Genomic DNA, 72,089 nt, shown 5'->3' with positions numbered 1-72,089 from the left:
GAGACTGTTTCACAGGACCTGTGGCAGATGGTAGAAGCTGAGAAAGCTCAGCCTAGATACTAGACCCTGCTCTGTGTCAGGCCCATGTCTCTGGCAGCTTGATAATACCTCTGTGAGCCACAGAATGACCACCAAGGATGCTGCTATCCCAGCAAATTCCCAGCTCTGATGACTATATAAGGGGGCCATTCAGGGCTCATTCCCACGGGTTGTTAAGGAGAAGGATCTAATGAGAAGAGAAGCTCTACAGACCACCCACCCACTCATAATCCTATCCCCTTGGATGGCCTTATAACGTTTCTGGTCCTCTATTCTCTCTGCAGCCAAACATATCTTGCCCCTGCTTCCTCAGAGGCCCCTGTGTCTCCTAGATTGACACAAGTTTCAGGGCGCATTACCCCATCCCCACCTTGGCCCTTTAGCTCAGAGGATCTCAGCCCTCCTACCAGCTTCAGACTGACCACAGACTTAGAATTATCTGTGCTGTCATACAGCTGTGACCTGGTTTGCACGTTTAACAGCAACAATTAAACCATTTTGCTGGTAAATATTTAACAATCAGCTTGGTAGGAAAAAATGAATGCAAGATAATCCTTTTAAATTTAATCTGCAATGTATAATTGATATTATATAGCTTGTCTTCTCTAGGAGGGGCGGGAGTGGGATGGAAGAAGAGAATTTGGAACTCAGGGGCAGCTAAGTGGCTCAGTGGATAGAGAGCCAGACCTGGAGACAAGAGGTCCTGGGTTTAAATTCAGCCTCCGACATTTCCTAACTCTATGACCCTGAGCAAGTCACTTAACCCCGAATACCTGTCAATCAATACAGAGTATTGATTCTAAGTCAGAAGGTAAGAGTTAAAAAAAAAAAGAATTTGGAACTCAAAATTTAAAAAAAGAATGTCTGAAAAATTTACACATAATTGAGAAATATTTAATGAAATAAAAATATATTTAATCTGCCTTATTAACATTTTTGCTATCATTTTCTTAAGTCTAGACAAAACAATAAATCATGCCTGGTTGCTTAGTTCATTTTCTGTAAGCATTTGCCCACCTTGAGAACCAGTCAGCCCTGTTACCTCCATTAACTCCAGAAACTTTGATAAGCCCCCAATACATGTCACCAAACAGCAACTTTTCAAGGGATGAAAGAGTTAAATATCCATCTGCTGCTCTCGGGCTGGAATGTCCTTACAGGAGAAGAATAAGGTCAGAACAAAGGCCAGCCCCTTGGATCCTCCCATTTCCTGGGCAGAGGCTGCACCAAAGGCTGAGTTACCCTGTGTGGCCCCAGAAGAAAGAACTAAGGGAATTTACAGAAAGGCAGATTTAGGCTCAATGAAAGAACAACAATCCTAAAAATTAGAGCTATTTCAAAAAAGGAATAAGCCAGGTGCAGCTGGGTGGCTCAGTGGATGGAGAGCTAGGCTTGGAGTGGGGAGGACCTGGGTTCAAATGTGGCTGCAGACACTTCCTGCTGTGTGATCCTGGGCAAGTTGATTAACCTCCATTGCCTAGCCCTTACCACTCTTCTGCCTTGGAACCAATACCTAGTATTGATTCTAAGACAGAAGGTGAGGGTTTAAAAAAAAGACTAGAGCTGAGAAAATGGAATGGTAAGAAAAACTGAGGCACTGAACCCCTGGGTTTAAGAGAAGTCTTCTTATTGTTGTTGAACTCATTTGATTTCTGTCTTTCTTTCCAGAAAAGGGAAGGAGTTTAAGAAAGAAGAGGATTTTTTCTGAAGAAAAATTGTTCCTTCTTACCATTTCTAATCTTTGTAACATGGGGACTGGCCAGTGGGAGTCCCATCTGCTGTGTAAGATCAGTGTTTTGCCTGTTGCAATCCCCAACATGGAAGCTTGGGTAAACCTGCTTCCTGTGCAATGAAAGGGCCCTGCCCCCCCCAACTCCAGACATGTGCAAATATTCTAGGATGATTTCCTGTCCTCTCACAGTATGGATAGAAAAGTCTTCTAGTGAATGCTGAGCTCAAACTGAATGTTCATTCAAAAGACTTCCATTGGGGCTACTTATGGGAGAGAGGAGGACCAAGTCCTGAGGGGCTGCAGAGGGAGGCTGAGCTACCCCCCTACCCCCCAGCGTCTTTCATATGCACAATCACTTCTGGCTCAGCAGTTCCTTCTAGGTCATCTTTGTAGAATCTTCTTCCTGGTCCCACCTACTAATCTAGGGTGTCTCCTCTAGGCTCCTGTTCTAAGTGTGGTGGGAGAAGACAATATACAAGCAAGCAAACAACAACAACAAAATACACAGAAATTATGTGCTAAATCCTATGGCACTGACTCCTAAAAGGTAACTAGGTAGAGTGCTGGACCTGGGGTTCAAATTTAACCTCAGACACTTAGCTATGTGACTCCTGGGCAAGTGACTCAACTTTTATTTGTAGATTCTTCAGTTGTAAAATGGGGATAACAATAGCTTCTATCTCCCAGGATGTCATAAGACTTAGTAGGGATATTTGTAAAGTGCTAAGTATGGTGCTTAGTACACAGTAGGGACTTAATAAATGTGTGTTTCCTTCCTACAAAGTCTGATGTGAGCTGTAACAGAACTCAATCTCATCTCGGTACCCAGGGAATACACACACACACACACACACACACACACACACACACACACACACACCAGACTTTTAACTATAACAGCAAAGAAATGGCACATCCAGCTATCAAGGTGGCTGCTTGGTCCATTTAGACTAAGCAGGGATGGAGAAAACAGGAAGCAGAGGAATAGAAAAACAAATTCAGAACTGGGAGATAAGGAAAGCAGTCTTAGAGGGGGCAGGAGAGGGTAGATGTTGGGGGGGGGGAGCAGAGAAGACCAGAGATACCATAGGGAGGCGGATTTGCAGGAGAAATGAGCCAGGGAGACAGGATGTGTCTGTTGCTCTCAGTCCTGCTCCTACACTGTCTGCATCCCCTCTAGCAGAGTCTGGGGGAGTAGTGGAGGAGGAGCAGCAGGATGTACAGGGGGTGTTTTAGGAAGGAAAACTATGTACTGGTAATTGTAGATAACCTAGAATGGGCTATATAGGTCCTGCCCTGAGAAAACTGTTGGAGAAACAGGCAGATAGGCAGACAAGCATACCCCATTTCAAGGACAGAAGGGTGAAGACTTGAGAAAGATAGTATGACTCTTCTTTGTCTGCTTCCAACATAAAGGAAGGAAGGAAGGAAGGAAGGAAGGAAGGAAGGAAGGAAGGAAGGAAGGAAGGAGAAGGTAGGAAGAAAGGAAGGGAGAGAGGAAGGAAAGAGAGAGGAAGGAAAAAGAAGGAAAGAAAGTGAGAGAGTAAGAAAGATAGGAAAGAGAGAAAGAAAAAAAGAAAGAAAGAAAGAAAGAAAAGAGGGAAGGAAAAAAGAAAGGAAGGAGAGTAAAAAAGGAAGGGTACCTGAGAAGAGGGAAAGAAGAAATGAGTGATGGAGAGAGGAAGGAGAGAAGGAAAGAAGGAAGGGAAGGGAAGGGAAGAGTGAAAAAAGGAAGAAAAGGAAAGAAAGAAAATCATAGAGGGAGAAAAAGAAAAAAATGAGCATGTAAGAAAGGTCAGGAAATATGCCTCTGGACCCTATCATTACTCCTTGAGGCCCCCAGCACCTTGAAGAGCTGTGTCCCCTCTTCTCAGGTTCCTGTCTAGCATATCCTTTCATCTCTTGTGGCCCCAGTAAAACATACCTTCTCTTCTCTGAATACTCCGCCTTTTTACATTCTCATCAGCTGTTGGATTATCAAAAAACTCCCTTACCTGGTGAACTTTATTCTTCCCTCCATGGGTTATACCAGAAGACTCTCCCAGCCCTGGTCCAGCATGGATCCTAAAAAGAAAGACATTTCATCCACTTCTGAGCCCCTAGTGGTTTGTTTTGAGTAATTTCTCTGCATTTATCCTCTTAACTATACTGTTAATTTCGCTCTCAGAGGCCTGCAGAGATTAGCCCATACTCCAGCCTCAAAGACAGAGAGGAGACTGGAAGTAAACCTGTGTAGTACCACACACCTCAAATCATAAAGTTCAGACTCAAATCAAAGGCTCCTTAATCTTTCAGGAATGGACACCCTTAAAGATAGTGGCCAATCAGCATTGACCATGCTTACCTCATCAGTTGCTAGGCAGAGTTGGAAAGCGGCACATTTAAGCTGAAATCTAAGCTTGCCTTTAATGATCCATTTAAAGGTAAGTATATATGTAAGCAGGATGGAATGGAGGAGACTCATCCTTCCTAACAGGCTTTCTTCCATGCTCCTCTGCCCCTTGCTATGCTCTGATAAATCACTCACTTAATTGACAAAGGAAGCTTCTTTCTCCAGATCCTTGAGATTTCCAAGGAAAGAGATTGCTTTTGTTCTTTCTTGCTTTATCTAGCAATTGTACTTATAGGATGTGGTAGAAAGAGGGATAGACTTGGAAGCAGAAGATGCCTCTGTTAAACTCCTGTTTCAGACCCTAGGGGTGCTCGGCACATTCAGGGAGGATCAGCTGCTCTGGTATGAGGGCTTGCAGAGTCCTTTTCAGGGCTGCTCATGCCTTTGGTGTCTCCCAATTCTCACCTGTGGCTCCAAGAAACTGCAGGATGCGCTATTTGGGCAGATGGACAAACCCAGGATGAGAGTAACCAACAGGTCTCAAACCCGATAGGAGGACACCCACCCCAAATATGTAAAGGCTTCCCTAACAGAATGGGTGGATAAGAACAATTTGTTCCAATGGCCACAAAGGCAGCAAAAGCAGGCACTGTGGAATGCTTAGAGTTCCATCAGTTATGGACGATGCTAGGCCATTTACTATATCCCGGGCCATCATTACTCATCCTGACTTTTGTCCTCTTGGATCACTACAAAAGAGAGTGAGGTTGAGGACTTTAGGCAACTCTGCCTTGATTAAGTCCAATCCATGAAAGTCAAGACACCACTCCCAAGATGATCTTCAAAAATGAAGGATTTAGGAATAATTTCAGACACTTGCTAGCTATGTGATCCTGGGCAATCTAACTGGAGTAAGTAAGACTTCAGACACTTATTAGCTGTTTGAGCGTGCACATGTTCTTAACCTCTGTAAGCATCAGTTTACTCTTTTGTAAAATGGGATGATAATACCTACCTCACAGGATTGTTGTGAGGTGCAAATAAGATAAAATATGTAAAGTGCTTTGTAAATTTTAATGTACTACATAAATTTGAGCTGCTACTATCATCCTTACACTACCTTAGCACCCTCATCTGTTTAATGGTTCTAATTATGCCTGCAAAGTCACCTTGCAAAGATGTTTCTGAAATCAAATGAGGAAACATATGTAAAAATGCTTTGGAAATCATAAGAGTGCTGCATAAATGCCAAGTTTTATTTTCCATGTTGAAATTCACTTTAGTTGAGACCTTAGCCAAGGGGAGAAGGAAGCATTTTATGTAGATAAGGTTGTGGAAAAAACCTAGGCAAGAAGGAGCTTCAGCATCTACAATTAATTCAAATTCTCTTCCTCCTATGTTTTCTACTACCTGATTTTTAGGAAATAAAATACAACTCTGACCTTTTTCTTTGAGCATCCAGGAGAAAGACTAAAAAAAGAATGATCAAGGGATATAAACAGGCAGTTTTTCAGAAGAAATCAAAGATATCAATAGTCATGTGGAAAAAATGCTTTAAATCACTAATAATTAGAGAAATGCATATTAAAACAACACTGGGGTATCATCTCATACTCACCAAATTGACTAACATGATAGAAAAAGATAACAACAGATGTTGGAAAAGAATGTGGAAAAATAGGTACACTAATGTACTGTTAGTGGAATTGTGAGCTGGTCCAACCATTCTAGAGATTAATTTGGAACCATGCCCAAAGAACTAAAAAACTGTTAGTGGAATTGTGAGCTGGTCCAATCATTCTAGAGATTAATTTGGAACTATGCCCAAAGAACTAAAAAAATTGTGTATATTCCTTGATCAAGGAATATACACACGTTTAGGTCTCTACCCAAAGAGATCAAAGAGAAAAGACTCATATACTAAAATATTTAAAGCAGATCTCTTTTTTGTGGTGCCTATGGAAAGGAAAACTGAATCAGGCTCTGGATTTCTGCCACTTGGATGGAACTGACAGCAGTTGGAATATTAGAGTGAAGATTGATGGACAGCAATGATGGTAGGGGGAGGGGCCACAGGGAGAGTGACAGTTGCTCTCGAGGTCTCTCTTTCCTGGCCCTCGGACTGAAAGGAGCACTCTTTCCCTGTCTCTGGATAGAAGTACCTCTAGACATGGATTTTCCCAACTGTGTGCTCTACCTGGATTTCTGTGATCATGTCATTGAACAAAAGGATTTAAGGGGAGCAGTTTGAACTGTAAGGCTGGCCTTTAGGGGCACTAGCCCAAAAAGACAGGCCCAACCAACTCTGAAGATCAAAACATTTTCTTCCTCTTGCTGCCTACTGCTAAAGATTTTGAATTTAAGAAAGCTAGCACAGATTAGCATAGACAGGAATAAAAGAAACCTACACCAGCCTTCAAGGCCTGGCCTCAGCTAAAAAGCTAAGAAACTCAAACCCAATCTGGGGAAAAGTATAGAGAACCCCTCTTCCCTCTACCTTGATACATCCCTATCCAAACTTGTTATTAAATTCATCTTTATTTAAATAATCCGCAGTCAGATAAGAGGAGAAATATCATTTCAGGGGAACATAGAGGGAGCAGAACCTAAGAACAGCCATTCAATCATAAAGGGTCCTTATCAGACCCCTGCTAGGTGACCTTGGTGGGTGGAGGCTTATCCCTCAGGAGGTTCCCTGCCTATATGCCCTGGGGTATTTTCAACATCAATCAATAGAGAAGACATCCCCTCAGGCTATCATAAGTGGCCCATTTCTTGGGAACCCCATTTTTCAAAGACAGTCTCTCAGCAGGGGGTATCTCTCTCTTTTAACTCACCAGCATCCATATTCCCTCTGCCCCTTCAACTCCTCTATTCCCTGTTGCAAAACCTTCCTTATCACCTGTACCTCTTCAATCCTCTACAATTCCTTCAATTATTACATGCCAAAGAATTGGAAATTGAGGGAATGCTCATCATTTGGGGGAATGGCTAAACTAGTTGTAATACATGTATGTGATAGAATGCCATTATGTTCTTGTGTATAAGAAATGATGAAGGGGATGATGTGGAGTGAAGCAGGTAGAACCAGGAGAACAATTTATACAATAATATCATTGTATTATTGTAAATTATTGTAAAGATAATCAATTGCAAATGACAGTGTCTCTGATCAATACAATGTTCTTCCCCATTTCCAATGTTGCATGATAAAAAATGCTATTCACCCCCAAATAGAGAACTTACAGGCTCAAAATACACATTGAAACAATTTCTCTCTCTCTTTAAATTCAGAACATGGCTAATATGGAAGTAAACTTTGCATGACTTCATATATGTAGTGGGTGGGGGGAGCATTGGAAAGAGGGAAGGAATTTGAACCTGAAAAGAAGATAAATTTATAAATTTTCAAAAAGCAAGAGAGGAAAGGGCCAAAGGGAAAGTGCAGAGGTTGGTATGCACCAGACATTTAAGAAAAAGAGGCTCTGGTCAGGGTTTTGGAGATGGAGGAGAAGGCAAAGGAAACATTCCCTCCTTCCTTCCAATGCTTCCCCATCCATTGAAGAAGGTAATGTTTGCTACACATATGAAATAATGTAAAAAATAGTTCCACATTGGCCATGTTCTGATCAGAAAAAAAAAATTGCTTCAATATGTATTCTGAGCCCAAATTACATTCTATAAACTAAAAGCCACCATGCATTTAATAGGTGTATCCTGTGACACTTTTTTGCTTCCTCACATCATGCCTTCTTTAAATCTATAGAAAGGCATCCAGAGAGTTATTTGAGCTGTCTTCTAAGATGGTGCAACTCACCCACAACGTGGTCTTGTCAATCTTTCTAGAACAGGCGCAGGAGAACGTCCTAAAACATTGCAGTTTTCCTAATGGCCACTAGAGGGTACTCAACCGCAAACACTTCGAAACTCCTTGCCTCTTGCAGCTAAGTCCAATTATCTTCTGGTCCAGGGTCAATAGTGATCTAGAGCAGGGCTTTTAGACCTTTTTGGACATGGCAGTCTATACACCTCTTTTCGGAATAATGATTTAAATGTCCAAACTAAAATTAGAAAATTACAGAGACATCAATTATACTGAAACACAGTGTATATGTGTGTATATAATATGCATATATAATATATGTATATACACATGAACATATTATATATACAAAAACACATAATATATAGATATGCTTCTCGTGAGGCCTGTGCACCTCTTCTCAGAATGATTTAAATGAACAAACTAAAATAATAAAATTACAAAAGAAACCAGTTATATTCAAATTCAGTTTTATATATACATTAGACTGGTAGACAGACAGATAAATAGATAGATAAATAGATAGATTAGATAGATAGATAGATAGATAGATAGATAGATAGATAGATAGATAGATAGATAGATAGATAGATAGATAGATAGATGGATGGATGGATAGATGGATGGATGGATGGATGGATGGATGGATGGATGGATGGATGGATGGATATGTTAAAGTTCACAGACTCCAGTTTAAGAACTCATGATTTGGGAATCTTATGAAAAATAGCTTAGAATTTTTTCAAAGCATATCCTTTTTCACTTGTTTATTTGGGTATTATATGTTTTGAGGTTTTAGTTTTATAAGGTTATTCACTTACAAAAATGAATAATTTGGAAATGTGTTTTGTCTAATAATACATGTATAACCCTGATCGAATTGCTTGCCCGCTCTAAGAAGAGGGAGGGAAGGAAGGGAGACAATTTGGATCATATAACTTCGGAAAACTTACATGGAAATTTGTTATTAAATGTAACTGGTAAAAATTAATAAATAAATAAATTTTTGAAAAAAGAATTCTTTTTCAAAAATAGTAAACTCTAAACCAGATGCATCAAACACGCTGTCCACAAAACTATAAAGTGAGAACTGATGCAGATTGCAATTGGGAAATATTTAACAAAATAAATAATATCATAAAAGATAGATAATGATATGTTTTAAAACTGAGTCAACACGCAGCCCTGAGGGATCTTTATGTAAGCATTAGTAGCCCCTGTTTCTATTTGAGTTTGACAGCACTGCTCTACAGAGCAGTGTGGTACAGAGATTAGAGCTCTGGCCTTGAAACCAGGAAGACCTGGGCTGTGTTCCACCTATGACACATACAGGCTGTGAAATCCTGGCAAGTTACTTAACCTCTCAGGGCTCTAGGCAATTCTCTCTGAGAAAAAGTTGGGCAGAAAAGTGCTGATGAGGGGTTTCCTTACCTGTGAATTCCCTATACCAACAATAATTCCTATCCTCCTATAAATATCTCTGGGGCAGGGGGCAGGTAGGTGGCTCAGTGGATTGAGAGCCAGGTCCAGTGACAAGACATCCTGGGTTCCAATCTGACCTCAAATACTTCCTTAACAGTGTGACCCTGAGTAAGTCACTTAATCCCCACTGCCTAGTCCTTACTGCTCTTCAGCTGTGGAATCAATGCTTAATATCCAAGAGAAAAAGTGAGGGTTAAAAAAAAAGAAAAGAAAAGAAAAAAGAAAATATGTGGGTCTTCTCCCATTGCCACATACAGTTTTTTTTTTTCCAATTCTGGTGAAAAATTTCCCACAATCACAGAAGCCAGGCAATCAACATTCTGTGGCTGAAAACTTTATTAGGCACAGTGAAAATAATAGAGAAAACAATCAATCAGTTCCCATGTGAAGCATCTAACCAATTATCTCCTAAAAATCTTCACTTTTTTGTAGAATCTTTGGAAAAAGTCACAAGGCACCAGGTGCTACAGAGAAGAAAGAAGGAACAAGGGGGGGGGGGGGGGAAGATATATTTATTTGTTGTTCATTTGTGTTCAACTTTTCATGACTCCATTTGGAGTTTTCTTGGCAAAGACACTGGAGTGGTTTGCCATTTCCTTCTCCAGTTCATTTTACAAATGAGGAACCTGAGGCAACCAGGGTGAAGTGACTTGCCCAGAGTCACACAGCTAGTATGTATCTGAGGCTGATTGGAACTCTGGTCTTCCTGAATCCAGGCCTGGGGTGCCTCTGTGGGCTGTAAATGCCTGAACAGCAGGAATTTGTTTTTTAATTTGGCTTTTCTTTGTATCTCCAGCACTTAATATGGCGCAAAACAGGTATTTAATAAATGCTTCTTGAGATATGTATTCTTCATCTATTAATTTTTCTTATGTAGATTGCCAATTATATATTTTTTAGTTTAGTTAGTGGAGTTTAGTTGGACTTGAAATCAAGAGAACCAGGGCTCAAATCCCACTTTAGACACTATGTAATCCTTGACAAGTCATTTAACCTAACTATGCCTCAGTTTCCTCATCTGCAAAAAGAGGTTTGGCCTTCATGGCCTCTAAGGTCCCTTCCAAATCTAAGTTTATGATCTAGCAGCAATAAAATCTGAATGACCTCAAAATACACGTGGACTCAACACAGGATATCCTCCCAGCACTGCCAAATAAAACAAAGCATATGTCTGTCTCTCTGCTTTATTACTCGCTCGGACTAATAATCAGGACCATCAAGCACAGTTATCTCCATCTACCAGGAAATTTTGTGCACACATTAGAGGTGAAATAAGTCTGTAATTTGTTATACTACGCCAAATGCTTTCGAGGTTCTTTTTAACACACACACTAAAAAATTGTATTCTCTTCCCCCTTTAACTGAGAAACAATGTGAAGACAGGCTATGCAATCAAAATTATCTGGGAATTCTATCTGTTCCTTGCTCATCTCTTCATCTAAGATCAACTCAATAGGAGCATAGAACATCTTCATAAAGATTTCATAGCACTGAGAAAGGAGGCATCTGAGTCTGTTGTCCTGGGTCTTCCTTATTTGCCTTTGGGAGGAGGGAGGAGTTAATAATTATATCTGAGATTAAAAATAAAAAAGTTCTTTGCTCAAGCTGTCCAACGAAAGAATGGGCTTTCTTGGGAGAGAATCAGTTCCACTCCATCCAAGAGAAGGTGATATGTATGGCCATTCTTTGGGGATGTTGGGAAGAATTCTTGGTTAAGTACCTAATGAATTCCCAAGTTTGTTAGGTATCTGCTATATACCCAGTAAATTAAGCCATCCTAGACCCTTTAAAAAAAAAACTTTTAAACTTTCCATCTTAGAATCAATACTCTGTATTGGTTCCAAGGCAGAAGAGTGGTAAGGGCTAGGCAATGGGCATTAAGTGACTTGTCCAGGGTCACACAGCTGGGAAGTGTCTGAGGCCAGATTGAATCCAGGACCTCTCCTCTATAGGCCTGGCTCTCAATCCACTGAACTACCCAGCTGCCCCCTATTATATCACCTTTTTAAAAAACCTTTACCTTATATCTTAGAATTGACAGTATCAGATCCAAGGTGGAAGAACAATAAGGACTAGACAATTAGGGTTAAATGACTTGCTCAGGCTCACACAGTTAGGAAGTGCCTGAGGTCAGATTTGAACATAGGGTTTCCCAACTCCAGATCTAGTTTTCTTCCCCCTTTCTATCCTAGTTTTCAATCCATTTTTTATCTATTTTAATCCATTTCTAGCCACCTAGTTGCTATTTTATTTTAAAAAATAACCTTAAATCAATATGTCCTTTCTAATAATGAGATCTTGGATTTAAATCTTGATGGGACCTTAGACTAGGTCAGTGATGGTGAATGTTTTAGAAACGGAGTGCCAAACCCTGCTCCCACCTCCCAGACTGAGTGTCATGTCTCAGCTCATCCTCTGGCCCTCCTCCCCCTTACCCCAGACAGGGGAGGGAGGAAACACTCCCATTGGCTGCTGGGCAGAGGGGTGGGGAAAGTGAGTAATGTCCTCAGGAATATCTCCAGCCTGAGACCCTCTGGCTTTCTACTGAGGAACTATGGTGGGCAATGGCAGGCCTGCTCTGCATGCCCTTTTCTGCATATGTGCTATAGGTTTGCCTTCACAGGACTAGGTAATTTTTTTTTCTTTAATGACAAAGTGAAGTAAAAAGGGAATAAGCATTTATTAAGCCCTACAATATTTTGTAAATAATATCTCATTTAATCCTCACAATAACCCTTCAAAGAGGGGGGTACTATTATAATCTCCATTTTATAATTGAGGAAACTGAGGCAAACAAGTTAAGTGACTTGCCCTAGTTTGCCCTCTAAATTTCTCTGAAGTTTCTTTGTATCCCTAGAATTAATCTGAACCCATTTACTGACCAAGACCTTTCTTTTTCTTCTTTTGTTTGATTCCTTAAATCTTACTTTTTCCATAAATTCTTCTTAGACTAATAAAAAGAAAGATGTTACTTTTCCTGAATCTCATTTTATTTAAATGTAAAATTATCAGGGAAGGAGGTGGGGTGCAGTTAGGTGGTACAGTAGATAGAATGCTGGGTTTTGAGCCTGGAAGATTCCTCTTCCTGAGTTCAAATCCAGCCTCATATACATCTAGCTATGTGACCCTAGGTAAATCACTTAGCACTTTTTACCTCAGTTTCCTCATTGTAAAATCAGCTGGAGAAGGAAACAGCAGACCACTCCAGTATTTTTGCCAAGAAAACTTCAAGTAGCTTATTAGCTGTGTGACCCTAGGCAGGTCACTTTACCCTGTTTGCCTCTGTTTCTTCATCTGTAAAATGAACTGGAAAAGGAAATGGTGAACCACTCCAGTTTTCTTTGCCAAGAAAATCCCAAATGGGGTCAAAAAGAGTCATAATGAATGAAATAATAATAAATGAAAATAATAAATGAAAAAATGACTGAACAACAAAATTATCTGGAAGAGCCCCTCCTCATTTCCCTATAAATGCCTTTATTTCATTATTTATATTTTTATGTATAATTATATTACACATATTTACATTATATCTATGTTAGTATCTTAATTATCCTGTTTTCCCATTTTTGTATGTTTTCTTTGTGTGTATATGTTTTTTCTAATTGTCAGTATGTATGTGCCATTTAAACAAAATTCTTTTCCACTTACATGTAAAAACCATTTTTAGGCAGCTGAGTGACTCAGTGTATTGAGACCCAGGATTAGAGAAGGGAGATCCTGGGTTCAAATATGACCTCAGACACTTCCTAGCTGTGTGACCCTGGGCAAGTCACTTAACCTCCAACATACATAGTATTGGCTCCAAGGCAGAAGATAAGGGTTTAAAAAAAAAAACCCACCATTTTTAGGGGCAGCTAAGTGGCTCAGTGATTAGAGAGCCAGGTCTGGAGTCCGAAAGACCTGAGTTCAAATGTGACTTCAGATCCTTCCTAACTGTGTGACTTTGGACCTTACTTAACCTCAATTTCCTAGCCTGTCTTCCTTGGAACTGATACTTATAACTGTTTTAAGATAAAAGATGAGAATTTTTTAAAAGAAAAAAACCCACAATTTTTATCATTTGTTTTTAAATGTTTTGAGTTCCACCTTCTCTCCCTCCCTCTCGTCCTCTCTCATTGAGAAGGTGAGCATTTTGATTCATGTACACATGTGCAGTCATGCAAAATATACTTCCATATTAGTCATGTTGTGAAAGAAATGTGTGTGTACGTGTGTCACACACGCCTTGACCCAATTCTCAAGGTTCTAAAGGCTAAGACGCTTTTAGTGCATTTTAAATAGCGCCACAGGTAAACAAGCTCAAGGGCTATTGGGCATAATGCTTCCTCTGTGCGTCTGTGGCCCTGACTTTTAGTGCTGCTCTGATCTCACTCTTAGACAAACAGGGGAGCCCTGAAGACCTGGGGCTCAGCTGGGAAAAAGAGAAAGTAGCCAAGGGGAGAGAGGTCAGGGACACACCAGTACCGGAGCAACAAAAACTAGACACAAACTCTCAAAAGGGACGCAGATATGGCTTCAATGTGTCTAGTCACAAACCAAAAGCCACAATTCCCAAGTCATCATCCAACGTGTTATCTTCGTAGACGGCCCCCTCCTTGGCATGGCTCCTCCTAGAGGGATGCTTAATTTTTCCCATCAATAATACTGTTAGAAAACAGAAAAGAACCCAATTTAATTCAGCACAAATTTATTTGAATATCTACCATTTGCCGGGTGCCTCAGTGGACAGGACTTGGAGTTAGGAAGAGCTGAGCATGAAGATGATCTAAAATACTTGCTGACTGTGCGACTGTGGGCAAGTCACTCAACTTCTGTTGGCCATAATCCACTGGAGAAGGAAAGGGCAAACCACTCCAGGATCCTTGCCAAGAAAACCCCAGGGGCATGGTCCATGCAGTCATGAAGAATCAGACGTGACCAAGCAACTATTTGCTGGCAATAGCTGGTATTGCAAAAGATCCTCAAAGAGGTTACAGTCTAGTAGAGAGATAAGGCATCTCTGTGAGTAAGTCTGGTACAAAGGGAAAAAAAAGTTATGCCCCATGTTTCCCTGCCAGACAAGCCAATCAGTACAGGTATGAGTCACCGGTACACATAAATGAGAGACTTTAGGTTACAGAGTGGGGCGAGGATTCTAGAAGTATTTAGAAATGTGTCAACTGGCAGCTTTTTGGCTAGTGAGTACAGTTCACTTCAGGGACTGGAACGTAGGTACCCAAAGAGGTGGGAAGGGGGTAGGAGCAAGGGGAGAGAATTTATTAAGCACCTACTATGGGCTTTACAAATATTATCTCATTTGATCCTCATAAAAACCCTGGGAAGTAGGTGGGTTATTACCCCTTCTTTTATGGTTGGGGAAACTGAGGCAGACAAAGTTAAGTGACTTACTCAGGGTCACACAGCCTGATAAGTGACTAAGGTTGATTTGTACTCAGATTTCCCTCAAAGGCATGCATCATCCTGGACCAAGGATGTTGGGAGACTCAAATGGGATAACGTATTGCAAATCTTAAAGCGGTATACAAATACCAGTTATAATCATCAATCCTTATTATTATTAGCCTTTAGTTGCTAGATCTCTAGGCTGATGCTGACTTTATTTCCTGAGATTTCTATTGAACTCCTTCCTACCAAATTAAGAAAAAAAAAAGTATGTGCTCACTCTTTTCAATTTAATTTGTATTGCTGATCCTTTTGTTTATTTATTTATTTATTTATTGAATTAATTTATTTAGTTAATTTAGAACATTATTCCTTGGTTACAAGAATATTTATTTCCCTCCCTCCCCTACCCCCACCCTTCCTATAGTGGATGCTCAATTCATTGAGTATTACACGTGCCCTTGATCAGAACCTATTAATCTTTTTAAACAACTAGACAACCAACAAAATGATAAATCAAAATCAGGACCATCGAGCACAGTTATCTCCATCTATCAGGAAATTTTGTGTATACATTAGAGGTGAAATAAGTCTGTTTTGTTATACTATGCCAAATGCTTTTGTTTTTGTTTTTGTTTTTTACCAAAAAATTGTATTCTCTACCCCCTTTAAGTGAGAAATAATGTGAAGACAGACTATGCCATAAAAAATTATCTGGGAAGTCGGTCTGTTCCTTGCTCATATTTTCATCCAAGATCAACTCAAAAGGAGCATAGAAAATCTGATTTTTAGCAATGCCATTTCTGGGGTATAAATGCTTACAATGTGAATTTAACAATGGACTCTCAAACAGTTTAGAGATGGCTCTGTCCCTGCCCTGGCCCCAAGATTCCCAATTTTTGGAGACATAGCAGACAATCAACTAGGAATTTGCAATAGCATCTGAGACCATTGACCTAAGCACCGAGGGATTCCAAGGCCACCCTACAGAGAGAACGTTGTGCCCCTCAGGGGCGAGATGGAAAAGTACTGTACAGCTGGGATTTTTTCCATGGAGACCAATTCCCACAGGATGGAGAATGACCCTGGCTGTTGTGGGCTTTATCACTGCTTCAAGATGAAATCCTCCCTAGCGGGCCATCTGCAAAAAGAGGGAGGCAGGAGCTCTGCACAAATGATACATTCCTGCTCTAAATTTCTTGGGAAAGCCAAGAACTGTGAGAAGCCAACTCCCGGGAAACAAGAATCTAAGCAGAAAGGCACATTTCAAGACATAAAAGCAGATTGTAATAGGGCAGGCTCCTCTTAATGGGAGATCCACAGTTTGACTCAAGGAGCCCATAGTGATTAGGAGAGGGAGCTAAGGGTCCAGAATGCAGAAGCTCAGGAGAAGAAGAGATCGCATGAAGTGGTAGGAACTTCAAAAGGAAAAAAGGAGTCCCATGGAAAAAGGAGATGGAGCTATTAGAGAGGCTTTATCTGGGTTAACTTGGGTTTTTGGTTTTTTCTTTTAAAAAAGAAACACTTTACTTCTGTCTTTGAATCAATACTCAGTATCAGTTCCAAGGGAGAACACTAGCAAGGGTTAGTCAATTAGGGTTAAATGATTTGCCCAGAGACACACAGCTAGAAGTGTCCAAGGCCCATTTGAACCCAAGATCTCCCATCTTCAGTCCTGGCTCTTTATCCACTGAGACATCCAGCTGCCCTATTTGGGTTGTTTTTGAGGGACTCTGAACAGAGAATCAAATTTGGAAATTGAAGTTAGAAAAAAATTTTTTTTAATCATGAGTTGATTTTTAATAAATAAAATAAAATAATAAACAAACAGATAAAACCCCAAAATGCATGCACAAACACAGATACTTAAGGGAAAGCAAAGAAAATATTAAAAAAAAAAAGCATTTTCACCAGTACTTGGAATATTGTCTGTTCAGCTCCGAACAAAAGATGCTATAAGAGACCCATGAGAGATGAGGCCTAATTGGGCCTCCATTTCAACTGGAACCTATGCCAATGGAGCCCAGGGGGGTTTGGGGGTGGGGGTTCAAAAGCTCTGGAGCTGAAAACACCCTGGCTTATTGGCAAAACTCATCTTTTCTCTCCCTTTCAGGGCTGTCTCCTGCCAGTTGACTGCTGCAGGCGCCAAGAAACACATGTGGTACTTTGTATAATATTTCTTTTGATTCTTCCAAAAATCCTAATAAGGTCAGGTAGGCATCATCACCCTCATTTTACAAATAAAGAAAATGAATCTCAAAGACAATAACTTATTCAATATTATATAAATAGCAAATAGTAGAGTCTATGGATCAATAAGCATTTATTAAGCACCTACTGATGCCAGGGAAAGGGATAAGAATTTTAATATGGTACCTACTAGGTGCAGGCACGGTGCACAGATTATCTCATTTGATCTTCACAACCACCATGGGAGGTAGATGCTATTATGATGTCTATATTACAGTTGAGGAAATTGAGACAAAAGAGTGGATAAATGACTTGCCCAGAGTCACACAGCTATTAAGTGACTGAGGATGGATTCAAACTCAAGTCTTCCTATCTTCTGGGACAACTAGAGTGCCAGGTTCAGAGTCAAGGAGACTCGTTTTCCTGAGTTCAAGTCTGGTGTCAGACACTTACTAGTTAAACTACCCTGGACCAGTCACCTCACCCTGGTTGCCTCAGTTTCCTCATTTGTAAAATAAGCTGGAGAAGGATATGGCAAACAATTCCAGTGTCTTTGCCAAGAAAACCCCAAATGGGGTCATGAAAAGTCCTACAGGGCTGAACTACAATGGACTTCTTGTCTTCTGGCTCAGGGTTCTATCCCCGGTCACCAGCTGCCTCGAAGGAACACAAAGACAAAGATAAAGTCTTTCCTGACCTCCAGGGGATTGTATTCTATTGAGGACTCAATCATGTAGACTTATTGGCATATACAAGATAAGTACACAAGATAATTTAAAAAAAAAACCCGTTACCTTCCTTCTTGGAATTAATACTGTGTACTATGTCACTCCCAGTGATCTCCTTTTCTCCATTCCTACAATCACCACCTGGGGTGTGGTGGAGTGAGCTCTTATAGGTGAGAGTTCAGTTTTCAGGATCTGCATTTACACCTTAATCCACCTCCAATCAGATTTGATTTATTATTTAGTCGATGGCCTAGACTTGGGAAAGTGATGGAAAAAATGTTAATAATGCAGATTTTTAAAAAGCAACCCTTATCTTCCATCTTAGATTCAATACTGTGTATTGGTTCCAAGACAGAAGAGCAGTAATGGCTAGGCAATGGGGGTTAAATGACTTGCCCAGGGTCACACAGCTAGGAAGTGTGTGAGGTCACATTTGAACCCATGACCTCTCATCTCTAGACCTGGCTCTCCATCTATCCACTGAACCCCCAGCTGCCCTTCACAAGATAATTTTTGAGGGGGAAATGTACCAGTAGTTGGGGTATGGAGTGGGGGAAGAAGAGGATAAGGACAAGGCTCATAGAAGTAATGCTGATTCTTAAAAGAATCAAGGCAAAGGAGAGGAAGGAGGACACCCCACCCCAGGTATGCCAAATACAAAAGCCAAAAGATGGGAGATGATGTCACACAGAAGAAGCAGTAAGAAAGACACTAACATCTTGCCTATGGACTATATGAAGGAGACTAATAGAAGGAAACAGAAGGAAAGGAAGGAATAAAACTGGATTGTAACAAATTTTATTTCATTTTTATTTAATTAATTAATTTAGAATATTTTTCCATAGTTACAAGATTCGTGTTCTTTCTTGTACAAAAATATTCATAGCTGCGCTCTTTGTGGTGGCCAAAAATTGGAAAACGAGGGGATGCCCTTCAATTGGGGAATGGCTGAACAAATTGTGGTATATGTTGGTGATGGAATACTATTGTGCTCAAAGGAATAATGAACTGGAGGAATTCCATGGAGACTGGAACAACCTCCAGGAAGTGATGCAGAGTGAGAGGAGCAGAACCAGGAGAACATTGTACACAGAGACAAACACACTGTGGTATAATCGAACGTAATGGACTTCTCCATTAGTAGCAGTGTAATGTCCCTAACAATCTGCAGGGATCTAGGAGAAAAAAACACTATGCATAAGCAGAGGACAAACTGTGGGAGTAGAAACACCGAGGAAAAGCAACTGCCCAACTACAGTGGTTGAGGGGACATGACAGAGGAGAGACTCTAAAAGAACACTCTAATGCAAATATTAACAACATGGCAATGGGTTCGAATCAAGAACACATGTGATACCCAGTGGAATCACACGTCAGCGATGGGGGGTGGGGGGTGGGGGAAAGAAAATGATCCTTGTCTTTAATGAATAATGCTTGGAAATGATCAAATAAAATATTATTAAAAAAAAATAAAATGTTCTTGCTTCCCCCCCCCAAAAAAAAAGATTCGTGTTCTTTCCCTCCCATGGTCAACATGAAATTCCACTGGGCTTTACATGTGTCATTGATCAAGACCTATTTCCATATTATTGATGTTTGCACTAGGGTGATCATTTGGAATCTACATCCCAAATCATATCCCCATTGACCCATGTGATCAAGCAGTTGTTTTTCTTCTGTATTTCTACTCCCACAGTTCTTTGTGAAGAATTTTAAATGCTAAACAGAGGAGCTTATACTGGATCCAGAAAGTTATGATAAGGACCCACTGGTGTTTACTGAGTAGAAAAACCAGCTGGTCAGAATTATATTTGGGGAAAATCACTTTACCAGCCCTGTGGAGTATGCTATGGGAGTGGGTGAAGTTTAAGGCTGGGAGAGCACTTTAGAGACTACTGATATGGATCAGGGAAGAGGGGATTAGTATCAGTCTGAACTAGGGCTGATAATTTTTTAAAAACTGGTTGGAGGAGAAAGCATATGTAGGACACACTTTTAAGTTTAATCTCTGTTATTGGGACAGGTAGGTGGCTCAGTGGATAAAGAGCTAGAGATAGGAGGTCCTGAGTTCAAATGTGAACCCTGGGCAAGTCACTAAACCAATCTTCTGCCTTGGAACCAAAACACAGTATTGAATCTAAGATGGATAGCAAGGTTTGTTTTTATTTAAATTATTTAAATTTAAATTATTAATGTTTTGTCCCCATCACTTTCCTAAGTCTAGGCAATCAGCTGAATAATAAATCAAATTCTAATTGGAGGTGGATTGAGGTGTAAATGCTGATCCTAAAAAACTGAACTCTCTCCCTCACCAGGAAGAGCTAGCTCCACCACACCCCAGGTGGTGATTGTAGGAATGGAGAAAAGGAGATCACTGGGAGTGATATTAGGGAAAAAATTTGGCAACACTTTAGAATGTGGGATGAAAGAGAGTGAGGAGGCTAGAATGACATTGAGATCATCTGGCTGCTAGTTCAGTTATGAAATAAGAGATGGGGAAAGAGGAAGCACAGAAGGAGATAAAATTCAAGCAAACAATCAATAAACTTTTATTAAGCACCTACTGTATGCTTAATAAAGTGTCCCAGTACTGTTCCTGGGGATACAAAAAGAGGTAAAAGATAGTCCTTACCATCAAGAAGCTTACAATCTAATGGAGGAGACAATGGTCAAACAATAAGATAAATGGGATAATTAATAGAAGGAAGGTACTGGAATTAAGAGGGATCAGGGAAGACTCTGTAAAAGGTGGTATTTTACTACTGGGAAACAATAGGAAAAGGCTGGGGTTTAGGAGTAGGTCATCTCAGCAATTCTCCAAGCTGAAATAATGGAATAATAGGAAGCCCTTAGAATGAGAACCTCTCTCTGTAATTAAGGTGAGAAAGGCCACAAAGGATGAAAGAGCCCAGATTGGTGATCCTCCTTGTAGCTAGAAGTCTAAGAACTAAGAGGTAAAGAAGAAACTAAACTCATCTTTGAAGAACTCAGAGTCATTATCACTTTTATTTTTAAACTATCTTCTGTCTTAGATTCCATACCACAGCAGAAGAGCTGTAAGGGTTTAGGCAATCAGGTTTAAGTGACTTGTTCAGGGTCACAAGTTAGGATGTCAGAGGCCAGATTTGAACACAGTACCACTGGTCTGTAGGCCTACCTGTCTATCCAATGAGCAACTTTCCCCCACCTTCCAATCAATTAAATCAACACTGATTTAGTGACTATACTGGGCTAAACAAAAAGGAAGATACAAATAAAACTACATCCTTACCATCAAAGAACTTACAAAATCACAGAATTTGAGAATCAGTCAATAAGCCTTTTTTAAGGCATTTTGCTAAGAGCTGGAGGTACAAAGAAAGAAAAAAGACAGTTCCTGTTGAAAAGGAACTCACAATCTAATAGGAGTTTTAGCGTAGTATTTTAATGTTCAGAATTTTGATTCTCATACATAAAAAAAACAAACCTAAAACAGAAATGCCCCCCTCATTCCCTCACCTCCATAGAATCCTCATTCTTAGTAATTCACTGGTGTGGAATGGACTGATAAAGAACTTGTGAAGTGAATCAATCATTAGACAAGATTGGAAAGGTAAGCTGAAGTCATATTGTTAAGGGCTGACATTCAAATATTAAGCCAAGGGGACTCTGAAGTTGTCTTACAGGTTGAGGAGTCAAGGTATGTTTTTGAACAGTGGCCTGAGGACCAGAGATGTGCATAAGAAAGATTCATCTGTCAACCCTGTAAACGAATGACTGAACACAAGAGAGACTGAAGGAAGGAAGACAGAATAGGAGTCTATTTGCAGCAGTCCAAATCAGAGGTAGTGAATCCAAGAGGACTGAAAATTCTAGTCTAGGTGACTGAGAGAATGGTGGTACTATTAGCAGAAATAGGGAAGGCAGACAGAAGAGTAGGATGATGAGTTCAGCTTGAGATATACCTTTGAGGTATTGATGGGAAGGAAGGGAGAAAGGGATGGAAAGAAAAAAGGAAGGGAGAGAGATTGGAGGAGAGGGAAGAAGTGGGGAAAAGAAGGAAGGAGAGAAAAGAGGGAAGTTGGGAAAGAAGGGAGGGAGGTTGGATGAGAGGGAAGAAAGGTGAGAAGGAAAGAATGAAGGAAGAGAAGAAGGAAGAGAGTGAGGGAAAGAGGGGATGGAGGAATGAAGGAAGAGAAGAAAGGAGAAGGGAACCTGGGAATAAAGGAAGAAATGGAAGGAGAGAAGAAAGAGAGGAAGGTAGGGTAGCATAGTCAAGCCAAGGCCTTTTTAAAGTAGAAGAGGCTTGATCTGTAGGTAACAAGAAAGGAGGCAACAGAGAGGGAGAGATTAAGATGAGAAAAATTATTTTAAGTGAGAGGGGAGATAATTAAGGATCCAAGGAAAGATTCGTTTTAGCAAGGGAAAAGTGGGAAGAAGAGAAAAGAGAATGAATGGAGAGAGATGTCTTGAGGTTTTGAGGGAAACTGAAGGAACTCATGTAAAAGGTCTGTATCTCCTTAGTGAAAAAGGTGTTGAAGTCATCTGTTGGGAGTATAAGGTTTGACTCTTGGAAATCAATATGGGACAAAGACCAGAAAGTTACCGAAGTAAATATACCCATTGGTCCGGTTGTACCATAACTAGGCCTATACCCTAGAGAAATCAAAGAAAAAAAGTATTTGTATGCACAAAAATATTTATAGCACTTTTTGTAATGACAAATCAAATAAACAAAGAAAAAAACCCAACCCTGGAAATTAAGGAGATGCCCATCAGTTGGATAATAGCTGAACAAAATGTGATACACGAATATGATGTAATATTATTGTGCCACAAGAAATGATGAAATGGACGGTTTCAAGGGAAAATTGGGACAACCTTTATGAATTGATGTCAAGAAAGTGAACAAAAGGAGAATAATTTATGCAACAATGGCAACATCATAGAGAAAAACAACTTGGAAAGACTTTAAAACTCTGATCAAAGCCAAAAGAATGAAGATAAAACCCACCACTTTCCTCCTGAGAGGGAGGTGAAGAGCTTAAAATGCAGAAAAAGACATATTTTTAGAGGTGGCCAATGGGGAAATATGTTCTTTCTATTGGGTTCGTTTTAATTGCCCATGAGAAAGAGGAATGGGAGGGGCAGATTAATTTTTTAAATGCTTAATTGAAATTTGAAAAAAAAAAGTTAAGTAATAGGGGTAGGAATGGAGTCAAGAGTTTAAAGTTACTGAAAATGATTTGTAGTAGCTGTTATGCTGACCCATGATGGGGAGTCTAATAGAGTTGAATATGAGTTGGTTAGTCTGGTATGGTGGATGGAATTCTGGGTAGAGAGTCAGAGGACCTAATTCAAATCCTGCCTCAGGTTGAGTAAAATATATCCAAAGCATTTTAAAGTGCTCTAAAAATGACAGCTATTATTATTATTATTATATGGGCTAACATATTAGGTTCCTTCTATCTCTAAAATCTATAAAAATCTATAAAATCTATAAATCAAAAGCTGGGCAAGCAACAGAAAGGAACGTTGAAGAGAGATCCCAATGAGCTCCTCTCTCTTTTGAAACATGAATCTATACCCCAATTCCATTGGCCAGTTTTGTTACTTTCTCCAACAATTCCCTCCAATAAACCCAAGAGGAGAAATGGAGGGTGGGGAGAAGAATTGCAGGGATTACCCAGAATCAAGGATTAGTAATATAGGAGCAGCAAAAGGTCAAAGAAATAAAGAGCTTTAGGGAGGTGGCAAAAACACAATTGAAGGGGCAGTGAGGTTGCTCAGTGGATAGAACACTAGTCTTAGAGACAAGAGGTCCTGGGTTCAAATTTAACCAAACTGTGTGACTCAGAGTAAATCACTTAATCCCAATTGCCTAATCCTTATTGTTCTTCTGTCTTGGTACTAAAGTATAAATAAGATAAAAGGTTTAGTTTTTTTTTCAATCACTATTGAAGATCTAGTATAGGAAAAGAAGGATGCTAGCCAAGCTTTGAACAGCTGACCTGGGAGCAGAAGTGGTATGAAATGCCAAGAATAATAATAATACTGACAATTATTATTATTCTACAGTCACCGAGCCTTCAGGCTAGTGATGCCTTCCCGGAGCCTCGCTGAGCTCCGGCAGTGTTTATAGAGCAGTACCAGGGTGTGTCGGTAAATGTTCAACAGTTGGCTGGGGCAGAGCATCTAGGAGAAAACACACCCACACACGGGTCAAGTTTAGTGTGCATTGTTGACTTTTTCTAAGCCAGGACAACTGACAAAACAATAAATGAAGGCCAGATTCCTAGACATTTTGGATTTCCAAGGCAAAATGCTCCCACTGAGAATTTACTACCAGGTTTTAACAAGCCTGTTAGAGCTGGCTCCAGCACACCCCTTACCAGGGAGACTAGAGATGGAGCCCTCACCACCTTGCTTTAAATAATCATGCACTCAACAAATGCTTATAAAGAGCCTGCTGTGTGCCCAGAACTGTGCAAGGAATTGATTCCCCTTTTTCCTTGAGGTCTTTATTTATCACTTAAATAGCTGGGTGGGGTCTGAATTCAGGAAGATCTGAGTTAAAATTCACCCTCAGACACCCTAAGTCCCTTAGCCTCTGGCTGCCTCAGTTTCCTCTTCTATAAAATGGGGAAAATAATAGTCCCTATCTCCCAGGGTGGTGATGAGGCTCAAATAAGACAATTATTATAAAGCGCTATTTAGCACTGTGCCTGGCACATATTAAGAGCTTTATAAATGTTAGCTATTATTATTGTAAGTGTCACTTTTCTTGAGGGCTGCCTCTCCATTTCTGATACGGAGCCACCAGGCGGCAGCAGTGCAGGCAGCAAAAACATAGGTTTGCCCCGAGGTCCCAGATGAGAGAAGCCTCCCTAATGAGCCTTCCAGACTTTAATTACCAAAGAATGCATCTTGTAATTAAAACTATTTGAACCACTAACATTTGAACAAATGAGAAACTAATTTTGCTTCCTTGTGTTGAGCTTGAGGCTATCTAGAGGAAAGTTTCGAGCTGGAATCTGGGAGAATACAAAGCAGGCTCTCCCCGTGGTCAGGTAACTATGGGGCAGCCAGCCCGAGCAGAGGAGAGAACACTCATCTTCCTGAATTCAGACACTTACTAGCTGTGAGACCCTGGGCAAGCCACTTAGCCCTGTTTGCCTCTGTTTCCTTATCTGTAAAATGAGCAGGATGAGGAAATGACTCCAGTATCTTTGCATTTCCCCAAATAAATTCAGGATAAAGTCAGACACAGGTTGAACAATAGACTAGAGAAAAATTCATGAGGACATGGGGCTAAAGTCAGAATTGGAAGAATATCCAGGGTCTAGGACCATGTTTGCCTAAATGAGGATGAGAGGGAAAATTGATCTTTTCCCTTTCTGATTTGGGATGAGGCCCTCAGGAAATTCCAGAGCCATCGTCATCATTATCCAGTCTAGAAAAAGATTCTAGATCTGGAGAGATCAAATCCCTACAGGCCACCCTATTCTGACACACTCTACTTGCTACTCTTCCTGCCATTGTCACTTTTTCACTCCCATCCCATCCAGCTTCTCAGATTCTAGAAGCTACTTCTTTTGTCTCTTGCTGTCAGCCCTGTGCAGCTCCGTCTTTCCCTTTCTCACCTTCTAACTCTTCTGTCTCCATCCCAATGTCCCCAAGGTCTCTCCCTCCATCCTCGCTAGCCCTTCCTTATCTATTCCTCATCACCATTCATCCACAGCCCTTTTCTCCCCCCTGAATCCTCATCCCTGTTCCAGTCCAGACCTAACCTCTGTGACTCCCCTTTCAAGAGCCAATTTTTCTTCTTCCTCAAAGCCAGGACTCACGGAAATGTCTGCTACAATTGGCCATAGTCCACTTCCTGGTGGTCAAATTTCAGAGTAGCTTTCCAGATTGATGACAGGATTTAAAGTCCTCTCCAGATCATCTTCCCTATCAACCCACCACACCAAATAACATTCCCATTTCTTTTGTGTGCCTCTTTCAACCTTATAAATCCTTGAGTCTGAGGCTGACCAAGATTCCATCCCCCTAGAAAGCACAGATCAAAATCTAGGCTCTATTTCCAATGATTACTGTATAGAATCATTGATCTAGGACCAGAAACTTAGAGATCATCTACTTAAGGGATTCTTTATCTTTTTTTTCTGTCCTGGATCCCTATGAATCCCTTCTCAGAATTTCTTCCTTTTTTTTTTAACCCTTACCTTCAGCCTTAGAATCAATATTATGTATTGGTTCCAAGGCAGAAAAGCTAGACAATGGGGTTAAGTGACTTGTCCAGGGTCACACAGCTAGGAAGTGTCTGAAGCCAGATTTGATCAGGTTGATTTCCCCCCCTAAAACCCTTACCTTCAGTCTTAGAATCAATACTGTGGTGAGGGCTAGGCAATGGGGGTCAAGTGACTTGTCCAGGGTCACACATGGGAAGTATCTGAGGCCACATTTGAACTCAGGACCTTCTATCTCTGGGCCTGGCTCTCAATCCACTGAGCCACCCAGCTGCCCCCTCAGCTAGTATTTATTAAGCACCCACTATGTGCTAAGTGATAAAGATACAAGGAAAGGCATGACAGTCCTGGCTCTAGAGGAATTCACAATCTATGTGAGATAACTCACAAACAACTCTGTACAAACAAAATATATGGAGGGTAAATGGGAGATTATCTCAGAGGAAAGGCTCTAGTATTAAGGGAAGAATTAGGCCCAGAACAATGCCACTACTTAGCCTATCCTCCAAAGAAATCAAAGAAGAAAGAAAAGGATCCACTAAAAAAATACAAGTACAAAAAACAAAAACAAAAATAAAAAACCCAGTATGAAAATATTTATAGCAGCTCTTTTCATGGTAGATAAAAATTGGAAAGGTTTCTTATAGAAGGTGGAACTTTAGCTGAAGGAAACTAGGAGACAGAGATAAGGAAGGAGAGAGTCCCAGGTATGGGGGATTGAGCCAGTGAAAATGCTGAGAGTCAGGAGTGTCTTTGAGAAGCAGCAGCAAGGAGCTTAATGTCACTGGATACAGGGAGCATAGAAGGTATAGTAAAGGGTAAGAAGCCCATATAGGTAAGAGTGGGGGCAGGTTATGGAGTCTCTTGATCCTGGAGACAATAAGGGAGCTATTGGAGGAGTTTATTGAATGGATATTAGTGTGAGTGTGTGTGTGTGTGTGTGTGAGAGAGAGAGAGACAGACAGACAGACAGACAAAGAAACAGAGAGATTGAGAGACAGAGAAAGAGAAAGAGACAGAGAAGGAGAGAAAGGAAAGGGGAGAGAGAAAAAGAGAGACAGAGACAGAGACAGAGAAAAAGAGAGACAGAGAAAGAGAGAGACAGACAGACAGACAGACAGACAGAGACAGAGAGGGAGAGAATCAGAGACAGACAGGAGGAGGGAGAAAGTCATACCTACATTTTAGGAAGATCATTTTCACAGCTGACTGGAGGACAGACTAGAATGTAGAGAGACCAAGCCAACTATTGTAAAAGTCCATACCTAAAATAATGTAAGTATACAACAGAGTAATGGCAGTATCAGAGGAGGGAAGTGGGCATACATAAGAGATGTTATGAAGATAGGAATGACAATATTTGACAACTATTTGGATATATGGTATGCTCGAGGAATAGAAGATTACACTTAGGTTGTGAGTCAGGATGACTGGGAAAATGGTGGCACTCTGGACAGTAATAGAGAAGTAAAGAAGAGGGGATGGTTGGGGTGGGGATAATGATGTATGTTCCAACTGCATCCCCATGATATCTGCCCCTTGGTATCATGTACACACTGGTGAAAGAAGGGATCACCTATTCTAGAAAGCAATTTGGAATTATGCCCAGAACTATGCCATGATTTGGCCCCAAAGAACCGAACTTAGAAAAGATTGTGGGAAAGACCTGGAAGAAAGAGGAAAATGATCCATACAAAATACAAATACAAAAACAAAGCAAAACCTAGAACAAGAAATCTTTACAGTAGCTCTTTTAATGGCAGGCAAAAATTGAAAACTAGGGAGATGTATTCCTATTGTGACATGACTAAACCATTTGTGGTATATGTGGTAAGAAATGATGAAAGGGACAGGAAATTGAGGACACCTATATACAGATGTATATAGTGAGCAAAACTAGAACAATCTATATACAATGTTAGAAACATTAAAGAGGAAAAAAATTTTTGAAAGATTTTAGATGCAAAGTGGTTAGATTGGATTTGTCTCTCTCCTGATTGTAACAAGGAAAGTATTTAGCTCTTCCTTGATTGTGAAGATTAAATTGTAATCCCCTGTGGGGTGTTCCTTAAGGATTTCCCTGACCAGCAGGGTCCCACAAGGGAAAGGGCTCACCTTTGTGATGGGATGCAAGGAGAGATAGGGAACTGAGAACCAGGGTGAAGAATGACAGACACGGACAAGTCAGTGTTTGAATAGGCAGGCAACCCCTATGATTTTCCTCTTGGGAGGAAAATATGAGGATCAATGGAATACGAGGTAGAGGAGAAGATTAAGGTAGAGAATGTAAACTGACAGGGGCTGGAGCCTCCTGGAGGAAGAGGTTCAGAAAGGAGAGAGAAAGAGGGAAATAGGATTAAAGAGCAGAGCAGGATTAAGGAGCAGAGCAGGATTAAGGAGCTGAGCAGGATTAAGGAGTTGAGCAGAGCTCCAGGAAGGGGGAGAGGAAGTCAGAGAGAGGGGAGAGAAAGTTCCAAGAGAGCTTCATGGGCTCCACCTTCTGCTTTTATTGCTGAGTAGGTGGGGAGGAGTTTCCAATTAGTGGAGATTACATCAGAGAGCGTAAACAATCATTATTGGGTGGTAAAGTAGAGGGAACACCTTTGGATGTGTAGATTACAACCTTGTAGATTACAACCCGAGAGTACTCCGAACATGTTAATGAGTTTGTCCTAGCCAAGGGCAGCATGGCCAGTTCAAGGTTACATTCACAAGCCTCATTGGTATAACCTTATGCTTGGAGACATGGTAACCATACAATGATTTATATTTTATAGATGTGAATATGCTTGGAATGCTACATCTCCTGCCGATTTTTTAATTTTAATCCCCAAAGTGTAAACACAGTACTTAAAGTTGATCTACCCATTTTGGATTTTAACCACAAAAAGGTGTGAACACCCATTTCAGACACTGAGTGGGAGGTCTGTGACCCACAAAGGAAAGAATCCTGGAGTAGAGAATTGGCTGTGATGTTAGACATAAAATTTAGGGGAAGTGACACAAGAGAAAAAGGTCTTTAAAAGTGGAAACAGAGACCCACTTGAGGAGACACTCGGACTTGGAGTGAAGAGGGACACTTGACTGTGGAAAATGACCCAGAAGGAGCTCATGCAGGAGACCTCAGACTGCTTTCCTTTTAGACAGTCACCGTGGTAAATGTAAAGGCTGACTTCCTTGCCCTTTCTGGAGGTGTCAGCCTCTGGAAAGGTCCATCATCTTGAGACTCCTTTCCCCTGGCTGGGGACTTAGAATTGCAACCTGGGTCAGAGGAAGCAGGAACACATGGGCACTCACTCTCTCTCTCTCTCTTTCTCTCTCTCTCTCTCTCTTTCTCTCTCTCTCTCTCTCTCTCTTTTCTCTCTTCCCTCTATTTTAAAATAAACTACAATAAATTCCATTTTAGGATATAGAAATTAAATCCCTGGCAACCAATTAAATATTCAGTCCAATCAATAAAATTCAACAAAGGCTAGACCACACAACCAAAAGAATGAAGATGAAACACCTTCTGAAAGAGAGGTGATGAATTAAAAATGTAGTCACACATATTAATAAGGTGGGCTTTTTTGTCAGCCTATTTAGAGATATGTTGAAGGAATTTTTTGGTTTGTTTAAAAAAAACATGCATTCAATAAGGGAAAGGTTAGTGGGTGGGAGGGACAGATTAATTTTAAAATGTTTTTTATCTGAAGAAAAAGATTTTCAATGGGGAAAAAAAAGCCAAAACAGAAAAAATGGAGAAGCTTCTAGATTTCTCTTCTAAGCTATAGGAATGAAGTCTTCAACCCTCATCCAGCCTCTGACTCCACAGTGTTCTCTGGTTACCTGGGATCATTCTATTAGATTCTATCTCTTTAAAGCAGGAACTTCTAAATCCTCATTAGTCAAAACCATCCCTTGTTTTCATTGAAAATTCCCTCTTCCACCAGCATTTCCTGAGCCCACAATATAGCATAAAGGTTTCACAAACCCCAAACATTCCCAACCTCCACTCTTCCTCACATCCTGTTTTCCTTTATCTCCATTGTCCCTACAACCAACTGGCCCCATTGTCATTAAAAACACACATAGCCAAGTGCAGGGAAAGTTTAGGAGGAGATGTGGAAACAAACAATGATTTACTTACGGTTTTGTTAGAATTAATATAGATTTAAAAAAACTATAAATGACAGAAATTACAGCATCAATATATTAACCTTTTAAATTCTTGTTCATGATTTGAAGGTTTGTGTTGGTTGGAAGTTATTTTGTTTATCATAAATAAGAAAGAAAATGTTTGGTTGAACTCCAAATAAATGAGGTTAAGGGTTGCATTTGGAAACATGTAACTGGTGTTATATGATTCATAAAGAGGATTGCCAAGTGAATGTGATTAAAAGACGGGGTTTCAGGGAATGGCATGGTATCACTGAAAAAGCTGTAACATTTCTCCAGTGTAACTCAGTCTTCTCTTCCTTTAATTCAATTCAGGGCTCAATTCAGAATTTGTCTACAGTGCCTATCCCAGATAGATAAATGTACCAATGAGTTAATGCTGGCCTGTCCATCAAGCTATGTATCATAATCTAGCCATTATGTATTTTTCTTCCATTTTGTTTTTTTTAAAAACCCTTACATTCTGTCTTAGAATGGATACTGAGTATTGGTCATAAGAGAAAAGAGGCATAAAGGTAGGCAATTGGGGTAAGTGACCTGTCTAGGGTCACACAGTTAGGAATGTTTGAACCCAGAACCTCCTGTCTCCAAGCCTAGCACTCTCCACTAAGCCACCATCTGCCCCCATCCATTTCATTTTTATACCACAATCTCCAAAAATTTTTTTTTAAAATCCTAGGTAACCCAGAAGGCACTAGTGAAACATATCCTAGTGTCAACAGGCTATACTATACTATCCCAACAAAGGCTTACATGCAAGAATACATACACAGACATATACATGCATATCTATTCAAATATATGCTACTCTACTTCACGCTCATGCATGCAAAGCCACTGTTAGTATCTTTGTGTATGTGTTTGTGAATGAAGGCAGGGTATAGCATTGTTATTTTTTCTTCTACAAAATCAATTCATCAATAAAAGTTCAACTACCAGAGTTATATAATACTTTGCATTATATTATATTTCTTAGTCATTTCAATTTTTGTACTTAATTCGTGGGAAATAATGGCATATTTTTCTAAATACGAATACATGTGCTTTATTGGATATTAGTCTCTAACAGAGCACCCCCCCCTTCTAATCTAAGTATCTGAGAAAGGCTTAATTTTTTTTAAACCCCTATCTTCTGTCTTGGAATCAATACTTGGTATTGGTTCTAAGGTAGAAGAGTGGTAAGGGTTAGGCAATGGAGGTTAAGTGACATGCCCAGGGTCACACAGCTGGGAAGTGTCTGAGGACAGATTTGAACTTATGACCTCCAGTCTCTAAGCCTGGCTTTCAATCCACTGAGCTACCCAGCTGCCCCCTGAGATGCTGGGAGCCATCAGGCCACAATGTCTTGACAAAGTCACATGTGGAAGCCAAGAGATCACAAAGTGGCTCCTTGGCAGGATGGAATTATCCACTCAGCCCCCTCTGTATGATTTCTATCATCAATATCCCTTACTAATGGAATTGATATGATTATTGTCCTCTCCCTAGTCTCAGAAAAAGTAATATGAGAGCAAAATGTTTGCATGCTATTTCCCCAAAATATCACCAAAAGATCAGACTCACAAAATCAAACCCAAAAGACCAGCATGGGTTAACTTTTGCCAAGGTATATAATTCCTAGCAAAAGCTGTGCCCACAAAGCCGTGCCCAGAAATCCCTTACTCTCATGCTCTGAAACTTATTCTTTTAAGCCAGTCCATAAATCATTCATAAGGAGAGGCCTGTACAATATGCTTTAGTACACCATGCCTCATCATGCCTCAGTGACTTGATTTACCATCCAAAACCCTTCTTTGAAAACTCCCCAACAAACTCTGAAAAATGATTAGTCTAATATTAAATCTGGGGGGGGGGGAGGGGAGGGGAGGGGAGGGGAGGGAAGAGAAGGGAAGGGAAGAGGGAGAGAAAGAAAAAAAGAGAGGAGAGGAAGCTACATCTAGGATAAATAGAAAATTATTTAGAGAGGAAAGGCACAAGAATGAAAAGGAATTAGGAAAACTTCCTGTAAAAGATATGGTTTTAATTTGGGCTTAAAGGAAGTCAGTACGCGGAGATGAGGAGGAACAGCATTCCAGGCATGGAATGCCTGAAAAAATGTCCTAAACCAAGAGATGTAGTATTTTGTTCAAAGAAAAGCAAGGTCAACATCACTGAATGGAAGAGTGCATGGCTAGTAGCAAAGTATAAAAAGACTGGAAAAGTAGGAGGGGACTAGATTATGAAGGACTTTGTATGACAAAGAGAAATTTTTGTATTTGAGCCTAAAGGTGACAGGGAGCCCCTGGAATCTGAGTAGGGAGGTGACATGGTCAAACCTGCACTTTAGAAAAATTACTTTGGCAACTCAATAGAAAATAAATTCAAGTGGAGAGGGAAACTTTAGGTAGGCAAACCTGTAGGAATTTACTGAGTAGGGGTATGTATAGTATGTGTGTGAATTGATTAGGCCTGTGTTTTAAGAAAATCACATTAGTAGTTAAATAGATGATGGATTGGAGTGGAAAGATATTTGAGGCAGGCAGACCCATCAATAGGCATTTTATTGTAATAGTCCATACATGATGAGGACCTGTACCAGAATGGTGATAGTGTTGTAGGAGAGAAGGGAGCATATCCAAAAGATGTTACAAAGGTGGAATTGACAGGCTTTTACAATATATTGGATATAAGGAGTGAGAAATCAAGAGGAATCAAGAATGACACCTGGTTTCAAATCTGAGGAACTGGGAGGATGATATTGCCCTAGATAGTAATAAGGATATTGGAGAGCGGGGCATGGAGGATTTAGGAGTAAAGATAATGAGGTCCATTTTGAAGATATTGAGTTTAATATGTCTATTGGACATCTAAAAGTGAGAAATGGGAGGTCATCAGAGAGGCTGGAGTAGGAGAGTTAGATTTGAGATTTGTCATCATAAAAATGATAACTAAATCCAGGGGAACTATAATAGGATTTTTTTTCAATTCCTTTTATTAATTTTTATTATTTGGAGCTCAGGACCATTCCTTCTGCAACTTTTGGCTAATTAGATGCCTATCTTCTGTTAATATTAAGCTCACCTGACTAATTAATACTTGAAGATGGACTATGAAAATTTACTTAGAACCTTAAACATTCCTTAGATAATAAGCCAGAAAAAGAATTTTAACCATCCTTGACTACTTGGCAATATGTGCATTCTCTTCTTCAATCAGCCTATTTGTGGATCCTCTAAATGTAGTTTAATCTGTAATGATTTAGTTTAACTATAGAATCTGTTTAACTAGGTTGTTTATGCATTAGATTATGACTATTTAACTAAATTTATTCAACTTTCATGACATTGAAGAAAGCATGGGATTACGAATCTAACTTTTCTTTAACCTTTCTGACCTAAGAGAAGTATATAAGATTGCAACATGTAAAGGAATTATTTCTCTATAACTCTAATTTTTATCTATAAGAGGCCTTGTTAGAATCCTAATCTCTGTTCAGATTTATTGTTTTCTCTGAAGCCTTAACTTATGCTTATGCATAATAAAACCCAAGTTTCTTTCTACTTCTCTAATTTCAGTGTTGTGTTAAATATATTTCAGCAGCAGTTACCTACCACATGTATTCAAAGAGGAGATATTTCTCCCATAATGAAACTGATGAGATTACCAACTAAAGTAGCATAGAAGGAGAAAAGAAGCAGGTCTAAGACAGAATCCAATGGGACATTGATAACAAAAGATATGATCTGATCTGAATGAGAATTTAGCAAAGGAAATTGAGAAGGAATAGTCATATATCTAGGAGGAGAAAAGGAAAGAGTAATATCCCTAAAAGCTAGAGATAAGAGAATATCAAGGAGAAGAGAGTGATCAATAATGTTAAAGGCTACACAGAAGTTGAGGAGAATGGACATTAACCTAAGAGTCATTGGATTTGGCAATGAAGAGGTCATTCGCAACTTTGGAGGGCAGTTTTGGTGGAATGAATGACATTGGAAGTAGAATTGTTAAGGGAGAGAGAGGAGAGAAAGGGGAGATACCTATTGTAGGTGGGCTTTTCATGAAGTTTATCTACAAAAGGGTAAAGGAGATGTAGAATAATAGCAAAGATAGAAGGATCAAGTGAAGACCTCAAATAGCACTAGTAGGTGCTTAACAAATATGTGTTGAATAAGTAGAAAGCATGTTAGAGTTGAAATCAGAAGACATAAGTTCAAATCCCAGCTCTGCTCATATCTACAAAATTTTAGACAAGTCATTTGAACCTTCTTAGTTTCCTCATCAGTAAAATGAAAGGATTGGATCAGATGATTTCTTGGGGTCTTTTCCAACTCTATATCTATAATTCTTATTAGTCTCTCCTATTATTTATTTTATTCTCATTTTAATTAATGTCTTTGCTATGGATTGGTGACTCTTGTGATGATATTTTGAATGATATGCTAAGATTTTGTCTAAGTGACTCCCCAAAACAACTACATTGAACTTCAGAAATGTACCAACAGGCTCCAGAACCAGAGTTATTAGTATTTCTTTGAGTTTTCTTGTTTAATATTAGATGGATCCAGGCCTAGAGGAAGGATTACTTTGCTTATGGGACCATCAACTCTGATGTTGCAAATTTGCCATATTCCCACATAAAAGCTATATGAAAGTTCTGTGCTGTACTCTTAAATCTTCCTCTACCATAATTCAATCCACATTTAAATTTTTCTCCAAATTCAAAGTTTAAGGAATCATCCTTACTCAGTTAGGTGGTGTAATGAATAGAGTATTAGGCTTCAAGTCAAAAAGATGAGTTCAAATCATGTTTAACCCTAGGCAAATCACTTAACTTGTCTTAACCCTAGTTTCCTCATGTGTGCAACGAGATTAATATTCAAGGTGGCCAAAAACTGGAAACCCAAAAGGTTGTTTACCAATTGGAAATGTCCAAATAAACAACATTTAGATGAGAAAATATTCTTGTACCACAGTAGTAGTAGTAGTCTCTCGGTAACCGAGGATGACGAGAAATGATGAAATGGATAATTTTAAAGAAAATTGGAAAAATTTTTAAGAACTGATGCTAAGCAAACTGAGCAGAACTAGAAGGACAATTTATAAAAATTGATAATGAAAATATAATAAATTAACAACATAATAAATAACAATGTATAAAATGATAGTAACATTACAGGAAAAAGACAACTTTGAAAAATTTTAGCACTCCAATCAATACAATGATAAACCACCAGTACAGAAGAATAAAAACAAAATATGCCACTTACTTCCTGTCAGAAAGAGGTGATGAATGAACTGAAGATGCAGAGAGGACATGACAAATGTATTAATTTATTTGTAGGTACACACTGAGGAATTTTTAAAATCTGTTCAATGGGGGACAATAGTAGGAGGGACAGATTGAAAATACTTGTATTTGAAAATGAAAAAAATCTTTTGAAAAAATTGCAAATCTCTCTCTTCTTTGCAAAGATGTTATTATTATTCAGTTGTGTCCAATTCTTCAGGAGCCATTTTCTTCTTCAGCTCATTTTACAGATGAGAAAATTGAGGCAAACAGAGTTGAGAGACTTGCCCAGGTTCACACAGCTAAGTAAGTGAGGCTAGATTTCAATTTGGGAAGATGAGTCTCCCTGACTCCAGGCCAGGCACTCTATCCATTGTCCTATCTAGCTCCCTATTTCACACAGAGTGTGAACAGTCAGGCTGCTGATGCATTAGTTTTTCTAACAAGCTTCTACTCCATTTAAAAATTTCTTGGGGGGCAGCTGAGTGGTTCAGTGGATAGAGAGCCAGGCATAGAGAAGGGAAGTCCTGGATTCAATCTGGCCTCAGACACTTCCCAGCTGTGTGACCCTGGGCAAGTCACTTAACCCGCATTGCCTAGCCCTCACCACTTTTCTGCCTTGGAACCAATATACAGTATTTATTCTAAGACAGAAGGAAGTGTTAAAAAAAATTCTTGGTTCCAGGGATGCCTTTCTGGGGAGGGAAAGGAAGAGATCTATATTGGAAATCATAACCATCTTAAAAATAAAATATATTAATAGAAGTTATTTCAAGAAAAAATTAAAAGGCATCAACAGCCCAGGCTGTTGTGAGGAACAAATCATATATGCTTTGCCCACCTTATAGTGCTTTGCAAATGGCAGCTACTCCTCGGGTTCTATGTCAGTGTAATGTTAATGTCTCAATTCTGTTTAATTCAACAAACATTTCTTGAGTCTCTTCCAGACTCTAGCTAAGAGCTGCTCCCCTCCCCAAAGCCACAAAGCAATTGGCCTCTGGCCACTGGCAGTTTCTCAGCTCCTACACCTCAAGGCCTTTTTCTATCACTTGTGTCCGTTTTAGATTTCAGCCCCCCATGGGGAGGGAGACATGGTGTTCTCAATATCTGTAAGTGTATCTTAAAGCAGTATTTTCCCATGCTCTCCTCCCACCCTAATTTGGCAGGATACTTTCTACATTTCTAGTTTTTTTTTTTCTTTTGGACAAACTTAGAGGAAGAGAAAATTCTCATGATGCTGAGACCAGGTGCAGGATGGGGAGATGACCTTTCCACTGTATTTAATACAGGCATTGATTGATTGATTAGAAGATGATAACCCGTTCAAAGAGAGAACCTTTGAAAAGTATATTTCACTGCAAAGGTTCTCAAACTTTTGGGGCTCCAAAACCCTTTGCATTTTTAAAAATAACTGAGATCAGGGCAGCTAGGTAGGCCAGTGGATAATGTCAGACCTGGAGGGAGGAGGATCTGGGTTCAAATCTGATCTCAGACACTTCCTAGCTGTGTGTGACCCTGGGCAAATCCCTTAACCCCCATTGCCTATCCCTTACCCCTCTTCTGCTTTGGAACTGATAGATGCCAAGACAGAAGGTAAGAGTTTAAAAAATGACAAATCCCCTGGAAAGAGGGGGTTTTTTGTGGGTTATATCAATTGATATTTGTTGTATTAGAAATGTAAATATCAATATTATTTTTTTTAATCCTTACCTTTTGTCTTGGTATGGGTTCCAAGACAGAAAAGGGGCAAGGGGAAGGCAACTGGGGTTAAGTGACTTGTCCAGCATCATATAGCTAGGAAGTATCTGAAATCACATTTGAACCCAGGACCTTCCAACTCTCAACTGACACTCTATCCACTGTGCTACCTAGCTGCTCCATGTCTCAATATTATTATGAAAATAATTTTGGCCTCATTGGTCTCCTGAAAGAGTCTTGAGGGACCCCCAAAAGTCCTTAGACTTTGAGAACTGCTACTTTAGATAATATCAGATATAGTCACACAATGGCTGGTTTTACTTAACTTTTTTTCTTCTTCTCTGGCAGTAAGGTGATGCAGTGGGCTTGAAATCAGGAAAATCTGAGTTCAAATTCTACCTCAAAGAACTGTGGGAGTAGAAACACAGAAGAAAAACAACTGCTTGATCACAAGGGTTGATGGGGATATGATTGGGGATGTAGGTTCTAAATGATCACCCTAATGCAAACATTAATAATATGGAAATGGGTCTTGACCCAAGACACATGTAAAACCCAGTGGAATTGCATGTTGGCTACAGGGGAGGGGTAGGTGGAGGGGAGGGAAAGAACAGGAATCTTGTAACCATGGAAAAATATTCTAAATGAATTACTTAAATAAATTTTTTTTCAATTCAAATTCTACCTCAGACACTAACTAGCTGTGTCCCTGATAACATCATTTAACCTCTTCCAGCCTTGGTTTCCTCATCTGTAAAAAGAGGATAATACTAATACTCCCCCATTGTTGTGAGGATCAAATGAAATATGTAAAATCTTCACAAATCTTATAGTATTACATAAATGCTACATAATATAATCATTACTATTATACTATGTCAAAAGGAAAAGTTCCTTTTCCCTGAGTAAGGAGTATGAAGAGTATATTCAGAAATTATTGAGGTATAAAAACAAAAAGGATTGATAAAGCTTTTTTGAAATAAAAAGTTTTCAGAGAAGAGCCTAGAGTCTACTTCTTTTTTACAATGAGTTCCAGAAGAGAAAATTATTTAGAAAAACACACATACACATGTTGAAAGAAGAAGCTCCATAGTAAATTCACTATTTCACAAACATTTCCTCATTTAAAAGAACAAAAAAAAATAGGACTTATTAAAACAGTTTATACCAAATAAAAACCAGCCTGCAAAGATTTAATTTGTAGTTTATCAAACAAAGTAGATAAATGAGAAGTATTTCTAAACCACTTTTAGCCTTTCTGTTTGAAACATATAGAGAGAAACTGAAGCAATTGTAGACATTTCTAACCTTCATCTCATGTGGAATCTGAGTTGCTATTATTACCCAGAAACTGAATGTTACCCAAAAGAGTTTATCCTTAAAAATACTAAACACTGATAACTTAAAACTCTATAAATTTTATTGTTTAAGGCAACTTCAGAAAAGCAAATGTTTCATTCCCATTTAGAAATAAGAATAGTTTCTCCAATTGTCAACATTTTGTCAAAAACAATGAAGTCAGATTTACTTTTATCTACAGGTCATTGCTACACATTACATGAATTATTATGGTGCTGTGGAATTCAAAAAACATTTCTCTCCTTAAAGTTAGCACAAACTAATAATACTAATAAGAATCATCTAGGTTGCCCAATGGATAGGGCACCTAGGCTAGAGTTCAGAAGGCATCAATTCAAATCAGGCCCCAGATGCTTATTAAGTGACTGGGCAAGTCACTTAACCTTTGTTTGCCTCAGTTTCCTCAACAGTAATGGGGATAATAGATATAATTGTAAAATGTGAATAAAAACTTTACCTATCTCCTAGGACCAAATGAGTACATATTTGTAAAAGCCAGTGCCTGGAATATTTTTCCATCTTTTGGTTGTGTCCAACTCTTCACAATGTCATTTGGAACTTTCTTGGCAAAGATATTTAAGTGTTCATCATTTCCTTGTCCAGTTCATTTTACAGATCAGGAAACTGAGGCAACTTACTTACCCAGGATCACACACTGAAGTCTTCCTGACTCCAGGTCCTATCCATGGTGCTGTCAAGCATAGTAAGTGCTACATAAATGCTTATTCCCTTCTCTGTTCCCCATCCACCACAAGCTGCTAAAGCAAATGCATTATTAATTACATATTGGCAAAAGTCTCTAAGTCAGCAAAAGAAATAAAATACAAAATCTTTGCTCAATTCATTCTTCTTTAAAAAAAAAAAACCCTTACTTTCTGTCTTTGTATCAGTTCTAATCCAGAAGGCAGGCAAGGGCTGGGCACACCTGATGAAGTAAGTGACTTGCACAGGATCACATAGCCAGGAAGTGTCTGAGGAGACATTTGAATCTAGGTCCTCCCTATTACCAGTAAAGACAACCATATCATAAAGACAATCTAAATGGTGCACCTGATGACTCTAGAGAGGGCCTGGAGTCAGGGAAGATCTGAGTTCATATTCTACCTCACACTAGTTGTGGGCAGTCACTTAAGTCAACTTCAGTTTCCAGGTCTCTAAAATGGAAGATGAATTAAATAAATAAATAAATGAAATTTTGTTAAATGGGGGGTGATAATAATAGCATCTGTCTCCTAAAGTTGTTGTAAAGATAAGATAATGCAAAATTTATAGTCTTTGTAAATCTTAAAGTGCTATGTGTATGATGATAATAATTATCATGAATTATGAGCCATCCTGGCTCTGTTGATGAGATGCAAACTTTAAATTTTACTTTAGATACTTATTAGCTTTGGGACCCTGGGTAAGTCACTTAATCTCTCAATCTGTTTCCTGACTAATAAATTGGATATAATACCAACTATAAAGGTATGAGAATCAAATGAAATAAGTCTTTTGCAAACCTGAAAAGGCTACATAGGGGCAGCTAGGTGGCTCAGTGGATAACGAGCCAGGTCTAGAGATCGGATGGTCTGGGTTCACATTTGACCTCAGACAATTAGAGTAGCTATGTGACCCTGGACAAGTCACTAAACTCCCATTGCCTAGCCCTTACCACTCTTCTGTCTTGTAATGGACAGATAACCAAAACATCTTTAACCTTCTGGTAAAGGTTTTTTAAAAAGATTACATCAACCCCAAATTTCAAGATGTTTTTTACTGGGATTGGGGTTGGAGTGGTTTGGCCACTCTTAACTTGCTGCTTCCCTTTGTGAAAAGTATTAAACCTTGAACCAAGTTCAACCTTTTGCTCTTTCCAAGGTTTAAATTAAAAAAAAAAATCCATCAGCTTTGGCCAGTGCATTCACACCTACTTTGAAGAAGGACAGATTCCCCTCTCCCACCCCCAATCTCTAAAGATGGTCCTAATTCTTTGCCTAAACTGAAATACTCATAACTTAATTTATCTGAGTATTCCTTATATCTCCAACCCCTTCCCCAATCCCCAAGGAAAATAAGGTCCTTGAAGACATAGGCCTTCCTTCCTGCCTTCCTGCCTGCCTGCCTGCCTGCCTGCCTGCCTTCCTGCCTTCCTGCTTTCCTTCCTCCCTTTTTCTTTCCTTCTTTCTTTCCTTCTTTCCCTTTCTTTCTCTTTCCTTCCTTCCTTCCTTCCTTCCTTCCTTCCTTCCTTCCTTCCTTCCTTCCTTCCTTCCTTCCTTCCTTCCTTCCTTCCTTCCTTCCTTCCTTCCTCCCTTCCTTCCTCCCTTCATCCCTCCCTCCCTCCCTCCCTCTCTCTCTCTCTCCCTCTCTCTCTCTCTCTCCCTCTCTCTCTCTCTCTCTCTCTCTCTGTCAGTGCTCTCTATCACTTCCAGGATCAAAACCAAAATCCTCTGCTTACCAAAAGTCCTTCAAAATCTAACCTCTTTCTACTTTTTAAAGTTTTCTTATGTACTGTATCATCCAGCAACTTCATACAAACAACCCCAGTTCCCTATGCCTGGAATGCTCTTTTCACCTTGTCTTGGCTTCCCCGGCTTCCTCTGAGACTCAGCTCAAATGTCCCCTTCAGCAAGAGGCCTTTCCAAGACTTATGTCCCCACATCCCCCACATGTCTCTGCTATTATGAGTTCCCATACATCTTGTTTGTATATAGCTATTTGCCCAAATGTCTACATTTGAAGGAAGGAGTCACTTTTTCTTTTCTTTTCTTTTTTGCCTTTCTTTGTACCTACAGCCCTTAGCATTCTGTGAGCAGTACAATGCATAGAAAGACTTTAATAAATGCATTTTGTTGGCAGAATGACTGTGTGACCTTAGGCAAATCATTTAAATTCTCTGGCCCTCAGTTTCCTCACCTCTAAAATGAGAGGGTAGGATTAGATCTAAGCCATTTCTAGTTCTAAACCTATGATCTTAAGAATTTAATTCACTCTTTAAAAGTTTTTGTACAGAAAAAAATAAGAAGCTGAATGAGACCTAAGGGCCTCTGGAAATGAAATGAAATTCTCTTTGATTCTTTTATTTCAGAGCTTTTCCTTCAAAGAGTGATGGATCTAGAGTTAGGATTAAGTCTTATGGGGAGGAAGGAAACTCAAGGCTTTGCCTCTCTCTATAGGTGGCTTCTTCCCATTTTTTCTTCTCCTCTACAGGGAATTCCCTCCAAGTTTGAGCAGCTTTTAAAACTGCCTCAATAATTTTCTCCCTTAGATACCTCCCCCTCTGCAACTTTAGCCACCTATGACTAACCTTCCCCAGGCCTAGGCATGTTGGCACAGCCTCTACACCTCTAGGTACCCCACCACTTCCCAAGGTCAAGGCTAGTGAAGAGTGGGCATGACACAGCATCCACTCCCCTTGGGTAGGGTAGAGGGTAGTGCTTGAGGAAATGGAGAAGGGAGGAGAAGAAAGATGGGGAGAGGGAGGAGGGGGGAAAAGAGAGAAAGGAGAGAGAAAAAGAGAGAAAAAGAAAGAAGAGAGGTGGGAGGAGAAGAAGAAAGAGGGTAAGAGAAGGCAGAGTATGAAAGAGAAGAGGGGAAAGAAGAAGGGGAAGAGAAGGAGAGAGAAAGGGGAGGGAGGAAGATGTAGGAAAGGGAGAAAGGGAGAGAGAGGAAAGGGAGGGAAAGGAAGAAGGAAGGGGAAAGAAGAAGAAAGGGAAGAGAGGGAGGCTGGAGGGGAAGGAAGGGGACAGAAGGAGGAGGAGAGAGGGAGGAAGGAGGGGAAGGAAGGAGGAATGGGAGAGAAGGAGGAGAGAGGGAAGGAAGAGAGGGAGAAAGAGGAAAGGAAGGGGAAGGGAGGAGGGAAAGGAAGAAAAGGAGGGAGAGGAAGAAAGGAGGAGGGGGAGAGAGCAGAGAAGGGAAGGGAAGGAAGAAGAAAGAGGGAGAGATGGAGGAGTGAGAGGGAGGAAGGTGGGGAAGACAGGGAGGTTGGAGAGATGGAAGAGAGGGAAAAGAAAGGAAGGGGAAGGAGAGGAATCAAAAGAACTGGAATCCCTCTCTGCTCCATTTCCTTTCACAGTCAATCCTCACACAGCTAAGGAATAAGCCTTCCCCTCTACATTTACTTCCTCTGCTACTTCCTTAACCAGTCACAATTTTGTCCCTTTATTCCTTCTGCAACTTTTGAAAACAATATACTTTAAACAAATGTCGTTTTCTACCCATATAGGAAATTTTCTCCTTGAGAGTTATGAAAGTAGGAGAAAGGTTGCAAGTTCTTTCCATTCTGTGAGAGGTGTTCCCCAGTACCCTTTGCACTGCCTCGGTATGAGTGTCCAAGGCTAAGTTCCTTTGGGAATCTCTATATGCCATCTCCCTTCTCAGTCTTGAGCCCTTGTTTAGAGCCATAAATCAGTTCAGGACATGATGCTGCAGTCTGCGGGTCAAAGTTCCTTCTATGTCAAGCTTGAATAAGGCGAAACTGAAGTAGATTGTACAATGTCAAGGCTGAATAATAATAATGACGATGACGATGATGACGATGATGATGATGATGATGATGATGATGATGATGGCAAACAATTCCTATCACTTATAAAGGTTTGCAAAGTGCTGTCTGTTATCTCATTTGATCATCACAATAACTCTGGGCGACAGGTGATATTATTTTATCCTCATTATACAGAAGAGAAAATTCAGAAGAGATATAAAAGGGTGAAGTCAAGTGATTTGGGTCACTCAGGGAATGAAACTGACTCCAAGTCCAATGCTCCATCCACTATGCCTTCTAGGATCTAGTCTATTCTCCCAATTGTACAGATGCAAAAAAGGTTTAGAAATCATTTTTCTTAAAAGTCATACAAACCAAGTAACAGCCCAGCTGAGATAAGAGCCCCATTCCCCCCGATGACTCCTAAAGAAGTACAATCTATGTATAGCTTTCTAAGCTAAATAAATATAACGTTGGCTATTATTATTGACCTCCATCCAGGTGTCCCATCACCCACCATGGTGAAAGTTGGTGAATCCATTTGGTTGTGGGAGGCATTGGCTTCAAGTGGGTGCTTATCCTGTGTTTTACAGCTAACGACACATATATTTAAATATAAATACACATATAGACACATGTACATATAGTATATATACACTATATATATATTATATGCATGTACTTTATATATCCCAGATATAGGTATAGATGAATGTATCATATATTGTACTGTACACATGGGCAATATATAATATATATATATAAGAAACATATATTTAAAACAATAGAACAGGCCCCCTACACAGGAGATATATTAAACACAGTAGAACTATATTTATTCAGCATGGTTACAAAATAGGAGTAGCTGTAAAAAAACAACTAAGAAATATATAATAAATAATAAAAGTTCTTAAGGGAAAAATACAAATAAACCTTTAGCAGGTTGTAGCAAGGTGAGGAATTGGGGATCAGTCCAACCATTCCGGAGAACAATTTGGAACTTGGCCCAGAGGGTTACAAAACTGTGCATTCCCTTTGTTCTAGCAATACCACTACTAGGTCTATGTCCCAAAGAGATCAAAGAAAAAGGAAAAGGACCTCTCTTTGTACAAAAATATTTGTAGCTGCTCTTTTTGTGGCGACAAGGAATTGGAAATTGAGGGGATGGCCATCAGTTGGGGAATGGCTAAAGAAATCGTAGAATACGATTGTGATGGAATACTACCGTACAAGAAGAAATGATGAGTAGGTCATTTGCAGGAAAACGTGGGAAGTCTTATGTGAAATGATGCAGAGTGAAATGAGTAGAACCAGGAGAACATTATGCACGGTAAGAGCAATATTCTAAGGATGATCAACTGTGAAAGACTTTGCAACTGATCAAGATAAATGATCCAAGACAATTCCAGAGGCCCCATGAAGACAGATATTATCCACCTCCAGAGAACTGAGGAATTCTGAGTGAATGTAGATTGAAGTACACTTTTTAAACTTTATTTTTCTTGTTTATATGGGCAAACATTTTCTTTTGCAAAATGGCTAATATGGAAATATGTTTTGCCTGACTTTATTCATGTACAATCAATACTATACTGCTTGTCTTCTCAAAGGGTGAGGAAAGGGCAGGAGCAGGAAGGAGGAGAGAATTTGGAAGGCAAAACTGAAAAAATGCAATGGGAAGATTTTACTTATAATTAGGCAATATTTAATTTAATTAATAAATGGTATATATGTGTGTATATATACATATACATGTATGTATATGTATGTAGTATAAAACATAGCAAGACTATAGCCCAAAAGGAGTTAGAATCTTAAGCTCAAGTAACCCCCTATCAAACTTTGCCATCTTCTTTCCCAGCCTCCACCAGATTTTCACAGTCCAGCCATACTGTGAATCTAACTCCCAACTTCAACTCAAATGATCCTGTATTCAGGATATATAAAAATAACAGTATTTATAGAACACTATATAGATTTCAGAGGTATCAAACTCCCAAATGCTACCAGACTGAAACAAAAATGTAATGGAGAAATGTTTTATAAAATAAATAAAAATACAACACAACATCAATACTATTCATTTGTCGTTTTCTAAGTCAGTATGTGGCCTGCAGAAATCCATTTCTATTTGAGTCTGACACCACTGCTTTCATTCATTTGACTTTCATAACCAGTTTAGGATTTAGATCCTTCAAAATGAGGAAATAAAAATAAAGCAGAGTTTAAAAGACTTGTTCTCAAGGTCACTCAATGATTGAATGTCAGAGGGAGGATTTAAATATGGGTCTTTCCAGGCCCCTAGCTATCCTATCACACTTCTCTCAAATACTATACTGGAATTTAGGCAAAAGGAGGAGGACTAGTGCTTCAATCGCCCCCCCCCCACCCCATTCTCTTATTTCTCTTTAGCCACTCTGCTTCCCTGACTTATTTCTTATTATTTCTGCTGTAGTCTTAATTTTGTTTTTTTATTAACTTGTATCAGACTCTGTGACTCCATTTATGACCCCATTTGGGGTTTTCTTGGCAGAGATACCGGAGTAGTTTTCCATTTCCTTCTCAAGCTCATTTTATAGATGAGGAAACAGATAAATAGGGTGAAGTGACTTGTCCAGTGTCACACAGCTAGTGGTTTGCCACTTCCTTCTCAAGCTCATTTTACAAATGAGGATACTGAGGAAAACAGGGTTAAATGACTTGACCAGGAGCATACAGTTAGTGGTTGCCATCACTGCCTTCTCCAGCTCATTTTCTAAATGAGGAAACTGAGGCAAACTGGGTTAAATTACTTGACCAGCATAATAGAATATATTTTGCTACTACCAGGAATACAATGATCCAGGACAATCCAGAGGAATTTATGAGAAAGAACGCTGTCCACATCCAGAGAAAGAACTGTGGGAGTAGAAACACAGAAGAAAAACACATGACTGCTAATATGGTTTGATGGGAATATGATTGGGGTTTTGGTGTTAAAAGATCACTCTATTACAAATATTAATAATATGGAAATAGGTTTTGAACAGTGATACATATATAACCCTGTGGAACTGCTTGTTAGCTCTGGGAGGGGGAAGGGAAGAGGGGTGAAAAAAATCATGAATCATATAACCATGGAAAAATATTTTAAACAAATAAATCAATATTTTAAAAAATGACTTGTCCAGGGGCACACAGCTAGTGGTTTACCATTTCTTTTTCCAGCTCTTTTTACAGATGAGAAAATCAAGGCAAACAGGGTGAAGTGACTTGCCCAGGGGCACACAGCTAGTAAGTATCTGAGGCTGGATTTTTTCACCCCCTAGAAATCTCTGGGTCCCTACTCAGATCTGACTAGCAGTTTATAACTACCCCCAAGGTCAGCTCCTGGCCATAGATTTTCTAACTGTCCCCAAGAAGACCTGTGCACACTCTAGCAGTTTCTAACTGCCCCTGTTCCCAGAAAGAGATAGTTCCAATAACACTTCTGCAACACTCCCTTCCTGCTTTTTGACTGATCTTTGTATCCAGACTATACTCCCTTCTGTTTCCCACAGCCATGCCCGATGAGAATCTCCTTCTCCCTTCCCTCCCTTCCATCCCCATCTGAATGAGGCAGAGGGTAATCCCAGACTGAAATTCCTCAACCTTGAATACATGCTTCACTTTTTTTCCTGATCACCTACTTGGGTGAGTTTTTGTACAGTCTGACAGTTTGAACTCAGATTTTCCTGCCTCTGAGCCCAGGACTCTCTACTGTGCCCCCAGCCTCATTATTCCTTCAGCCTGAATTGCTGCCTCTCCAAATGCTCATTTTCACTGGCCTGCTCAGTGCAGGTACTCTGTCTTTTTTTCCTCCCAGGAATCTCTATGCCCCATCTTCTCTTAGCCCCTGGCAGTTAAAAAAAAAGAAAAAATTAGCCCAAACATGGGAAAGGAAGAGGTGAGATCAGCTCCTACTCAGACAAGCTCACGTCCCGGAAAGGGGTCTGCAAATAAGAGGAAACAGCTTTTGCAAGGTCTTCTCTGTAGTACCCACTACATGGACAACAGATAAAGGAGACACCCTCCTGTTAGGAAATCTGGGAGCCAAAGGAGAAAGGCGTGAGAGAAACAGAAACAATATTGGGGTAGGGGTAGACTGCACAGCCAGAAAGAGGAAAAGCAGAAAGCAGATTACAAGCATGGACACTACAGCAAACTGGACATCTTCCAGAACTCTCTTTCTCCAGAGAAGCTAGTAAATTCTTAACTCATGCCACAAGAAGCAAGCCATCAAGGGGATCAGATATTCTGAAATGGATTTTGTCTAGAAAGAAAGAATTGATTTGGATTCAATTCAGTAAGCCAGCTGGAAATATAGAAAAGAACACAAAATTGATTGTGCCCTAAAGACTTTATTATAGTGGGGGGGAGGGTGGCTCTCAAAGCATGGGGTCCCCAAAACCCTATCAAGCAAGGGTCCTGTGAGGTCAAAACTAATTACATGCTATTTGCCTGTTAAACACTCCTTTCTTTTCCAATTATATATCTATACGAGACTGAATTTTCTTTATATACTACAACCAAAATAACAATGCAGAAGCAGATATGAGAATCGTGCTGCCTTCTCATAAATCAGACCTTATAGGAGATTTGCAAAAATAAAAAAGCCACTCTTCTTCCTAAAGTTCTTTTGTTTTGAAAACTATTTACTGTTCAAATAAAGATATTATTTATATTAATAAGTAGTGATTGTTATTACATGTAATCTATAATAAATTTTTAAAAATCTAAACAAAAATAAATAGTGAGTTTATTACTGTTATTATTGAATGAATTAAATATTTTAAAAACATATCAGATTTTCTAATTCATCATTCATTTTTTTTTCTGAAGAGGACTAATGATATCACAGGATGATATTTTGACTTACCTGAATTAAAGTGGGTTTATTAAATTAAATTAAAATCAAGTAAACACAACTTACCTAAAGTGGGTTTATTAAATTAAAGTCAAGTGAACTTGACTTACCTGGATTTAAGTGAGGCAGAGTTGCACAAAATTATCAGTCTCATTCTCTCTTTTAGAGTCTTTATTCAAGTCCAGGGGCAAAATAGAAGTCAAGACCACTAGGTGGCCTGGATTGCAATGGATGATGTTGGCATCTTCCATGTCTGTTCAAGCTCTAAGTACTCTGCAGGACCTGCTTCAGCCACCTTCATGGCCATTGGAACAAATTGTTCTCTGTGGCCCATTCTTCACATGCTTGAAGTAGAAGATATCCCTCTAACTCGCCAAAGTATTTGAGATGGTTTTACCAGGGCATGGCTACTGCACATGCTACAGCTTTTTGGAGCCACATGTCAGAGCTGGGTAAAAGGTGGTCACAAAGATGGATGAGCAGCCTTGAAAAGGACTTGACAAGCCTTCACATCAGAGATGCTAGGCCTTCCCTGCACACTACATACAACCCAGATTTTCTAAAACATAAAATATTTTTTGGTATTTAAAAAATGTATCTTTATTTTATTCAAATAACAAATTTACACTTAAGTTTTGCAATGTTACACGATTCCTGTTGTCTCTCTCCCCTCTTCCCTCCCATCTCCTGGAGTTGACAAGCCATTCCACTGGGTTATACATGTGTTATCACTCAAAACTCATTTCTATATTATTCAATTTTGTAAGTAAATAATCTTATAAAACCAAAATCCCAAATCATATACCCAAATAAACAAGTGATAAATCATGTTTTTTAAAAACACAGAAAATCTTGATAACTAAACCCATATAAAGAAAAACTATTTGGGTTCATAAATAATTTTATATATTTTATATATAGTGGAGGGGGCAGCTGGGTAGGATTGAGAGTCAGGCCCAGAGATGGGAGGTCCTGGGTTCAAACCTGACCTCAGACACTTCCTAGCTATGTGACCCTGGGCAAGTCACTTAAGCCCCATTGCCTAGCCCTTACCATTTTTCTGTCTCAGAATTCACACTAGGAGAGAAAGTAAAGGTTTATAATAAATAAAAAGTTATAAATCCACAGTATTGTTTCTAAGACCGAAGGTAAGAGTTTTTAAAAAATAAAAAAAATATATATATTTTTTAAAAGAGTATATAGTGGAGCACTTAGGTAGCACAGTGGATAGAGCACCATGCCTGGAGTTGGAAGGATCCGAGTTTAAATCTGGCCTCAGACACCTCCTAGCTATATGATCCTGGGCAAATCACTTAACCCCCATTGCCTAGCCCCTTACCATTTTTCTGTCTCAGAATTGACACTAAGACAGAAAGTAAAGATTTACAATAAATAAAAAGCAATAAAGAGGTCCCGAGACCCAAAAGCTTGAGAACAGCTGATTTACAACATAAATACAAAGCAAAGTGGGGGGAGGGGAGCATCAGAAATTACTGGGGGGGAGAGGAAGGGGCGACACCTTTTAGGAAGCGGCGCTCAAGTTAGTCTCTAAAACAATTACGGATTTCAAAAAGCAGAGGTGCAGGGTGCTAGCTTATGGGGATCAACCACCCTGGGGCAACCTGTGCAGACAGCGATCCAAAGATGGGAGATGGAATGCAATCTAAACTGGCTGAGCAAGTAGGCTGGTTTGGCTGGAACACAGAGAGAGAGCAATGTGAGATGAGGCAGAAAGATAGGTTGGAGCCATATCAAAAAAGAGATAATATTTACAAAGTGCTTACTTAGCACAGAGCCTGGAACACAGTAGGAGCTTTAAAAAGACTTGTTTCTTTCTTCCCTCGGCTCTCCCCGCTCTCCCTCTCCCCCCCTTGAGAAGGGTTTTAAATGCCAAATAGAAACGTTTTGCTTTTTGTCCTAGAAGCACGAAGGAACTACTGAAATTTCCTGAGAAGAGTGACATGGACAGACTCTGTGTGATAAGAATATCAATTTAGCAGTTAAAGGATGGATCGGAGGAGCGGGGTGAGGGGGAGAGAAAAGCTGGAGACAGAAAACAATTTCCAGAGTCAAAGTTACTTAAAAAAAAAAAAAACTTAATTTAGTAAACATTTCCCAAGTATACAATGTGTTCAGGACACTGTGTTAGGCTGGAGGGAGACCACAGAGATTAGAAGAGACCTGGGTCCTGCCCTCATGGCATAACTAAACCATGCGGCGTTACAAAATAACTCTTTGTTCGCGATGAGAAATGACAAGCAAGTTAATTTTTTCCCATTTTTATTATTTGTTGGTTACATTAAAATTCCCAGGTATCTCTCTCCCTCCCTCCCCCCTTCCTGCACTAGAGAAGATATCACTTGACCAAAAAAAGGTATATATATATATAAACTGTCTTTTGTGTGTCTCTTCATCAGTTCTTTCTCTGGAGCAGTCACAAACATTAATTCTGTAACTGTGTATCATGGTCTCTTGGCTCGAATGGTTTCACTTTTCCTAATTTCACATAGATCTTTTTATGTTTGTTTCAAAATTAAACAAGGAAGTTTATTTAAAAATGACAACATGGGAGCATACTATTTTTCATTTTATATCCTCCGTGAATTTTTCTGTAGCATAAGTAATATGTGTTTTCTTTCACATGATGAACATGGAAATATGTATGGTATATTAATGTATATGCAACTTATATCACATTACCTGCTGTCTTGGGGAAGGTAGGGGAGGGATGGCGAGAATATGGATCTCAAAATGTCAAAAAAGGATTATTAGAATTGTATCAAAATGTAAAAAAAGAAATTGCAAAAAAAGAAAAGAAAAATGGAGAATTACATGAAATTATAGAGTGAAACAAGCAAAACCAAAAGAATATTATATAGAATAATAGAAATATTGTTTGAATAACTATGAATGTCCACCTCCAGAAAAAGAAATGATAAATAAACATGCAAGACATGTTATAAAAGGCATATATTCATCTATATCATTTGCCTTTTTTTAGTCAGATGATTCTTTCTTTAGTTTTGGGAAGGAAGAAAGAGAAAAATACCTGTAACTTTAATGTAATAAACAAAAAAAGAATTAATTTTTAAAATAACTTGTTCTTCTGAGTGAAACTTTTAAAAATATTTTGCATGTATTTTATTTTGTTGAATAATTTTTATCCATATTTATTTGTTGTATTTTTAAATAAGATTTTATTTTCCCTTATTTATTATTCTTTAAAATTTTTTTTGTTTCAAATTGTCTTCCTTCTTCTAATCCTTCCTCCCTCCTTACTCTCCCCTATCCCTAAGATGGTAAGCAATCTGATATAGATTTTACATGTATAATCATGTAAAACATTTTTTCTATGTCATATAAAAGATCTCAAATTTTAAAAAAAGAAGAAAGAAAATGTAACATAGTATGCTTTAGTCTGCATTCCTAAGTGAAATTCAATCACTAAAAGTGGGGAGGAAACCAAAAGTTTGTGGAACAAAAGTTAACCAAGAAAATTTCTGAACATTAATAATTTCTGATCTCATAAGCTTTTTCATCTCTTCAAAAATCTTTATGTGACTAATTTATATACATATCAAGGGCAGCTTTGAAGAAGGTCTGAAAAAGGAACTGGTAGGCTTTACAAATAATATTCGGTAAGAGACCAGATCTTGACAATCCAAAGCAGAAGCCTGAAAAATTTTAAAAACCTGACTTGAAGGTCATTTTTTTTATTAAAAAAAGGGATTTGATTAAGTAGAACAAAATGGGACAATAAGGGCATTTCTCTATCAAGTCATCTCTCATGCATATGGTAAAATTATATGAAATTCTCTGAAAGACATAACAGAGATCATTTGTTCATAGATCTTTATATCATTAATATCAAGTGAGGCACACAATTCATGTTTGCTACTGACATGGAGGGTATTCAGTTCAGAATTCAAGTCACAGAGGATTTCTTTTAAATGATGAGATTCTCTGGATACTTCTTTCTGTGGATAATATTATGATAATTTTTTATCATGACCAGGACATTGAATAGCTCCCCAAATATGATCCTTAATGATTCAAATAGGTTTGGTCTAACTATTCACATAGGAAAACCAGGTGTGGTGATAAAGAATGCCTACTGTCTAGGTTGTGAGAAGCAACCTGTAGACCTGGTCCATAAATCATAGACACAAATTGAAGATAGAAAATGGACTGGACCTAGAATTAAAGGAGGAGGACAATGGCCTGGAATTACTTTTGGAAAAATTAAACAGTACTTTAAAATATATATGTATAATTTCAATTAACAAGTATTTTTATTTTCTCTCCTTCCCACTAAATCTCTTCACTGTGGAAGACTTGTAACAAATAGGCATAGTCAAGTAAAACAAATTTCTACATGGTCCATGTCCAAAAATGTATGACCCTCACCTCTTGGTCAAGAGAGGGGTAGCAGGCTTCATGATACATCCTCTGGAATCATGGCTAGTCCTTGTATTTGGTCAGAGTTCTGAAGTCTTTCAAAGTTGTTAATCATTACAATGTTATGATTTATATTATTATAAATTACTTTTCTGGTTCTGCTCTCTTCACATTTTATCAGTGTATGCAAGTCTTCTCCAGTTTCTCCAAAATCATCTCCTTCATTTCTTACAGTGTAATTATACTCATATTCCATTTGTTCAGCTATTTCCTGACTGATGGGCACTACCATTGTTTATAGCTCTTTGTTACCACAAAAAAAAAAAAGTTGCTATAAATATTTTTGTATGTATGGGTCTCTTTCTTCTTTTAATCTCTTTGGGGTATAGAATAGGTTAAAAGATAGGAAATTTTTAATGACTTTTTGGGCATAGTTGCAAATTTCTTTTCAAAATTGCTGAACCAATTAACAGCTCTATCAACTGACATTAGCCTCTTGTAACAGTTAAATTTAATGGTTGGATGCAATTTATTTACCAAAATAGAGGGGAAACAATAAAGTAGAGAAATATGAAAGAAGTTGGAGAAAATACCTAAACTAGTCCTCAGCCAGGAGGGCCAATAGTGAGTAATCATGTGGCCTCCTCCAAGATGGAAGCTAGTCTCTTAGGAAACTAGGAAGGGAGTCAGCCTTTTTTTTTTCACTCACCCAACCAAGTAGTCCAGGAGTCAGAATCTAAGTTGAAGTCAGGATCCATGCTGCATCCGCGCTGCTCCAATGAGGTCCCCTGGAAGACTATCTCCAGGAGACACTTCACCAAAAGATGTCACTTCACCAGACTGCCAGCCCAAGGAGTTTGTGGCTTTTCTGGTGGTTTCCTATCCTCGCCCTTGTTCATAGGGGCCAATCACAGTTTCCAATATTGTCACCCCTCCTCTGAAGGTAGCAACTCTCCTCCTAGGATTTACATCTTTGGATTCTAAGTGTGTGAACTCTTAAAAGAATTCAAAAGTTTCTGGCTGAGTTAGAAAAAAGGGTGGAGCTCTTCCAAGTATCTTGCTGGCTTCTCATCTCTAAAGGTGTTAAACTCTCCTCCTAGGAGTAAGAGTTTGTGGACTTCCCTTACTTTAGGGTTAAGTATGAGTATATTTGCTTTTGTTGATTAATTCAAAAGTAGACAAAAGAGAGTTAATACTGTCTTCAGTCTAGAAAGGTACTAAGTAAGGGCACTTAAGTTATTGTCACTCCAAAGTGTTAACTCCAACTAGGCAAAGAGAACAAAGGATTCCCTTTTCACAAGTGCAAACTCAGAATAGACCAAGAGAACCAAGAATTTCCTTTTACACCCTCCAACATTTATCATCACAGTGATGCTATAGGACCATCATAGACTACCAGTCTCTCAAACAATTAAAAGTTGAAGATCGAGCAATGAATATTACCAGGGAAGAGTTGAAGCAACACAAATATGTCTGAAGAGAGGAAGGGAAGGGAATAGGCACTTAATGGCATTAAGTGCACTTATCTTATTTGATCCTCACAGCAGCCCTGGGAGATAGGTGCTACTTAGTATTATAATTATCCCCATTTTACAGGTAGGGAAACTGAGGCAGGCAACCAGAGACTTGCCCATGTTCATACCATTAGTGAGTGTCGGAGGATGGATTTGAACTCCAGTCTTCCTGACTCAAGGCCCAATCACTTTATCTACCATGCCTCTTAGCTAGTCATGAGAGAAAATAATGACTGGAAAAGATGATGTAGTAGTCATGCAATGGGATTGATAGATAACTAGTATTCCCCATTGGGTGTCCCCCAATGTCAATCGTCTATAGGAAGCTCTCCAACATTTTAGATAGGACAGCTATGGAGGATTTGTAAAGAAGGCACAGGTAGACAAGAGCTGGGCAGGACAAGAAGGTTTAGGTAGGCTAAAATCTGCAGTTAGAATCCCCACTTGGTAGATCTCAGATCTATCAGTCTCTGAGTACAGATAGAGGTTTCAAATGGGACACTCTTCTGACAAGATCACTCCCACTATTCTAAAAAAAAAAATCAGTCATATAGTAACAAAACTCAGACCAAAGACAATAGACAACATGGGGCCAAAGTTAAAGCACACACAACAATAACAGTAAAAAAGCTGTTTACTAACTTCTAAATTGTGAGGTGGCATAGGCTATCTCTATTCTTTTTTGTTGTTTTGCTTAACCCCTCCCCTCCCTGCTCCAAGAATTGTGTACTGTGTGGAGTTTAATTTTGACTTTGTTGGTGTTTGATGTATCAAAACTAAAGTCATAAAAAAAACCCTAAATTCATCAACAAATTAAAATTAAGCAAAATACAAGCTCGAGGAAAAAACCCATTTCAAAATACCTTTTTATGTTGCCTCCACCGATTTCCCTCATCCCCAAAGCACTAATGATTGCCTCAACTTCCTCTATGTTCTCTACAACCTGCTCCAATCAGGGTGAAAAAAAAATCTCAGAAGAGATGAGAATTTAATCTAACCACTATCTCAAGAATGGTCTTGCTTGGTTCTCTTAACCCTTCTCTTGTTTGGTTAGTCCTTTGCCTTATCTTATTAAGGAGATCACTGTTCCCTTATTTCACTAGAGAATTAAAAATTAAATACATTTCCTCATTTTCATTCAACTTAACAAACATTTTTTTAAGCAGCTACTGCATCTAGAACTCTCTGCTGGGACTCTGGGTGATATTAAAATTTTAGATGACACTTGGTGGTCCTTAGAAGCTCACAGACAACTTCTTTGCCCATTATCCCAATTCAAACTGGGTTAGTCACTTAGGTTACCCAGAGGGCTCTGACAACTCATTCCCCCAAGGTTCTAAAGTAGAGAATAAACACACTAAGGAAATGGAAGGAAGAAACTAAATTAACACAAATATAATGAAATAAAGGGGGAAAGCACTTGAGAAAGGTTAAGGAATCTCAGGACAAGATACTGATGAAATTCTGTTGTTGGAAATATACATGGGAAATAAACAGTAAATTTAAAAAGGAATGGTTTCACTGAAGTACAAAATGACTGAAACAGTAGAGGAGAGGGCAATGAGATCAAAAAGTGAGGAAACTGAAAAGAAGTCAAAATCCAAGAAAACCAAAGTCACAAATCTCAGAACCAAAGAAAATTTAAGGATTATCAGCTTTCCAAAAAACCGCTGAAAAACAGAAAAATAACCTGACCACTGTTTTTCAAGAAACTACACATATACATATAGAACAAAGCATCAATTCTAAGGCAGAAGGTAAGAGATTAAAGAAAAAAGAGAGAGGGTCATAGGGACAGCTAAATAGAGCATCAGGCCTGGAGATGGGAGGATCTGGGTTCAAATCAGACACTTCCTAGCCCTGTGATTCTGGGTAAATCACTTAACCCCCATTGCCTATCTCTTATGGCAGTTCTGATACTTAGTGTTGATTCTAAGAGAGAAGGTAAGGGTTTAAAAAACAAAAACCCATCCATTTAAATTGCACAAGATATTTTCTATAAAAACAAGAAATGAGCCTGAATATATTAAAATATAAATATGAATATATTAAAAGTTAATTGCCCAGCATCAGCTCCCCTGCAAAGTCATAATTTTTAAGATAAGAAATTACTGCAGAATACACAGGACTGAAGAAGTTGTGGTAGGCAGAGAAAACAGCATAAAAGAGAACTGAGAACATTTGTAAAGCACTGAGCAGATGCCTAGCACATAGTATTTAATAAATGCATATTTTCTCTTTTAATAGGCAAAATAGAATGATTCCTTCCAGATGTAGCACAATAGATTTATTGTGAGCAAGCAGTTCATTTGAGACAATGGATGCAAAATCACTTTGGAAGTTTATTTTTTAAACCCTTAACTTCTATCTTAGACTCATTACCATGTATTGGTTCCAAGGCAGAAAATCAATGAAGGCTAGACAATGGGGGTTAGAGAACTTGCCCAGTGTCTTAGGTCGCATTTGAACTCAGGACCTCCCATCTCTAGGTCTATCTCTCAATCCACTGAGTCATATAGTTGCCTGAAATTTTGGAAATCGCAAAGTGCTGATACACATGCGGGAGATTAATACGATTATTATTGTTCAAAGTAACCCAGTTCCATCAAGAAGTTTGCATCCCCTCTCAGCCACAAACACCAGAGTGTAACCCAGAGAGCAGCCCCTACCTCCCACCTCCCCCATCTCACCATCTCCCATCTCCCCCCCCCCATCCCACTCAGAATATACTACTGCCTTGGGAATCCCTGGTGGGGGTGGGGAAGGGGAAAAGTAGATTGTCCTCCATTGATTTATGAGGAATTGGTCATTTTATTGGTTATGTTTTGTTAGTATAGTTCAGTGAAGTATTTTATTATCTAACATATACCGATTGATTAGCTTGCTCTGTGATTGCTTGCATCTGCTAAAACCAATTTGAAGTCAAGATTATAGTTTGTTTGCTTTTGTTTGTTTTGGTGAAGTGGAGAGAGGTCAGGAAGTCCTGAGTTTGAATCTAACCTCAGACACTTGCTACCTGGATGACCCTGAGCTAATCAGTCATTTAATCTCTCTCAGATAAATTAAAAAAAAATAATAATAATAATGGCACCTATCTCACTGGATTGAGAGGATCAAGTGAGACAACAAACGTAAAATGATTTGCAAACCAATTATTATAGCTATTATTATTGTTACTGCATGGCATGGAACCCAAGCAGAGTAGGGGAACCTCCAAGTGGCATTCAACATCCCTGTTAGAAATAGAAACTCCTTACTTTGCCATCTGGCTCCAACATACCTCTGAAGCATTGTTTTGCATAACCCCTTCCCTACCAAAAGGGCCAAGAGCTGCCCTGGATCTCCCACATCCTCCTACATGATTGAGGGCAAACCATGCCCCAAGCCCGAAATGAACTCCCTCTTTATCTCCACTTTTCAGAATATTACTCCTTAAAGGTTTGGCTCAGGCGCCATCTCCCCCATGAAGTCTTCCCTAATTCCAGAGAAAGTGTTCTTTCCCACTAAAATTTCATTGACAACATTCTGTATCTCTCCTCTGTCTGCTCCTTCCCTCAATCCTACTTCGTTTGAGATTTGTCTGTGAACAAGTCTTTTTCTGCTCACCCTGACCCTGCATGAGAGAGAATGGAAGCTTCTTAAGGGAAGAACTTGCTTTTTTTCTGGTTTTGGTTTTGGAATCCTCAGCAGCCAGCACAATGTCTCATACTTAATAAATGCCTCTTAAATTGACTTGGGAAGGATATGCTGTTGGTGGGAGGCAGTTCAGAGGAATAGAGAAGAGAGAATATAAAGATTTGGGACTTTTTGTCTTTTCTTGCATAGGTGAGGAGATGATACATGATGAGTCTTGCCCAGATATCCACTTCCTGCATTTTGGTGTGTGTATGCCCACCTCCAGAGAAAGAATTGATAAATTAAAGACATCTTTTTTGTCAAATGACGTCTTCTCTAATAGAGGGAGGAAAGAGAAGGAGGAAGTTAATTGGGTATGTTTATGTAACAAATAAATAAATAATAAAAATGCAGGAAAAACTCACTATAGAAATGTGAAAAAAATAAAGAAATGATGTTCAGGAAAAAAAGAGAGACAGAGACAAAGAGAGAGAGACAGGGAGAGTCAGAGAGGAAGGAAGGAAGGAAGGAAGGAAGGAAGGAAGGAAGAAAGAAAGAAAGAAAGAAAGAAAGAAAGAAAGAAAGAAAGAAAGAGAGAGAGAGAGAGAGAAAGAGAAAGAAAGAAAGAAAGAAAGAAAGAAAGAAAGAAAGAAAGAAAGAAAGAAAGAAAGAAAGAAAGAAAGAAAGAAAGAGAGAAAGAAAGAGAGAAAGAAAGAGAGAAAGAAAGAGAGAGAGAAAGAAAGAGAGAAAGGAAGAGAGAAAAAGAGAGAGAGAAAGAAAGAGAAAGAGAGAGAGAAAGAAAGAAAGAAAGAAAGAAAGAAAGAAAGAAAGAAAGAAAGAAAGAAAGAAAGAAAGAAAGAGAGAGAGAGAGAGAGAGAGAGAGAAAGAAAGAAAGAAAGAAAGAAAGAAAGAAAGAAAGAAAGAAAGAAAGAAAGAAAGAAAGAAAGAAAGAAAGAAAGAAAGAAAGAAAGAAAGAAAGAAGGAAAGAAAGAAAAGGGAGGAAGGAAGAAAAGAATTTTTTACATTCTTCTGGGAGACTTATGATCCTTAAGTTATCTCTGCACAACTGGTTTTCAAAGTACTCTGGCTTATATAGAATCCATGTTATTTTAAGTGTTCCTTTTGGTTTCTTTTAAAATTTTCTCCTCAAAATTTCCACTTTGGTGTTTTTGTGTTCCAAATCTCTAATTCTCTCTTAGATGAGAGATGCACAATGGATAAGAGCTCTCTGCTCTTGGAATCTGAGGACCTGAGCTCTAGCTGGATGCTCCTGGCATATCACTTACTCTATCTTAGCCTCAATTGTAAAATAAAGATAATATCATTTACCTCACAGGGCTATTGTGAAGATCAAATGAGATAACACACGTAGGATACTTTGCAAACCTTAAAGCACTTTATAATTGTTAGTTATTCTTATTATTACTACTTCTTTGGAGAAATTCTCTATCATATATTCACTTTTTCCTATTGTTTGTGTTTTTAAATTCTGTGTTGAGAGTTCTAATATTTGTCTTAAATTTAGAGTTTCATTGGTCATGAGTAGGCTGAACAAATGTAATAAAATGGCCATTTTACCTAAACTAATCTATCAATTTGGTGCCATACAGAAAAAAAAAAATCAAATATATGTGGAAGAGCAGAAGGTCAAGAATACCAAGGCAAACAATGGGAAAAAATGTGAAGAGAAGTGGCCTAGATCTCAAGTGTGATTACAAAGCTGTAATCATCAAAACAATTTGGTGCTGGCTAAGAAACAGAGCAGTGGATCAGTGCAATCGGTCAGGTACATAAAACCCAGTAACAAATGACAATAATAACTTAGTATTTGATAAATTAAAAGATCCAACTCTTTGGGACAAGAAGTCACTGCTTGACAAAAACTATTGGGAAAATTGGAAAATGACATGGCAGACACTGGGATTGGATCAATGTAACACTGTAAAGAAGAAAAAGTTCACATAGATACATGATGTAAATATAAAGAATAATAGTGGGAGCAGCTGGATTAGTGGGCTCAGTGGATTGAGAGCCAGACCTAGAGATGGGGAGGTCCTGGGTTTAAATCTGGCCTCAGACACTTCCCAGCTGTGTGACCCTGGGCAAGTCACTTAACCCCATTGCCTAGCCCTTACCACGCTTCTGCCTTAAAATTGAGACTAAGATACAAGGGAAGCTCTAGACTTGGAGCTCTATGCACTGTCACCTAGCTGCCCCACATGATAATAATTGTTCAAAGAATTTTCACTTGTTTTGAGGTTTTGTTCAAACCTCCTTCTGTCTTTATGACCTATTCTGTTGTTTTATCTGCTCATGGGCTAAGTTTTAATTCAAGTTTTCTCTTCTCTTTTGTACTTTCAGCTTTTCTCTTGTATTCCCCATTATCCATCTTTGAAAATTCTTTATATCAGTGGTGTCCACTGCAAATAGAAACAGAGTCCCTAAATGGTACATAAGCATCTAGATGCTGGTTTAGAAATGCACACATTGGCAAGTCACTTAAACCCCATTGCTTAGCCCTTAACACTCTTCTGCCTTGGAACTGTACACGGTATTGATGGTATTGATTGCAAGACAATAGGTAAGGTTTCACAGCTGCAAAGCCCCCAGAGGCTGAGCTATGCAGGAACTAATCTCAGCATCCTTTTCCTCCTCTTAGGGGCTATCAGGGTCAGCTAGAACCAGTTCCTGGGTAACCTCTGGGAAAGCACTGGCTCCAGGTGGGTTTCCAATCCCTTGTCCATCAGGCCTGATACTAGTTCCCCTCTGCTGTGATTCTAAGTTCCACAATCACCTTCCGCCCTTCCCAAGGAGTCAAAGCTTCCCTTGCTCCTCCCCTATCAGTCTTTGTCCCTTTCTTTTTTCTTTGGTTTACATGACTCATAAAAATCAATGTCCTGTGACTCCTACGGAATCTGAGGGATTGAGGATGGAATCCCATCTATAGGGGATCTATCAGGGCCTGAGTCCCAAGTGGGAGCTGGCACATAGGTGCCCAAGAATCAGACATTGAATGGGGGTTCATTGTTCAAAGAACCCCCCAGTATTCCTGGTATTAATTTAATAAAAATTGTATAGGGTGAGTGGACTATATCTGTATCTTGTGGAAAGAGCTGCAATCTCTCTAAATTTGGCAGCTAATTCCTTCTTGGTGGGGGATGGCTCAAGTTGAGTTAGGGGGTGAGTTAGGTGAGTTAGGGGGTTGTCTGCCCTGAGCATGTGAAGACTTCTCCTGGTGGAATTGGCAGATGAGAACAATTCATTCCAACAGCCAATGAGGTGGCAGAAACTGATGCTGTGGAGTACTCAGAGTTTGATGAGACATTAAAGATATCAGAGTCACCCACTAAATCCTGGGCCATCTCCAGGAAGTCTTGACTTCTGTCCTGCTACTGGACTTGGATGACTTGAAGAGAGAGTGAGGCACTGTGCCTCACTGAAATCCACTTTATGATCGAGTCAGCACATTACTGTCATAATATCATTGGTTCTCTTCCAAAATAAAGGAACTCACAGACCTAGGCAACTGAGTTGGGGAATCCTGAAGAGATCAGGCTGTCAACATGAAATCTAGAAACCCCAAACTTGCAGCTTAGTAAGATCTGATGAACCCCAAGTTTTAGGACTAGATTATAACTTGGAGACCCCAAAGCTTGGACTTGTTCCCTTCAGGGTGGATTCTTGAAGTGGGACGCTTCACAAATGAGTTCAAACACCTAGAATTTCAATTATTGGAACCATAATTTATTAATAAAAGAGAGAAATAAAGAATCTACCAGCTGGGGCAGAATTCCCTCATGGAAAACTGCATCAGTTTGACATTAAGGAACTGATTATATACATTACAGAGTTCTTATCTAACAAACAAACCTTAACACAGGAATGTGGGGTCTGAGATGGGGGGAGACAATTCTTAAATTTAAAAGGGAGCTGTTATCCAAGGAGTATTTATCTTCACTTAGTCAAATGTTATTTCGCTGACCCTTTGATATTCCTGAAATTCCTCCTTGTCTCCTGCCACCCAAGCTAAGCAGAAACCAGTTTGTTATCTTGCATAAACAGTTTGTCTCTCCTGGAGGGAAGGGAAACCAGGTCTGTCCCCTAAAAATGCCTAAAGGGATAATTTTTCCATCTTTGGTCTTTTGGGGGCTACTTCATTCGCACAAGAACAGGGAACAAGTACAAACTTTGGGATCTCCAACTTACAATCTAGTCCTAAAACTTGGGGTTAATCAGATCTTACTAGGCTACAAGTTTGGGGTTTCTAGATTCTATGTTGACAAGGCCAAGATGGTGAAGTAAGAAACATTTGAAGCCCATCAACCACACTTTAAACATCCACAGAAGAACAAAAATGCCTTAAAACAAACACTAGAGCAGTAGAACCAATAGAAGAAGGGGCGAAGCAGCGCTCTGGCCCAGGACAACATGAAGAGACAGCAAAGAAGACATCTCAATGGGGCAAAAGGAGAGAGAGCTGAACAAGCTTCAGCAGAACTCAGACAAGACAGACCAGCAGAGAAAAGGGCTCAGCTAGCTTGCTCCAGGCTCAGCAGAGTAAGAGCAGAAACCAAAAGAAATATAGAACAAACAGTAGTGGAAGGAAAGCAGCCCAGCAGGTCCAGCCTTGGTGGGATTGGGCAGAACTCAACTCAAACCAGCAGAATTGAGTAGCTGCAAACCTCCACATAGCAAACCACTATGCCACTTCAGCAGAGTTCTCAATCTGAGACCTCAACAGTGGGACCAATCCCAGGCATAGTACAAGCACTGGGCAGTACTCCCTCCACCCTAGGTATAGAGCTGAGCTTCAGCATATAGACAAAATGAAGGGAAAGAATAACCCCCAAATGAGCAAGAGAAAAAGCCCAATGCTAGAAAAATATTTCAGTAAGAAAGGTGATCAAAATACAAGCTCAGAAGAGGATAGCACTTACAAAAGTGAAGTCCCAAATGAACCTCTGTAAGAGCTCCAAAAAAAAGATAGAAAAAATGTAATAAGAAACTTAGAAGAAAAATTAGAAAAGAAAATGATAGAAAAAATCAGCAATTTAGAACAAAAACTTTCTGAAGAAAAGTTTCCTTACCGAGGGAAATACAGTACCTTAAAGAAAGTATGAAGCCTCAAAGAGGGAAATGACTCCGTAGAAATTAGAGTTAGACAAATGGAAACCAACAACTTTATGAAACATCAGAAAATGATAAAACAAATTCAAAAGACTGAAAAAATGGAAAAAAATTGAAATCTCTCATTAAAAAACGCTGACCTGGAAAATAGATACGGGAGAGATAATCTAAGAATTATTGGACTGCCTAAGCACCACAATTAAAAACAAAGAATCTAAGACACCTTACTGAAAGAAATTATCAGAGAAAATTGCCCTGGTATTTTTGAATAAGAGGGGAAAATAGAAATCGAAAGAATCCATCCATCTCCTCCTGAAAAACATCCCAGATTTTAAAATCTCAGGACTATTATAACCAAATACCAGAACTCTGAAGCCAACAAGAAAATATTACAAGCATTTAGACAAAAACAATCCAAATATTGTGGAACCACAATCAGGATTACACAGGACCTAGCAGCTTCTACATTAAAGAGTCAGAAGGCATAGAATATGACATTTCATAAGGCGAAGAATCTAGGCCCATAATCAAAAATCACTTACCCAATGAATAGAGGAATTCTAGGTATTCCTGATGAAATGACCAGAGCTAAAAAGAAAATTTGATCATAAAATTAGATACTTAAAGAAGCATAAATTGGCACAACAGAAAAAAAATGAGGGAATCAGTTGGATTCAACTAATTATATCCCTGCATGAGAAAGTGGTAACTAGAATACTTAAGATTTCTATAGCACAAGACATGCCTAAAATACTTAATATACTTAATGTAATCAAGGGAAACAATAGGATTAAATTGACACATTACTAGTAAGAAGGTGATAACTAAGATGCTTAAGATATCTATGATACTTGAAGTATCTAAGATCCCTAAAGTACTTAAGATACTTAAAGTACTGATTATACTGTATGGGCAATGAATAGAAGCATATATATAGGCAGAGAGCAGAGAATAACTTGAATATGACGGGATGATATTTCTTAAAATCAAGGGGAAAACAAGAAGGATTCAATGGGAAAAAGAAAAGGAAAGGAAGTTGGGGTAAACTATCTCACATTAGGAGGCATGTAACAATCAATACAGTGGAAGGGAAGATGTTGGGTGGCCCCAGGAGGCAATGTTTAAACCCTACTCTCATCAGAATTGGCACAAAGTGGGAATGACATCTATACTCAACTGGGTATAGAACTCTTTCTAATGACAAACTGGAAAATAAATCTTTAGAGCAAGTCTCTCTGACAAAGGTCTCATTTCTCAAATATATAGAGAACTGAGTCAAATTTATAAGAATACAAAGCATTTCCCAATTGACAAATGGTCAAAAGGTCTGAACAGGAAATTCTCAGATGAAGAAATTAAAACTATTTTTAGTCATATGAAAAAATGTTCCAAATCACTATTGATTAGAGAAATGCAAATTAAAACAACCCTGAGGTACCACCTAACATCCATCAGATTGGCTAATATGGCAAAAAAAGGAAAATGATAAATGTTGTAGGGGTTATGGAAAAATCAGCACACTAACACACTGCTGGTGGAATTGTGAATTGATACCATTCTGGAGAGCAATCTTGAACTGTGTCCAAAGAGCCATAAAACTAGGCATACCTTTTGACAAAGTACTATACTATTACTATACTACAAAGTACTAGAGCACTACTAGGTCCATAGACCAAAGAGATTAAAGATAGAGGAAAAGAATCTACTTGTACAAAAATATTTATAGCAGTTCTTTTTATGGTAGCAAAGACCTGGAAACTGAAGGGGGATGTCCATCAACTGGGGAATGGCTGAACAAATTGTGATATATGATTGTAATGGAATACTATTGCTCTATGATAAATGGCAAAATGAGCACACACACACACACAAAAAATCTTGGAAAAGAATTATATGAACTGATGCAATTTAAAGTAAGCAGAACCAGGAGGACATTGTACACAATAACAGCAATAATCTATGATGATCAGCTGTGAATGACTTAACTATTATCATCAAGGCAAGGATCCAAGATAACTTCCAGGGGCTCATGACAAAAAATATCTACTGCTATAGAAAGAACAGATGGCCTACCCAAACTTATTTATCTATTTAGTGCCATACCCATTGAACTTCCAAAATTTTTCTTTACTGATTTAGAAAAAACCATAACAAAGTTCATTTGGAAGAACAAAGGATCAAGGATATCCAGGGAAATAATGAAAAAAAAATACAAAGGAAGGGGGCCTTGCAGTCCCAGATCTCAGACTATATTATAAAGCAGTGGTCATCAAAACAATTTGGTACTGGCTAAGAGACAGAAAGGAGGATCAGTGGAATAGACTCGGGGTAAGTGACCTCAGCAAGACAGTATATGACAAACCCAAAGATCCCAGCTTTGGGGACAAAAATCCACTATTCAATAAAAATTGCTGGGAAAATAGGAAGACAATGTGGGAGAGATTAGGTTTGGTTCAACACCTCACACCCTACACCAAGATAAATTCAAAACGGGTGAATGACTTGAACAAAGAAGGAAACTATAAGTAAATTAGGCAAACACAGAATAGTATACATGTCAGACCTTTGGGAAGGGAGAGGCTTTAAAACCAAGCAAGACTTAGAAAGAGTCACAAAATGTAAAATAAATAATTTTGACTACATCAAATTAAAAAGCTTTTGTACAAACAAAACCAATGTAACTAAAATCAGAAGGGAAGCAACAAATTGGGAAACAATCTTCATAAAAACCTCTGACAAGGGTTTAATTACTCAAATTTACAAAGAGCTAAATCAATTATACAAAAAATCAAGCCATTCTCCAATTGATAAATGGGCAAGGGACATGAATAGGCAATTTTCAGTTAAAGAAATCAAAACTATTAATAAGCACATGAAAAAGTGTTCTAAATCTCTTATAATCAGAGAAATGCAAATCAAAACAACTCTGAGGTATCACCTCACACCTAGCAGATTGGCTAACATGACAGCAAAGGAAAATAGTGAATGCTGGAGGGGATGTGTCAAAGTAGGGCCATTAATTCATTGCTGGTGGGGTTGTGAATTGATCCAGCCATTCTGGAGGGCAATTTGGAAATATGTCCAAAGGGTGATAAAAGACTGTCTGCCCTTTGATCCAGCCATTAGCACTACTGGGTTTGTACCCCAAAGAGACAATAAGTAAAAAGACTTGTGCAGGAATATTCATAGCTGCACTCTTTGTGGTGGCCAAAAATTGGAAAATGAGGGGATGCCCTTCAATTGGGGAATGGCTGAACAAATTGTGGCATATGTTGGTGATGGAATACTATTGTGCTAAAAGGAATAATAAAGTAGAGGAATTCCATGGAGTCTGGAATGACCTCCAGGAAGTGATGCAGAGTGAAAGGAGCAGAACCAGGAAAACATTGTACACAGAGACTGATACATCGTGGTACAATCGAATGTAATGGACTTCTCCATTAGTGTCAATGCAATGTCCCTGAACAATCTGCAGGGATCTAGGAGAAAAAACACTATCCACAAGCAGAGGACAAACTGTGGGAGTAAAAACACTGAGGAAAAGCAACTGCTTGACTACAGGGGGTAAGGGGACATGTCTGAGGAGAGACTCTAAATGAACACTCTAATGCAAATACAAACAACATGGAAATGGGTTCGAATCAAGAACACATGTGAAACCCAGTGTAATCGCATGTCAGCTATAGGGGGGGGGGGGGAAGAAAATGATCTTTGTCTCCAATGAATGATGTTTTGAAATGACCAAATAAAATATTGTTTTAAAAAAATAAAATAAAAAACGAAAAACGAAAGAACAGATAGATTCTGAATGTAGATTGAAACATACCACTCTTCACCTTATTTCTTCCACGAATTTTTTTCTATTGTAAACAATATACATTTTATTTCCCAACATGATGAACAGGGAAATGTGTGTTATATGATAATATGTGTACAGTCTATATCATATTACCTGTCTTCTTGGGGAAGGGAGAGGAGTTGATGGGAGGAAGAGGAAAATGGATTGCAAAATGTCAGGAAATGAATATGAAAAATTGTATCAACATGTAATCTGGAAAAAAAGAAAAAAAGAAAGAATAAGCACAAAAGAAACAGAAAAAAAAGAAAAAGAAAATGAAGGATGAACAACTACAACAAATCACAGAATCTTAATAGCTGGAAGGGATATAGCTAGTTATTTACAGATTAGGAAGACCAAGAGGTGAAGGGATTTCCAGGAAGACACACAAATCAACAGAGCTTAGACTAAAGCTGAGGTCTCCTAATTCCCAGACATTGTTATAGGATCTTAGCAGGATCATAGTCTTAAGAGTGGGAAGCTACTTGAGAGGAGATCAAGCTTAAACATCTCATTTTACTGATGAGGAGCTAAGGAGAAAAGAGATTAAATAACTTAATGGATGGCACAGGGTCATGCAGTTATGTGAGGTGTCTGACATAATCATCATCATAATAATATTATGTTTTGCAAAACATTTAAAAATATCTCATTTGATCTTCACAAGGCTGAAAGATAGGTACTATTACTAGCCCCATTTTATAGTCAAGGAAACTGAGGCAGACGGAGATTTTTATTAATTTTAAGGAAAGCACTTACTTTGTAAACTCTAAAACCTTATTGAAATGTAAGATGATGATGACAATTTTAACAACTCTCTCAGAGAATTTCCCTATGGGAAATCAGCAAACAATTTGGATTTATTTTTCTTTCTCTCCAGTTTCCAGTCATCTTATTGACAGAGTCTGCTACAGAAACTCATTGGCAAAATATTTTGCCTATTCCCTTCTTGTATTTTTATCAAGGATACAATTAATGTGTGCATAAACTATTTTTATAAATATTACATAAAGATGAGAAAGTCAGCATATGGGTCAATCCTAGTTGTTATACTTAGTCAGGCTTAGCTGCTCCTCCCAGTCTCATCTGAAGCTCTGGGCACTTGGCTCTCTCACTTTCCAAGTTCAGTAATACTAGAATATCCTTTCACTAGATATTCATAGTAGCACTTTTTGTAATAGCAAAAAGCTGGCAATACCCATTTGGATTTGGTAATGGCTAAATAAATTGTGGTCCATAAATGTTACTGCACTATGAAAGGATGAAAATGAAGAATTTAAAGAAGCATGGAAAGATTTATATGAGCTGATAAAGAATGAAGTAGGCAGGACCAGGAAAATAGCATACATAAAGAGAAAACAACAACAAATTGAAGCTATATTTTGTGTAATTTTGGAGAGCTGGATTATGGGTGTGGTATATTAAATATACTGGTAAGCAAAATTGATATGTGGGGTTAGTTTTGCCAAATTGCTTTTTTTCCCCACTTTCTTTTAAAAATCTTTATTACATGTAATGGGGCTCTGGTTAGAGGAAAGAGAAGGAAGGTAAAGTCCCCTGGCAACGGGAACAATTTCCTGTCTGAGAGCTAAGGAAGACTGCATAGGCAAAGCAAAATATAAAAAAGCACCAAGACAGAAGTTTGCAAATGAAGAAGGACTGGTGACATTTACCATGAGAAGCTGTGGGGACAAGTTGCAGGGGAACAGAAGACCTGTGGAACAGAATTAGGGCATGCAAAGTCCCTAGCTCAATCTGGAACAAAAGGATGAACATATGGTAAACTGTGAGAAGACAGCACCCCAGGACCATCAGGAAAAGTTGTTCAGTCATTTCTCAATCCTGATCAACTCTTCATGACCCCATTTGGGGTTTTCTTGGCAAAAATACTAGCGTGACTTGCCATTTCCTTCTCCAACTTATTTTTACAGATGAGGAAACTGAGGCAAATAGGGTCAAGTGAATAGCTCAGCATCACATAGCTAGTAAGTGTCTGAGGCTAGATTTGAACTCAGATATTCCTGACTCCAGGCTTGGTGCTCTGTAGGTTAGCTTAGAAGATTCTTGGCTTAGAAACAAGGAAAGACAGTGGAGCATCTCTGGAAGTCACTGTGTTTTAATTTTCCCCAACCCCAGGAGACTTGGGACTGCCCTTCCTGCCTCCCAGAAGTCTCAGGGAACTAATGAAGAGGAGGAAGCCCCTAAAAGGACAGCAGGGGTGGAGAGATCTGTGCGTGTAGTACGTGCGCCTGGTCATTCCCGGGGCTTTTCTTCTTCCCTTTGTTATGGGGGATGGGGGAGAGACAGTCTCAGTCTCAGTCTCTGTCTCTGTCTGAGAGAGTCTGGAGAGAAAAGAGAGACTGAATGAAAGAAAGAAAGGCAGACAGACAGGCAGACACAGAGACAGAGACAGAGAAAAGAAAGAGAGGAGAAGAGGAGAGACAGACAGACAGACAGACAGAGACAGAGACAGAGAGACAGAGAGAGAGGGGAGAAGAGGGGGGGGAGAGAGAGAGAGAGAGAGAGAGAGAGAGAGAGAGAGAGAGAGAGAGAGAGAGAGAGAGGAGGAGAGGGGGGGGGGAGAGAGAGAAAGAGAGAGAGAAACAGGAGAAGATGTGACTTAGGCGAGAAGATTGGAGTAGAGAAGCTTCGAACAGAGATGTAGAATCATTGAACCCTTTGAGCTAAGTAATGAAACAAAACCAGAACTAAACAGGGTATTCCAGATGGAGTCTGACCAGAGCAGACTAGAAGGTCTATGTTGCAGCAGTCCAGGATTCATTTCAGGGTTTTTTGATTCTCATATTACATTGTAGATTTGTAGTGTCTAGAATTTTTATCTTCTAAACAAGTAGCTGTTGTCCTGTCAGACTCTTTGTGACCCTGTTCGGGCTTTTCTTGGCAGAAATGCCAGAGTGAGGTTATTTTATAGATGAGGAAACTGAGGCAAATAGAGTTAAGTGGCTTGCCCAGAGTCACACAAGTAGTGTTGGAGGCCAATTTAAGCTCAAGAGTTGAGCTGCCTACCCGGTATTCTATCCACTGTGCCACCTAACACCACAATTCAGTAGAATCAAATTCAGACAGGTATCTCTGTGGACTGATTTTGAAAACTACAAATTAATTGAATTATACATTTTTAATTTTGTTAAATATTTCCTAATTGCATTTAAAAAAAAAGCAATCCTTCCCTTCCATCTTAGAATCAATACTGTGCGTTGGTTGCAAGGTAGAAGAGTGGTAAGGGCTAGGCAATGGGGGTAGCCATCTCTCTGCACCGCCCCCTACCCCCACCCCATTGCCTTTTAATCTGGCTCAGGCTGCATTCTGGAGTTTTGCAAGCTGCCTGCAGCCTGGGCATTGAGTTTGACACCTTCATTCAAGTCCTGATCTGTGTTTTTCAGCTAAACTGCTTTCTATTTTATGCTGGTCTCCCATCTTTGAGAGTTTGTTTGTTTTTTTAATTCAAAAAAATTTTAATGACAAAATTTGAAAATTTGAGGAATTTTGAAAATTCAAGTGAGGAATAGCTAGGTAGAACAGTGGATACAGTGTCAAGCCTGAAGTCAGGAGGACCTGGGTTCAAATGTGATCTCAGACTATTGCTGCTTGTGGAACCCTGGGCAAGTCACTTAACTATTTGCCTAGCCCTTGTCTTTCTGTTTTAGAATTGGCACTAAGACACAAGATAAGGGTTTAAAAGAAAATTCAATTGTAAGATTTCACATTATCCCATGTAAGTTTCATCTCAAGAGGCTGGGAGCCATAATGGATGAAGGTTTGATTTTAAAGTCAGGAAGACCCAGGGCATTCTGATAAGACATATTTGATACGACACATGCAAGCTGTGTTACTAAGATCAAAGCATTTAACCTCTCAGTGTCCAACTCTGAGACCCTAAATTACAAATCATTTGCTAATCCACAATGGCATTGGGAGTTTCCACAATAAAATAAATAATAAATAAAAAAATAAAATTAAAGGCATAGGCCCTAAATCCAAACCAAAAATTATCATGGATCTTTCTCATTTGGGTTCATCTGCAAATATGAAGAGCATGCCATCTGTGTCTTCATCTAAATCATTAACAAAAAGGTCAAAGACAATGGGGCCAGGCAGAGATTCCTGACATTTCATTAAAGACCTCTTTCTCCATTGATATTGAATGATTAATGATCATTCAACCATTTCTAAATCCAACCAACTGTATTCTACCAATCCTAAAAGAAGGACCATTTCTGATTTTTAAATTTAACAAAATTTCCCTTTTATTAATGAACATAAAAACCATGAAATTTCAACGAGTGAAAAAGAACTGCATTATATGTGACATTGTGAGGTTCCATCATGTACCTTTTAAAATTTATGTTACATTTAGCACAGCAGTAACAAAACTATCCTGTTTATCTGTGTCTCTTTTGGAACTTCCTTTTGCCCTCTTTTTGTATATATATACATTTTTTTTAAAACCGAGTCTTCCTAGCTTGCCCAGACTGGACATAGATCTAGTAGTAGATGAAAAGAGTATACACAGTTTAGTAACTTTTGAGGCATAATTCCAAATCTCTTTCCAGAATAGTTACACCCATTCATGGATTCACTAACACAGATCCTATCAATGGGACTTCCCCCCCCCCCCCACTTTTCTTCCAACATTTATCATTTTCCTTTTTTTATCTTTGCTGCTTTGATTTGCCTTTTTCTAATTAGTAATGATCTGGAGCATTTTTTTTCATCTGGCTATGGATAGCCTTGCTTTTTCTCCTTGAGAACTGCCTATTCATATCCTTAAACAAATGACCACAGATGAGAAGCAATGAATTTAGAGTGAAGAATGGGACAGACAGATACAAAATAGACAGATTGATAGATGTGCAAAAATGTATGTATATAGTTTTGAGCATTTAGGAAATCTCAATGGTGACTATTCAGGAATATTATTGAATTTTCACCTATCGTGATTGCTTCCTTATTCAAAATTTTTATAAATAACTACCTCAGCTTATCTTGGGGCAGTCATGTCTTCAAACATGGAGAACTATGCCATGCTGGTCATCTCTCTCTCTCCATGTTAGAAATACCTTGGATGTAGATTAAAGCTAAATGCAATTAATGTGTTTCTGGCAGACTGGAGCCTAAATCCCAGAGTATTAATTTTTTTTTTTAACCACACAATGAAGGAAAAATGACTTGTAGAATCTCAGGAAGAAGAGGGGCTATAGGAAAATGCATGCGTTGGACAAAAGGGGGGAATGGAACAGGGAGAAAGAAAAGGAGAAATGTCAATTCATAAATGAGAGATGATTCCATTGAAAAATATTCCCATGGGTAGAAAGATTTATTCTGTAATAGGAAATGAGGACTTTACAGTGGGTATCATCTATAGAAATTTGGTGCTCCAAGAGATCCCTACCTCTGAGTTTTGTCTCCTGGGACAGCATCTTGCTTCAGGAGAAGAGGAATGTGATCTCTTGAGGATAATCAGCATCCAATGAGAGCGTTTGGACCCAGAGAGGAGAGTTCATGGAAAATGGGAAGGAAAATTATCTTGAGGAGGGGAAGAAAGTAAAAATGTATCCCATGCTCAGGGACTTAGGAAAATTTGTAGCACGAGGTTAAGACTTTTCTCTATATCCTGCAAGAATCGATACTCCTAAGAGGGGGGCACAACAGAAAAATGGGGAGGGGGCAAGATCTGCAAGGCGAAAACATAGAAATTGTTTATAAGAGGAAACTCAAAATAGGTAGTTTAGAAACTTTAATTCCATGTGGAAAATATAGAAGGAACATATAAGTGTAAGGACCATGAGTCAAAGAATACGTT

The sequence above is a fragment of the Monodelphis domestica genome, chromosome 2 (assembly GCF_027887165.1).
Source record: "Monodelphis domestica isolate mMonDom1 chromosome 2, mMonDom1.pri, whole genome shotgun sequence".
Classification (NCBI taxonomy): domain Eukaryota; kingdom Metazoa; phylum Chordata; class Mammalia; order Didelphimorphia; family Didelphidae; genus Monodelphis; species Monodelphis domestica.
The sequence above is the reverse complement of the archived record's forward strand: the minus strand, read 5'-3'. Positions refer to the sequence as shown.